The 57,259-nt window shown below is 40.9% G+C and overlaps 1 protein-coding gene across 8 annotated transcripts; it reads left to right on the top strand.

The window, feature by feature from the left end:
* The first annotated feature begins 9,154 nt into the window (after positions 1 to 9,154).
* On the top strand, positions 9,155 to 50,852 carry LOC104640079 (integrator complex subunit 6-like). Of its 8 annotated transcripts, none has more exons than XM_075763149.1 (19): positions 9,155 to 9,270; positions 9,390 to 9,475; positions 9,560 to 9,637; positions 28,472 to 28,621; positions 29,324 to 29,413; positions 29,642 to 29,825; positions 30,639 to 30,767; positions 32,783 to 32,946; positions 34,030 to 34,182; positions 35,773 to 35,905; positions 41,808 to 41,902; positions 42,649 to 42,759; positions 44,434 to 44,649; positions 45,122 to 45,245; positions 45,668 to 45,810; positions 46,170 to 46,401; positions 47,111 to 47,503; positions 49,329 to 49,422; positions 49,834 to 50,852. In XM_075763149.1, exons 2-19 carry the CDS (start codon positions 9,404 to 9,406, stop codon positions 49,931 to 49,933), a joined length of 2,661 nt encoding a protein of 886 aa, XP_075619264.1. In that variant the 5' UTR covers positions 9,155 to 9,270; positions 9,390 to 9,403; the 3' UTR covers positions 49,934 to 50,852. The 8 variants fall into 8 exon arrangements, 6 of the variants coding, with proteins under 6 accessions (XP_075619264.1, XP_075619265.1, XP_075619267.1 ...); XM_075763150.1 differs by having other exon boundaries at positions 9,170 to 9,266; XR_012837255.1 differs by having other exon boundaries at positions 9,226 to 9,475; positions 49,834 to 50,135; positions 50,581 to 50,852.
* The last annotated feature ends 6,407 nt before the right edge of the window (positions 50,853 to 57,259 follow it).

The following is a 57,259-nucleotide window of genomic DNA, read 5'->3' as shown; positions in this document are numbered from 1 at the left end:
GGAGATTGCAGCAGGAGATGGTAGGGCTGCTGGGGGGGTATGGGACAAGCTGCGTGTCCTTGGGTCGGGGATGCTGTAGAGTATGAGTTGTGTGAGGCTGGAGAAGTGTTGGGGTGACAAACGAGCATGTTGTGACATGGGAAATAGCTGGCACAAACTCCCAGTTCCGTTGGATTTTCCTTGCAAACACAATGGATTTAGCTGAATAGGGAATAATTGAAGTTCAAAAATGTTTCTGACTATTCTGAAGTTGTTTAGAATAGAATTGGCATTATTATAGCTTTTTTTTTTTTAAAGCTGGGCATAATCATAATTGGAAATTCTTGTCTTTTATAAATGTTGCATATAAAAATCTATTATTGCAGTTACTATTTTTTAAAATGAAACTGAGTGACTTCAGGGTGGAGCTTCTGTTTTTTCTTTTTGTTTGTTTGTTTTTCCTTGCTGTCTGAGGTAAATTGTTACTTTCACTTGGCTATGGAGAGCAGTGGTTTGGTTGCCTTGGGTTTTTTTTTTGGTTTTTTTTTGTTTTGGTTTTTGTTTGGTTTTTGTTGTTGTTGTTTTAGTTTGGGGTGGTTTGTTTTTTTTTTGTAGTTAGTACCAAATTATTACAGGGGACTGGGGAGCTCTTTGACCAAGAATAGAGGACAGCTGCATTTTCTACCCTTTGAATATGAGATACAGAGGCTACAATTAAATACCAAAACAAAGGATTAAAATTTTCCTTGTTTTAACCTGAGATTTGCACTTCACTAGAAAGAGCTAATGCACTATTCTCTCTCTGCACAATTGTAAATGTGGTCGCTGCAGGGATAATGGGGGGAGGGTTGGATTGCAAAGCTCTGCCAGGAGCATCTCCTGCCCTCGCAGGAAGGTGGAGAGGAGCCGAGCAGGGGAACGCAGAGAACCGTTTGCTGCTCCTTACCGACGTGCAACACGCGGCCTTGGAGCCCAGCGCTGAACAACAGGAACTGCCACGTCGTTTCCAGGAACAGCCCACGGCAGATGGTTAGCAATGAAGAAAAAGGCCACGCACCAAATCATTCTGACTTGGTGTCTCCTCCCAGCTTTGGGAAATCAGCTTGGTAAGGGTTTGAAAACCCCAAAGTTTCACCTAAGCTACTGTGTTTATTTGCTGTTGATCATACTGTCCCCTGTGAATTTGTTTAATGCCTTTTAAAATCCATTTTCAGTCTCTACAACCTCCTGAGGCACTGCCTGCCACAATGCAATTATGGACGGTATGAAAGAGTACTTCCTTTTGGGTGTGTTTGTTTGAAACCTGCTGCTTAATGACTTTGTTGGATGCCCCCTCAGCTTTTGTGCTGGAAGAGAAAGTGAACAATTATTCTGTATGTACGTACCTTCTGTATTCAGCATTTTATAGACTGCTCTCTTTTCCCTCTGCAGTCATCTTTTTTTTTTTTTCCCCCAACCTGGAGGGCTCTTGTCTATTTAATTTTTTCTTGTAGGGAAGGTGTTCTGTATATCAAAAAAGATAAATACGGGGGTTTTATTACCCCTCTCCTTCTTTTTCCTCTCAGACAAAAGCGTCAAGGAAACATTATCCAGGAATGCCATAGTTAAAAGAATCTTTGGTGCCTCTTTGTGCCAAAATAATTAGCTTTCAGCTCTTGGAAATTGCCAAAAGCTGCTGAAAGGAAGTGAAAACTTTGTTCTTGTAGCCCTCTCCAAAAATCCAGGTAAGAGCACAGCTTAAGTAAACAGGAGAAGCGTCTGGATTTGAAATTCCCCTTTGCTGCCAACAAACCTTCAAACTTAATACACAAAAAATGAGTGAGTGCAAGGAAGTGACAAAATCAGGCCCTGAGAGATCAGGAAGTTCAGTAATTCAGTCTGTACTGAGCGAGGTCAGCAGCGCTGAACAGGAACAGAGATAGCAACTCCAGAGAGAGTGGAATACTTTTTTTTCTACTTAGTCCAGAATAAGCACAATATCTTCTATCATGTGTAAATCTTCAGAGACAGAGGAGTAAAAGATGGGAATGTAGAAATTTAAAATAAAAATGTGCTATCTGGCATAAATACCCCATTTGAGAGAGGCAAATGCAAATGTCTTAAGGTCCAGGCTCAAGCACCTGCGGGGAACACCTTGGTGCCCTTTCAGCCTCACAAAGTCACACAGCTCTTCCACTTTGTGCCCTTTTTTCCTACCCCGTCACGTTCGAGCTGACTCTTCAGGATGCTGCACACCCATTTCTTGCTGCTGTGTCTCAGTTCTTTGGATTTCCCATCTGGCCTGTGCTGCTGGCAACGCTGCTGCACTGCGCTGTCTGCTCCTGCCATCTCCTTTTTTCATGCCGCTACACACAGAGCTGGTCTCGCAAGACGAAGTTGTGACCCTGCCTAAGCTCTTCCTGGAAACTTGTTTCTCCCAAACACCTACTAGATACCTCAGGGGATGAGCCTTTGCTTCCTCTTTCTCATTATTTATCTAAAAAAAAATAAATAAATTGTTGAACAATGAAAGGATCTTTGTTTTTTCTCCTGTGCACTTGCTTTTTGCTGAGTTTCCTTCTAACCTCCACAGTGCTGCTTGGGCCTTTCTCTCCTGTCCCGCCTTGCTGTCATGTTACCACCCACTCATTAGATCATGTCTGAAATTAGCTTGCGAGAACTACAGGGCAGGGTTGACTTCTCTCGCCTCTTTAATGAGGGCTTGGCACGGTTTTGACAAAAATACTAAACCCAACAAAATATGCCCTTGTGCACCTGGGGAAGCCAAGGTAGGAAGGCCAGGTACCTATGGAAGATGCTGGTGAAGGTCTGTAGCATGCCCAGCGAGAGGTCACATGGCACCAAAGCTTGTGCTCCAAGTAGATAATTCTGTCACTTCTCTAACCGTCTTCAGTGACTAATAGTCATTAGGATGAAATACTGGATTCCTTTGGGGGGTGGTGGAATATTTTGTGAAAAATACTTATGGTAAAATGCAACGCTTTTACTGCACAGTATTTTTGGTCATAGCTCTGGGTTGCTGTTTTTTTGCAACTAAATGATGATAAATTAAACATACTGATGCTATGAAAGTGAAAGTGTTCATACAAGTCAGGTGGTGATGATCTGTTAAAGTGATGTCAGAGATGTTAATATTAATCCCTAAATAATGCATCAGATTTCCAGTTCAGGACCAGTAACTTGATTTTACGTGCTCCCAGCACAGAGTTAACATCCCACAGAGTGGTGTCCCTCAATGTTTTGGAGACTGTTCCTAATTTTTTTTTTTTTGAGACACAAGGTGCCATGCTAGCAGGGGACAGTGGGTGTTCTGGTGGAGGGAAACGATGCTGCGGGCTGAGAAGTGACTTGCAGAGCCGAAATGAGAGGGCTGAGGCTCCCTGAGACTTGCAGCAGGGTCTGGTCCGCTTTGGATCAGGCACAAGCAGGATGTGGAATGCACAGTCAGTTTAGATAAACTTTCTCTGTGGGAGATACTTTGAACTCTGTAAGGGAGAATTTCTGTTGCAGGCAAGCCATGTATATAGTAAAGAATCATAAATGTGTCCAGAAATGAGAGAGCCAAGCGTGGCTTTCCCGTTATGATGAATCCTGTCAGTTCAGAGCAGGTCCCCAGCCTACATGAGTATTCTTTGTCATCAGATTGGTAATAAATGGAGTAATGGTAACTTCTCACTCGGTGGCACAAATCTGTGTACCCTAGCTTAGGAAAATGATTTTCTTAACCAGTCCCTGTTGGCTCCAGTCTATTTAAAAATGTGTGTTTTCAGGTGTCAGTTCTGGTAGTGATACACTATGTTTATGACTCTTCCTCACAGAAACCCAGGCAGAAGTATGTAGTTTTCCTTGGAAGAGGCAATTTTTTAGTCCGTCTCTATATTTTACCTTGTAGAATGTAATAAAACCCAAATCCTGCTACATTGTACATTTATTTGATTCATATTGTTGCTTTCCACATGGGTAATACTCTGGATTTTTTTTTTAATAATGCCTTTCATCCAAAGATCCCAAGCTGATTTGGCCCGATTCCCAGGTACAGCTTAGCAGCACTTAGCATAAGACCGGTAAAAGGAAATAACGTGGAATTTCACGCAGTTCTTGGCTGGCTGTCAATTCAAACACACCTATGGGTCGGAGCATCCCTGGCCCGTGAGCTGCTTCCTGGGACTGTGACTGCCCAGTGGAAGTCTCACACAGAAATCCCTCTCCCTTTCCTTTCTTCTCCCTCCAGAACAAGCTCTACTGTCTCCCAGCATTTATAAGAGAGAGATGATAAATCTTTATGTGGGAGAACTTGGTGGGACATAAGAGGTCTTGGAGCTAGGGGACCCATCCTGTTAATATGACGTTATTTGCTGTTTGATCACAAAGATGCACTAAGCCGAAGCACACACTTTCAGTTCTGTATCTCCCTGCATAGGTACGTGCACCATTTTAATTTCTTTTTCTCACCCTTACGTTTATAGTAACTCAATTCTCCACTTTGCTAAATTTACCAAGAGGGTTTCAGTTTCTTTTTCAGTAGCCAGTATGGTTTTCAGACTTTTATTCTGAATGTTGTTTCTTCTTTGGAGAGACTCTTGGACTTTGAAACCAGCTCTCATGTGGAAAGCCTTGCCTGTCTGGAAATTTGTTCCCGCTTGGTTTCCTGATCAAAGTGCTGCTTTGTGGATTCATTTTATGTCTCCTCAGAGACATTTTGTCAGAATTGTGCTTATCTACCATTATTGCAAAATGATCCACCATCTTAAGCAACTAATCACTTCCTCATCCCCTTTTCATTGGTCTTTAAAGCAAAATGGATATTAAACTGTGCCTGCAGTTACGCAGGCTGCGGTGATCTGGCTGTCACCTTTGGACCATGGGCAGTGTTAGCTGTGCTCGTGTAAAAACCTTGCAGAAAGAGGACAGGTTCCTCTGTACCATGCACTGCAAAGGGTTAACCCATGTGTTGGGGAGAAAATCACCCTGGCTGGACTCTGTCCCTTTGCTAATAGGCCTCTTTTTCTGAAGTGCATGGAAGACAGATGAAAAATCTGAGTTGCCTTGAATTATTTTCCTGAGCATACACCTTTCTCTTTTTGTGGTTAAATATGACAGTTATAGTGTAGTATTTATGCACAGTCAATAAATCAGCAGAAAACATGCTGCAGTCAGGGCATGTATCTGTAGTCTGTTCCTTATACTTTAGCTGAAAATGGAGTTCTTGAATTTGCTGAAGCCTGTGAAAAGAAATTCAGGTACACATCTCCATGGGACACTTACTTACACAAAGTCTGATGGCCCACGGTAATGTTGGATTTGCACCTCAGCTTCCATTACTGTCCTCCAGTCTGCAAACCCAGACTCCTGACTGGCAATGGGATCAGACTCCCAAGCTCTTGCTTGTCTTTAGTGGAATGATTGCAGAAAGGAGATGGAGCGAGCAAAAGGGGCAGAAATCTTTAAGGGGTGAGTTACAATTTTGTGGAAGTTGGTAGTGTAGTTACAAATTGGGGGGGGGGGGGGGAAGGTGCTGCTGAGCAATATCCTGGAAAATACTGGTTTGGTGGTTGGTTTTTTTTTTTTTTCAGAAGGGACTGTGTGACACACCAGCAGAAGCAGCCTGGCCTTTTCTAGTGTCTGGCTTAAGAGCAGCTAACTGCAGACGGGTGAGAATATTTAGCCCTGATACAGCACACAATATCAAAGAACTTGAATTTGCTCAGCTTCTTCCATCTTGAATATAACTCTGTATTCTCACTCTGCCGTATAGTTACTGGAGCTGTGAAGAAGAAATTATTTAGCACAAAGCTAAATAGCGAAATTATTTAGCACAAAGTTCAGCTTTATGTAAATAAGGAGATTTCACCTTTCTGAAAGGGATAGTACAGATCTGTGGCTGGCTGAGAGCTAAACGCTTCTGAATTCTCACTGTGGTACTGAAAATTGCATCTTGTGTGGTGCCAAGTGAGTCCCTTAGCTCTGGTGGCAGCCCCTTTTTTTGTATGATAGGGATAATACCTCCCAACTCACAGAATGGATTAATCAGTATTTTTATAGTGATTTAGCGGTCACCATTTATGCTCTGGCTTGAAGCTTTTTAAATTAAGCAGGAAAGTCATCAGGGCAGCTGTATTACAAGACCAAGCTACGGAGCCACAGAAGCAGAGGGAAGTTTGAAGGGTTTAGCTGTTGATCCAGATTTTAAGTAGATAATTTCTGACTAAGGTATCAAGCGTGCCCCAAATTCAGACGGCTAATCGGTGCCAAAGCTGACCTCCTTCAGTGCCTAAAGGAGCATGGCTAGTGTCTTGCTGGTATTACTTGTTCAAGGTCAGAGAGCAGCTAGGTGAGGAAAAAAATAACAGATGAAGCAATATAAAAGTGTTAAGAAGAAAGGAAGATTGTTAGAGCTAAAATCCTGTTAGAGGCAACAGCTTAGATGTTAAGCTATGATAGGACAAAGAACAGAAAAGTAGTAAGTTACCAGCACAACAGGGAAAAATACCACTGATGTGTTCGGTCATAAATTGACTGAAATGATTCTTCCAGAATTATGTTCCTTTTTACTGTGGGATACAACATCTAAACAGAAACTATTTCAAAATATTTAATTATAGGAGATCTTAATCTGCAGTAGCTGTTGTGATTAATTTCCCCATAGAGACAATGTCTTGAACTATTGCAGTTGAAGAAATGTACATGAGTATAATTTCAGTTAAAAATAAAGAAAAGTTTGAAGTTTATAGATGTCTGCCACTATAGCTGCCAGGCTGTCAGCACTGCAAACACAAACTGGATGGAGGAGCAGTAAAGAACCACTCACTTGAGCTTCATTCACATTAGCAACCACAGGGTCTGTTATTTTCAGGTATAAAAAAAGTCTCATTAAACTTAATAAATGTCCTGCAGTGGGCCCAGAAAATTGCTAGACTTTGGCTCTTGTGGTGTCCAGCAGGAGCAGGCTCCAAAAGCCAAAATCCTTAACAGAGAGGAGAGTATGTGAATATTGCTTGCTGCTGCCCTTGGAAAGGTCAACCTCTGAAATGGGAAACAAGAGAGTTACATCTTGACCTTTAAATACTATGCCTAGATGTGAGAGAAGTGGCTTTTACGTATCTGGCAGTCTGGAGTAAAAAAAAAAAAATACAGCGAGGGTATGAACTTGTAATTGTTTAGCATTTCATATAGTCAGACTTGAGGACACTGCAGGATGAGGGGCCTCTAGGTTGCCAGTTCGAATTGGCTGAGGTCAGCTGGAGTCAAAAGTTAGTCTCTGACATCATCTGGTTGATGCGAGAGAAATGCATAGGTGGCCTCATCAAGTTCTCAGTGCTGGGACCTAGCGGTATTATGTCTCCTACCAATACTTTAGTTTCCATTCAGTCCTTAGCAAATCCATTCCTATCCAGTGGCTGTCTTTCCAAACTAACATGCAGTGGTACCAAAATACAGTATCTGCATTTTTGTCTTATCTAGAGAGATTTAAATCCCATTTCTTTCCATCTGGCTCCATTCATATGCACTAATCACTTGCACAAAAATATTTATCTGTTTATCCCTCCTGGCATTTCTGCTATGATTGCTAAAATTCAGAAACCTTGATCACAGTTGCACTTGCACATATACAGCTTATGGAGAGGGCCTGGTTAATGCAGAGTCTCCAAGTCTGACAGTATTTATTTCCAAAATGAGCTGCTCTTCAACTATTAATTTACCAATGTATGATTCACTAAAATGAAATAATTTCATGTTATATGAAAAATACTTGCAGAAGCTAAGATTTTTTGAAAAAGCAAACCTCTTTCTAAAACCAGTATAGAGACTTCCCACTGCCCTGTATTTGGATGTTGGGGGTTTTTGGTGATAAAAGGGATGAGTACATCCCTGAATTAAACGGATTTACATCTCTGATTATTTTGATCAAGATGGGTAATGATATCTTTACAAGCATTCATATTTTGTAATGCTTTGTAATGGGGATCTTAGAATTTACCTGTGGTAGTGTGAAACAACAGTATTGTCCAAATGCTTCACAAAAATGGGAGTGAAAACTGAAACCGACTCTTTGCCTATTGTTCAAATGAATGGCAAATAAATCTGTGGAAAACCTCTTTGAATGTAAAAGCATTGGAAAATATTATCAGTTCCTTAATTATTATTTTAAACCAAGATTCATGTTGACAGTGCTGCTTTTGTGTTTTTTGGATTCGATCCTAGAAGCAAACAAGCATTCACAAGCAGACATAGCGCTAAGTATTTCCTCAGCCTTGTTCCACGTATCCAGTTAGTCAGTAGTAGCTGCTCAGGCCTGTGCGTGCAGGGGCCCATCCCAGCACAGCCTGCTCAAGGGCTGAGGCCTCCGGTTTTTCCCTCAGAGCAGGACAACTCCATCCCTCTTTTTCAGGTTCCCCCCCCCCGAGCCGTAGGAAATAAAACAGGGTTTTATGTATTTTCTGTTTTGGCACAGGTAATTTGTTGTCATCCTGCCTTCGTCCAGGTACTGTGGGGTGCCCTGTGAGCACGCAAGGACACGCAAGCCCAGCTGCTGCCTGCAGAAGATGGCTGTTACCTGGCTGGAAAGCAATTGCCCGCAGAGGGCTGAGGATTTAGTGCTCAAGTAAAGCCTCTGGAGACCAGAAACGGAGCGATTGTATCACCAGGTGATTAGCCGAGCTGCTTTGCTCGGTTCCCCAGGGCCAGCTGACAGCTCCTGCCCGCTCCCCTCAGCCCCGGCGGCGCTCCCCGGCCGTCGAGCGCCGTGTGGGTGCCGAGGCCGGCCCGCGGTGAGGGTAGGCCGCGGCGGGCAGGTGTGAGGCAGCGGCTCGGCCTGAGGGGCGGCTGCGCTCCCTGCGGCCGTGTGGTGACTCAGCCGCAGGAAAGGGCCGCAGCGCCGGGACGGTTACCGGGGGCGGGCCGTGAGGCGGCGGCGCTACCGGGCGCCCGCCCTCCCCGGGGAGCCCCCACGGCGGGGCGGGGCGGCCCCTGGGGCGAGGGGCGGGGAACCCCGCAGAGGGGCGGAGCGGGGTGACAGGTGCGGCGCGCGCGCGGAGGAGTCCGGCGGCAGCGCCTCCTGCGTCCCTCGTCACCCTGCCGCCTCCCCGCTCCCCCTCTCTAGCATGAATATGCAAATGTGGGTATAATTGGCAGCCAATGGCGTGCGCCCTGGTCACATGGTGCTGGTGGAAGCTCAGGGAAGAGAAGTTGAGTCTCGGCGAACACAGGCAGCTCAGTAACGAGCCGCAGCGGCCGCAGCCGGAGCTCAGCCGAGTCCGGGCGGGCGGACAGGCGGCCGGCCAGGGGGAGTGAGTGCGTGAGCGAGCGAACGAGCCGCTCCCCCCACCCCCCCCCACCCTCCCTCCTCCCCGCAGGGTGCCCGGCGGGCCGGGGCTCTGCCTGGACCATGCCGATCCTCCTCTTCCTCATAGACACGTCCGCCTCCATGAACCAGCGGGCGTATCTGGGCACCAGCTACCTGGACATCGCCAAGGGCGCCGTGGAGATCTTCATGAAGGTGAGCGTGGGGCCGAGGGGGCCGCCGCCGCCCTGGTGGCCCCCCTTCGCCCGCTCACGCTGTTTCTCTCTCCTCTCTCCACAGCTGCGGGCCCGGGACCCGGCCAGCCGCGGCGACAGGTACATGTTGGTTACCTTCGACGAGCCGCCCTACTGCATCAAGGTAATAACCCCCCCTGCGGCCGCCCCGGACTCCCTGCGGCCGCCCCGGCCCCGCCGAGGGGCCGCCCTTCGCGTGGCGGCGGTGCGGCGCAGCCCCGTCCGGCCCGGCGGCGGCAGCAGCAGCCTGTGAAGATGGCGGACATTTTGCTTTTGTATGGAGGAGAGAGGCTGAGGGCGCTGCTGAGATGGAGGAGGGGGGGGGGGGGGAGGAGACGGACGGGAGCGTGATTCACCGCCCCGGCGTGCCGAGGGAGGCGGGCGGGCGGCCGCGCTCCGCCTCCCGGGCCGTTGCTCGCCCGCCTCCCGTGAGGCGGTGGCTGCGCTTCGCCTCAGCCCTCCGACCGACTCCCGGCCCCTCTCCCAGCCGCTTGTACCCCCTGTCAGCGTAAGTGCTGTCCCGGCCGGGCTGCGGGGACTCGGCGTTAGGGCAGGAGGCAGCGCCCTCCTCACGCCTGCGGGACCCCCGCCCGTCAGCGGGGCAGGGGACGGTCGCGGAGGCCCTCCGCCACCCTCCCCGCCGCTGCCGCCTCCCGCACGGCTGTGTTTTTTGGGATGGAGGCACCCGTGGCTGTGTTCTGCCTCTGCGAGTCAAGAAGCGATGGTGCTGGGGTTCCCTCTTCCTTCCCTCCGCTGTGCGCTGTAGCTCGCACCAGTTTTCTGTAAGGCGCTCGTAATTGCGACTCGGGTAGGCATCTCCGTGCAGGGCTGTAGTGAGCTGGACCTGGAGTCTGCCTGGCTGGCTGGCTTCTCTTGTCCTCGTTTCCTCATTCCTCGAGATTGAGGCAAGTAGGGCCATGCTGTTCATCATGCCAGCTGCCCCGTGAGGTTATGGCAAGAGGAGGAAAAAAATCTGGGCTCCATGTCACTTAAACTATAGCCTTCAACTTGCCTATAGAAACATCTAACTTAATTTAAAATAAATAAAGCATGCCACAGAAAATGTCATCATTATGGAAGCTTTAGAATCATCCTGAATAGTCGTGGATTAGAACTGTACTTGCTGCGTCTGATACAGCAGTTATCATAAACGTTGGGCCATAGACCCATACGACAAAGGCCAAAGAGGTTTATATAAAAAATTGTTGCTGGTCGTCCTAGAGAAGAAAAGAGAATGCTCTCTAGATCTCCCAGCTAAAAAAGTCTTGAAGATAAGTTGTAAGAACAACTGCTCACTGATGCTGTCTATTCACATCTCAATAGCGAGGAAACTTAATTATCAAGAGCTATGAATCTTGGCTCCTTTCATCAGCAGTATATTTACACAGCTAAAAAGTACAGCCTGCTTTCTGAAGTGACAGAAGTGATTTAGTGAGTCAGTATTTATTGTTTGTTATTGCACCTTTCCTCAGAAGAAGGTGCGGAAGCCATCCTATTTCTGTAAGTTGAAACCGTCCTTCTTGAATTACAGAAACCTACTGTTGAAAAACCTAGGTCTGCGTTGGAGAGATTTTTATTTTTTAGGTGTAATGCAGATGTCCTTTTTCCCATCCAGGTTGTGGCTGGATGCTAAACTGAAACCTTTGTTGTGCCAATGTTAACTGTAGATTTCTGGTGTTAAGGGTTCTTTCTTCTAGTTGCGTGTCAAGTATTTGTAGACCTTAAGTTTGAGGAAGAAACCTTTCCACTGCAGCGATAGCAAGCATACCAGTGACTTAATTAAAAAAATGACTCTTCTGCTGGAGGTCTGTGTGGTAATGCTACAGGTTATTACCACATATATATTCAGATCTGCTGAATAGGGAAGGGAAGATCCTTATGTCTAATGAGCATCTGTGTACATTCTGATGTACTAATGAACATCTGACTGTGTTCCCAGTTTTAGTAAATAGTAATTGAAATAAATGGGACTATGTGATACCCATCGTAGTATTGAGTCATGTTTGACGTGCAGAAATAGCCAAGGGAAAAAAAAAAGTAATGTGGTTCTTGTACCTTGCTAATGTCTCTCTTCTTAGAAATGTATTTTTTACCTTTAGCATGCTGATTTTTAATTTGGACCTTAAACAATCTTAAAGTATTTTTTCAGAACTTAGTAACCTGTGTAGGAACGGGATGCAGATCCAATAAATACATGTTTATAATAATTATGATCACAATTCCAGTTCAACTATTACGTAAAGACTTCATGGCATAAATTAGTGTGATAGGCTGTCATCATGTCTCTTACTCCAGCAGAGAAAGCCTTACAGCAACAACATGATTCTTCCCCTGTTTGAAGTTGTGTTCTCAAGACCTTTTACTGGTATTTATGATGCCTCTCTGTGTTTTCTAACAACCATAATTACACCAGGAAAACTTTCTGGTGTAGGCCAGATTCTGTATGTCTTACAAAATGTGCTTGTAAAAGAAATAAAATTTAGTTTCTCTAGCTAATGCATTTATCTAATGTAGTTAGATACTTTATCTCCCTTGATTTAGAGAAGGAGAAAACAAACTTGACAAGTGAATGTATTTTGTAAGTCTCCTTTCCAAGTATGTGCAGTAGTGGCTGGTTTTGGTTAGTGGCTACTTTATCCTCTTGTTTTCTTTATGGTTTGCACTAATTAAATTACATTATCTCACAAATAGTTCTTCAGGTTACTAGTGAAGCAGTTCAGGGAAATAATCTTGTGGAGTTGAGACCACCCAGGAGGTAGAGGTATTATGGGAACTTCAGCTTGGAGCAGGGGTAACAGTGAGATGAGTGCATTGGTTTTGTTTGTTTCAGAATTTGTTTACCTTTAGCATTAATGTATTTTAAATCAACAGCACTGGTTCACTTTTGATGGACAAGAATGTCTCAAGAGAACATCATGCATATGGTGGTGTTATGCTAAGTGAAAGGATCCTGCTATTGCACAAATGATTTGCTAAAATCTGTGCAAGTAAGATGTTTCTGGAACTATCTTCAGTACAGAGAGTTTGAAATTATTTACGAGACCTGTGGCCCCTCTCCCAGTTGCTCCTGTTTTCAACTGATGGCTCATAGCTCTCAGTGCCACTTTTTAAAATGGGACTGTTTAGTCTCTGAGTTTGCAGTGTGGCTCTGCAAAGAACTGTGGTAAAGAGGAGGAGGCAGGTGCTGTCCTGGGAAGATGGGGACAGTGAGATGTGGGAGTGGAACCCAGATTCCCACTATCCCCAGCAAATGCCTCTGGAACCTTGTCAGCTGCTTTGCTCTGGTTCGTTATGTAATGTATAGATGGTGGTTTGTGACAATAATTATGATGCAGCCATTTACAACTTGTGCTTAGGTTCCAAAATGCTCTCCAATAAGAGACAAATACTCAATATTTTAAAAGCGTGTTATGAAATGTATAAAGCTGCAGTTGTCCAACAACGTGATCCTGTATAAGTCAGTGGAAAGGTACCTGTAAGCTCTGTTGAGCATAGAGTCAGAGTCTAATTTTGTGGACTAGGAGGGAAAAATAGTATGTTATTTCATGAAGTGACAGTGTTCAACCTAATGTTTATATTGTATACAAAATACTTTTCCTCCACTGTTTTTAGATGAAAATCATAATAGGAAGCTATCAAGTGAGTCTGTCTCAGGCTAGTGGCATGTTAGCAGTCTTGAAGTAAGCTAGCCCATTCTGATTCGGGGTATTTGGCATGCTTGGGAAGCTAGTGATACCTATAGTAAAACTCCTGTGTAACCAGTAGCTTGTGGAAGGTGTCTATTACAATTAAATGCTGGTGCTTAAATTTAGGCATAGAGGGTATCCAGTTACATACCCATGTGTATCCAGTTCTCTTGGGTGAGAAAAATGGGTTTAAGAACAGCCTTGCTGTCTAGCACAGAATTTTATGTTCTTGGCCTTCTAGCTAAGATAAATGCGTTATCAGATTCAATTAATATGGTACCTGATACGTCATCGTTTTGAAGCCTTTATATTCATGCATTGTTAGAACTCAGAGCTTGCTCCCTCCCATCTGTGCTTTGACCTGGTGGTGCAGTCCCTCCAAGACAGTGTGCCACCCTCACCCTTCTCGTCCCTTTCTGCAAAACGTGGCTGATAGCGAATGCCTGGGGAGGAGGGTGAAAGCAGGCCCAGCGTATTACTGATGGCTCTGCAGAGCACTTTCCCAAGTTTGTGGTTCAGAGACCCATGCTGAGGGTTGCTATGCCAGTAATGGTCTTTTGTGGCTTTTTCTATGTATCTGCCCAGTTGCTTTTTTTGAAATCACATAAACCCATAGCATCCTCAGCTGCTTTTTCTTCCCCTTCCATCAAATATGTGTGTTTCTCTACACCTAAGCACATGCCATGGTATAAATGGACAGAACCTCAAGCTGGTTATTTGTTTTTTCCTGAATTAGTGGTGCTAGTCTACCCCCTTCCCCCAAGCTTTTCCTGTTTTCCAGTGATGCAGAAAAGAGGGAGGGAGATCTCAGCAAAATTTACCTGGACTTCTCAGTAAATGGAGCTCATACCAAAATCTCAGCCTAAAAACAATTTTTGGAAAGGAAAGCAAGATTTAGCTCTTTGGTTTTTTTCCATTCTTGATTTTTGTTAAACCTCACATCCTGCAGTTTGTGGTCTGCTCATGGATTTGTGCTGCAAATGGCTTACTTCAGGCCGAGAATAAAAAAAAAAAAACAGTGGGAGGTTTATGTGAAGTTATTGATTAACTGGACTGCCCTGTTCCCTTGTGACTGGTAGCTGGCTGCTGGCAGTGATAGGGCCTTTCCTCACTGCTTGAGGAATATTATTTATGATATGGTCACAGAAATACAGCTTTTGTTTTAGGTTCTTGGGAGACTGTAGTATGACCTTCATAACGGATCTGGTCATAGGTCAGAGGACTGAGAGAACTTAGTTTACTGAATCTGAAACTATACATTTTCCTCTCTGTTGTGTGTTATGCTGAATCAAGTCAGTTGTGACTGCACTATAAATAGGCTGGGTACAGAAATATGTACGTAGCTGTCTGAGAAGTAGCTCAAAATCCTTAATACAATATATGTGAAACACTTTACGGTTTGAGAAGTGGAAAGTGGGACTGATAGGATGTCTTCTGCTTCTCTTGCTGTTCTCTGCTAGTCTGAAGATACATTCCAGTGCTAAAGCTCGCTCTCTTGTGGAAACAGCCCTTTGCAATGGACTGTAAACCTCTTCTGTTTCCCTGAAATTCTCATAAGGGGTTGAGCTTGATGACCTTAGATTTTGGTGTCGGATTGGGGTACCTTAGAAGCTGGAATAGGAGGCTCTTTTAAGCATCTATGAAAGAGTACTTAACATATGTAAATAACCTATTCATTTGTGGTACTAAAATAGTACTTCAAAACTGGGAGTTCATTAGGTCAGACTTGGGGACACTAACTTTGCAATCTCTTTTTTTTTTTTAATGCCACAAAAGTTTTTGCTTGCATTTTTAAATTCTGCTTTCACATAGAAGCTGTGCTGGTATAGAATGTAACCAGTTACCACTGACTCTGCACAGGGAGGTGGCAAATGAATAGGCTGTGGTGCAAAACAGAGATGTCAGATCTGTTATTTGTCTGTTTCTGGAAGAAATGAAATCAGAGCTCCGGACCCAGAGCTGCAGGGAGAAAGAGAAACCCAGCTGTGAAACCTGTTGGGTTTGAGGCAGAGATCTTCAGGAAAGCTGCCTGAGGTGATAGGAAATGCATTTGTGTGTGTTTTAACTGTTGTCAAGGAAGAAAACCAGAGGAATACCTAGTAAGCCAACCTGTAGTAAATTCACAGAATAATCTTAAATTGATTAGGCTTTTACAGGAACCTTGAGACACTGGAAAACATCAGGTTTACATGTAAAAGGTCTGGCCTCTGGCAAATGCAAGTACTTGGTGGTCTGACCTGTGCTGTGGAAAAGGATGCATGAACAGCTGGAAATACGGTTGAGGGTTACAAATTGGTAGTGAGGTATGCAGGCAAAATTGTTTGGTGCAAGGCAGATAGCAGCTGCAGGGGCAGGAGGGAAGCTGATAGCAGAGAGATGCAAAAGGGAAAGAAAACTGAGGGGAAATGGGAGAGGCCTATCTTTTTCTCCACATGTGCTGTAAATAATATATGAACTTAGTGACCCTACTAGCCAAGCATTGTTGGAAGGATAAAAAAAAAAAAAATCCAGAATATAGTACTGAAGAACTGGATGAAATGTAGGTAGGATACACAGTGTCTGTTCCTGATAACTAATTCAGGAGACCATGTTCTGTATTTGTTTAGCAGAGAGAGCCATTCATATTTTACCACCATACACATTTTGAGTCAGTCATAGCAATATTTTTATTTCTGAATGCTAACATCTTCCATTGCCTGTGAAGTACTAAGCACACCTCTCCTCCAGTCTTGTTATATATCCTTAGAAGGCTGACTTTCAGCATTAATGACTGGCAGGTTAAAGCCAACAATTGCTCTTCCTCTGTTAAACACAATGAATTTAAGAAAAGAAACAGAAGTCACTTAATTATTAAGGAGCACTCATGCAAATCCTGATTGTCTAGTTCTTTTTGAGGACAAAACAAAATCCACTTAACACTGAGAATCCCCCACCAAACAGTTTTTACCTGCTCCTTTCTGTTTAACTGCGTTATCACTCAAGTCTTTGAGTGAAGGATGTGCACTTGGTGTACATGTGTGCAAAAAGGTCCTTTTTTAATTAAGCATCTATTTTGGAATTGGACAAGTGAGGCCAAAGACAGTTAAAAGGTTCTTGGTGGTGCAAGTGGTAGGTTTGTATTTTATATACTGCAGTGCATGTGTCTCAATCTAAAATAAATAAATCTAATAATCTGTTTTACTACAAACTTACGAGTTATCAGTTGGTGTCCCTGTAGCAAGCACGCAGTGGAGTATTGTCACTCCTTTTAGCTTCTAAAGGTACTAAATGGGTTCCAATAGAGAGCATCCTTTAAAAAGCACATTCTCTTTCATGAGAGACAACATTGGGTAGTGTAAAGCATGTTAAAGTGCTTTTAAACGTGCATAAGCGTGCTGGTCTTACTTCTTTCTCCCTGTCCTGAGTGACTGCTTCATGCTGTCTGCTTTTTGTGACTTGTAGCGCGAACATCCTTTTGCAGGAGCTGGTGTGATGAGTAGAAAGCACTATACTAAGGAATTTTGTGCATAGTAATGAACATTTCGCTTTAAAAAACCAAACCAACCAGTAAAATCAGAGTGATTCATTCTTCTAAAAGAAATTGTTTGGTGCATTCTGAATTTGAGGTCTCTTGTAGAAATTCTAGTTTGTGCAAGATGATGATGATGATGTTTTTGAAAGGAACTGATTTTAAATGGAAGGGTAGTTCAGAAATTAACTTATTCTTGATAGATACGATAGGCTGAACTCCGGTTGTCACTTATTATCATTAGTTTTTGAAGTTAGTTAAATATTTGAACTTGTGCTTTCGCTTGCTACCTGCCTTCGCAGGAAGGGAGGGTCTGTGTTGCTAGGTTAATTCTTAATGAAAATATTTTAACCAGTTCTGTTTCTACAGGAATTTGTGAACTAAAAGCTTGCTTTTTCATCGGAACTGTGTTGCTGCTTTGTACAATTGATGAGATGCCAGAGACTTTGAAAGGAAACCAACATCTGTTGTTCATAGCCACTGTAGCAATTTATTTTTTCATCTTTTTATTTGGTTCTTTATTTGATCTTGGACACATTCAAAGATGTAAGCCCTTAAGACTACAGGATAAACTAGACAAAAGTAGATATGTTTGCACTAAGAGGCTTAACTCATCCTCAGTGCAAAGGTCGCTTTTATTTTAAAAATAGAAGCTTAAAAAGTGTAATCAAACAGTTGAGTTGGATCTCTAGTTGTATTTGTAGTGAGATGTTCTGTAAGAAGGAAGGTGCTTTGTGAAGTTGGTGGTTCCTGCCACATAAAATCTTTATTAGCTGTATCCTCCCCTTTTGTGCCATTTGAATTTCATAGGTGGGGGTTTTAAAGATTTCTGGTTTGTTGATACTTATGGAACAAGGCCTAGGCCTTGTAACCTGGCTTTGTGGTGTACATAAAAATATGCACAAAATACTTCTGTGATATCTTGAAAATGGGCATTTATTCTTTTTAGGCTTTGTGAAAAACTAATATGGTATTAAATGCTGGTTCTCCTGTTATAAAAATGGGTAAAGGTAATTAAAGTTGCAGACACTTCTACAATGTTCACCCTTGCATATTTTTCAAAACAGCTTGCCAGAAAGAACTGATTTGCAGCAATTGTGCAAGAATGATGTTCTTAGCTTTTTGTGAACAAGGAAAGACAAAACTTAGTGCTGTCTTCTACAATGTTTTCATACTTCAGACAGTTGGAATCAAATGGGAAAAAGCAGTTTCTGTACCGTGTGACTTGTATTCTGAAAGACCAGTGCTTTTGGAGGGGAGAGCAATGCGAATCCAAGGGCCCTGTGAGGAGATTCTGGATGTCTCTGGTCTTTAGCGATTCTCCTCCTCACTTTCTATATTTTCAATACCCATATCCCTGATTTTATTTCATAACATAGGCTACCAAAAAAAAAAAAAAGAATGAAAAGAGCAGTTGCTGTTCTGAAATTTAAAGGCACGTTGTTATTTAAATAATTCTTGCAAATTTAAAGTCTTGAAATATTTTCTTCCTTCTTAAACTTTATTCTTACAGGGTACTACTTGATATCTAACTTCTGTGCTTCTATACACCACCCCACCCCCCAAAAAAAAAGTATGGTAGGTAGTAATTTAAATAATTCTTTTGCTTTGCTTTTTTCTCACTGATTTTAGAATAGTCAAAAAGTAGCTATGTGGTAATCAATTTCTACTGTAAGGAGCATGTTCTAGGGTTAAGGTTTTGGTAAGATGCTAAGGAAAAAGTACATTCTTGTAATGAGACTGGATTATTGTGCAGATCAGAAATCTGTGGTTGCCCATAGAATTGTATTGATCTGTGTATTCACTCTGAGTATTTGAAAGACAAATTTTCTTGTGGTGTAAGATCTGGCATTTACAAGTATCTCTGAAACTTGAACTGCTTGGTGTCAGATAAGTAAACCAGAGCCCTGCTTTCTTTTAAATAGTTTCCCCCCCCCTTATTTTCTAACTAAAGGGCCAGTCTCAAATTTTACTCCATTCCTGTGGTTCCTTGCTTGGACTCCTATGCAAACTCGCCAGGAAAAGCAGCACTAGGTGTGTTAAATGTTTTTCTAGGCTACAAAATCAACACTTCAGAACTCCTTAATTTTGGTTTTTAAAGATGAAGATGATTGATTTGTCTGTGTTTTCAGAGATGCTTTTAAATTGTTAAAAGTGTAAAGTAGTATTTAAAAAAAAAATCTTCCTAAGATGGATGTTGTTGAACAACTAATTTGACTGAAAACAAAGATCTACAGTGTGGTTAAGCCGGTGTTGCTATGCTCTGCTTATAAGTGAGAATAATGCATTAGTAGTGGTCTTCATAGTGTGTTAGCAGTAGAGCTAGTAGGTTTTTATTGAGATTAAAAAAAAAAAGTTAAACTCTGCTTTGTGGGAAAATCTGCATCTGTTGAGCCGGAACAGTTGGTGTCTTTAGCTGCTGCCAGGTGTCCTGATGGTGTGGTTGCTCGCAGGCTGGGGACGTGGTGGATGCCCTGGGCTGAGAACAGGGTGTTGCAAGCCCTGGTGACTCACGTGGACCCGCTCAGGCCAGCCAGGTCCTCGGTGTGACAGTACGGGAAGAAGCGTGCAGGGTGCCGCAAGGTAAAGCAAGGCAGTGAGTGCCTCCAGCTAATCAAAGGAGCTGAAGCTGATATAGTTATTTTGAAGCGGCTGACTAGAGGAAAGCTGTGAGTCTCCTCTACAATAAAAACAATACTAACAAGTCCACCAATGTATTTTTTTGCTCTATCAGACTTGAAGGTGAAGTTGATGTTATTTGCTAGGCTAGTTAGTTGAGGTTTCTCAGTTTGTGTTCTTTTAGTGAGTACCTGAACTTAATTGTGATCTAAAGTCTAGTTATGTTTTTTTCCCCAGCAGTGCCTTGGATAGCATTTCAGATGTGAATTGAGGAAATTTGTTGATTAGATGACCCTCTCTAGATTTGTAACCTTCTTGAGATTCAAAGTAAACTTGGAATACATGTAGGGCTTTGTTGTGCTGCACTAGTTCAGTGATGTGCTTTTGGAAGGGGTGGGGAGGAATGTGACCGTTCGCAAAATGAGTGTGGGTCATGCTGTGTTGTCTCAGCTCTGGGCTGTAAAGCTAGAGGATAATCAGTAATTCTCTTCCACCTGATTCCCAAAAATGTGCCACGCAGAATCCCTTGTACTGATAGCACACACTCACTAACCTCTATTGCCTTTATTCCTTGTGACTTTTCCAACCATGCTGGGAGTAGGAAGGGGCCAGGAAGACAGAGCTGGGGGCTGACGGGCATTGAAAGCGTGTTTGATAGTCTGGAAGAGCAATGGGCACTGTGGGTAAATGCAGATTTTTGATGGAAACCTCCATGTTTCAACTGTTGCCTTCTCTACAGCGTTTGTTTTAGATGCACCTGTAATGGTATTTCTAAAATAACTGCTATGCTGCTGAACAAAAGCACGTAGCCTCTTGTTTTGCTTACTGTACTAGAACTGCAAATTGTATGATTACATCTGTGTTCCCTCTCCATTAAGCTATTGTGTGAAGTGTAGCTTGTTCTGGTTCAATTTTGTACTGAAATATCCTAGCTTGTCGAGTGTTTCTCAGAAATACTGCTTTTTTTAACTGGATAATGTTCTTTTATTTAAATAAGAATGCTTTTTGAAACAGGGTGATGCCATGATCTCTTTGGTATTTATACTTTCCTTTCTTCAGGTGTAGTCCTTTCATCCTTGTGCAGCAAAAAGCGTGGTGAGTGTAGCTGTCAAAACACATGAAATATTTGTTGACCAAAAAGCTAAATCCAGAGACGGATTAAAGCAGGAGCAGCAGGTAATAAATGAAAAGGTAGCGTAGGCTTTTTTTTTTGCTTGGCATTGATTATTATTATCACTTGATTCCAAGCATAGTTTCAGCTTTGAGCATCTCTGACATTTCTAACAGGTGGAGGTACTGTTTCTCTATAAATGCCCCAGTACTTGTTTTGTAACTGGAGCTTAAGAGCCTCTCTACTAGTGTTTTCCTTGGATACTGTGCTTAAAGATTAATACGAGTTGTTCTTACATAAACATCTTGAATTCTTGGTGGAAAAGCATTTCTATATCTTATTTAATGTTGAAGTAATCTTAAAAGAACAGTGAACCACATGGTGTAGTTTGAGCTTCTTTCCTAAGGTATGTGATTTTTTTTTAATTTTTTTTGTGATACCATGGAGAAATACTTTTTTTTCTATGTAATTGACTACCTTTCAAGAACAATTATATATCACACTAAATGCAGTTCAGATCCTTTTGCATTTGCTAATATATCCTTTAGAAAACAAGCTGGTCCAGTCTGTTTTATAAATTACATAGTCTTTGATTGGAGTATCTACAGGAGAGTTCAGCTTAAAAATGTGCAATTAAGGGGATCTCCTGTGCACCTCATTTCACGTTGCAGAACTGCCTTGGTGCGTAAGAACTGGATTGGTTTTGGATGAAATAAAACTGGAAGGTGCACCTCAGCCACTGAGTGATGACTCTACTACAGGGCAGCTCTTCAGAAGTAAAACCCCTGAAATGCAGTGGTGTGGCTGTCACCTCCTTATAAACAGCGTTTGTGCTGCACTGATTGCTGGCCTAAAGGTAGCCAGCGTGTGATGCATTCTTCCTTGCACCAAAGCTGTCTCCAGTTGTGTAGGAAAAAATAATTTGGGTGAGGGGAGGAGAGACTCTGTTATCAAAGTACATAGTCCATCCCAGAGCTGGAGAAAAGGGAGGAATTGTGGTGCCTGGAAATAAATGGAGGTGGAGGACAAGCAAAGTGACAGTTTTCTGGTAAAAATCTGGTGTCAAAATCTCGGCTGTGTGGGATTAAAGGAACCATCTACTCCAATGTGGTTTTTTTCTAAAGATGTGTTAAAGCAGTTTATGCTTCTCTGTTCTCTTGGAAGTGTTTTACCTGTATTACAGTTCTGTGAATATTTTTGACTGGGAGCTGAGCAAATGTTTTCTACTCTGGATTTAAAGAAGCACTTGGTCACTACGTTTCAGTTGGAGCATCCTACAAAACCAGCAGAAATAACTTGACAGAAAGAAACAATTCGCTTACTATTCACGATGCTCTAGCCTTAAAACACTAACCTGTTCCTCACTAGCTCTAAGGAGGACCAGGTGATGGATGCTCTTGTAGACTCTTCACTGTATTTGAATGCTCTGTGGGCTTATTGAGGAATAAGCCTGTGAATTTGCTATCCATTAAAATACTCTTCAAATAAGAACTGAAAAGGTGGGGTTTTGTTAGGTTGGTCTCATAGTAAACAGCAGTGTATACCTGTTAGGGTGACCAGGGCTTGTTTCTCTTATGCCTGTAGTAGGGTCATATCTAAGTTTTACTCTGAAACTCTGTTCCCTGTTCTGCTCTGCAAAACCAGATTTCCATGTGAAAAGCTGAAGATAGGCTCCCCTGGCTTGCTAACCAAGACATATTTGTCTTTTCATCCATTCTTGCTCTAGAATCTTACTTGGTTACAGCATAGGATAGGGGTAGCAGCTGTCTGTTTCAAACCCTTACCTAAGGCAAGGGGAGACTGGAAAAGTGAGGCTGGAAGAGTGAGGCATAAAACTAGTAATATACATGATTTAGTGTGCTGGCGAGCCTAGCACAGGGATAACAATTGCACACAGCTGGCTTGGTCTCATCGAACCTTTCTCTTCTTCCCACAAGGTTTGCATCAGAGCAGTAAGGTCTGATGTACCTCCACCAGCACTCACTAGTCCAAATCCAGGACAGTACAGCTTGAATCCAAGCTGGGTCAGTGTGTTCAGCCCTACCCCAATGATAAGCTGATTTCAGGCCTGTGTGCCAGTATTGTTCTGTGCTGGAGGTATGCTAATCGTCTAAGAGGTGGGTGTTGTGATGCTGTCCTGTGCCAAGAACAAAAAAGAATTGATCCTGTGAGTTTCTTTACTGAGGGCTTTTTGATACTGTGCGGTGACAGGGCTGATATGTTGCATAAAAGTAACTAGAGAGCACAAGTACTGAAATGAGAGAAGAGTTCTTCTGCAGCCAAGGTATAGATAGAACCTGAGAGCTCTGTTGCCTCCAAAAATGGCATTCATAAGCATTTGGAGGGGACTCAATGTCTGTGTGTTAGAGCTGTTCCTTCTGCCCCATTTGCATAGTGCAGACAGATGTTTGTGAGGATGAAATGATGTAGGTAGCGTAATATTGACTGACTAGGACTTCTAAATGTTAAATAAAACTCTGCACAGTGTTTACAGGATCTGAACATCAAATAAAAACCAGGCAGATAGCATGGGCATTGACTGTTTGGTACCAACAAACAGCATAACCCTGTTCTTCGTGGGGAAGGGAGACACGTGGTGCCAGGACCTCTCCTCCTCTCCCCCTTTTCTAAGTTGTGTTGTAGCAAAACTGGGATGACTAAGATAGTCTTTGTTTGCTAGAATTCCTATTCCAAAGTTGCTGGGACAGGGAAGCCCTAGGTTATATAGGAGGGTATTCCCTGCTGTAGAACCCACCAAGCAACACTGGGGCTGTGTTCAGGAGAGATTACAAAGATGAAGATATTTTTGGCATTTGAGAAGCAGCCTCTGGCACTATAGGGGGTCCAAAAGAATACTTCAGTTCCCTGGAAAAGAAACATCTGCTTGATTTCCACACATCTGTGTGAAGAGGTTTGAGTGGCGATCAGGTATACAGTTACCAGTGAACAGAAAGGTAACTTCAGAATTAACCACTCTGATGATTTGGAAGGCAGAATGCTCTGTTGGTTTCACTGTCTTCACACAGTACTTGGACATTCCATACCAGGAGTGGTTTCAGATTTCAACACATGGATTTTTTTCTTACCTTTTTCCAAGTGGATGTCACTGACGACCTAGCATGCCACGGGCACATTATCCTGAACTGGTCTTGGTTTTCCTAAGATGGGTGCATTTAGTAATGTCTTAAATTATTGAGAAACATAAATAGTTTAAACAAGTTGTAATATCTAAAATCCAATTCTTTTTTTCCTAAGGAAACGTTAGCAGAATTCTAAAAATCTATATGTTTAAATAAATATTGAGTACTTACTGTAACACATACTGTTGTGATTGGCATGCTAGATTGCAAATTGTCTTCTTGAAATACTATTTTTAGTAATGTTGTAATTTTTGAATTGCATTTGAAAGCAATCCAGTGAACAATAAACTCTACACTTTTGTCTTCTGGCATTGCCTGTAGAAACACTAAAGATGAAGACTTGCAGCCTCAAAAGCACCAGCTCCCTAAATTTCATGGAGCTGGTGAAATCGGGAGAGATTGCTTTGGGCCTGGAACTCTGGTGCTCTAATGCCCAACCTCTGGGTCTGCCCCACTAGGCTGACCAAGCTGTGCTAAGAAATAGATAGAAGCAACCATACTGGTTGGACCTGATGATCTTAAAGGTCTCTTCCAACCTAAACAATTCTATGATTCTATGCTGCCCAAAAATGTTGTATTTTTAAAAAAAAACCCCAAACCCCACACAACCAAACTGCAATAAAACCAGTAAATGTGACAGTTAAGCTAATGTAGCTGAGATTGCGTAACACGTACGTGTTATGCATACTTAAAACTTGGTAATGTTTTATTTGCACTTTGATATTGCTGTCTTTTGTGTGATAAAGGTAGCGGCTCCCTGCCCCCCCCAGCATTTTATAAGATGTTCTTTCCTGCCTCTTGCAACTGAAATCTACTGCTGTTTCTCTGATGTCTTGAAGGTCTTTTTCAACTGCTGATTCTGAATGAGACATTCTTTTGCTGCTCAACTCTATTCCTTCTGTTCAGTTAGTTCTGGTTGAGGTAAATAAAACCTTGTCTTCTAGGTTTTTCACCTTTACATTTGTCTGAATTGTAGATAATCTGGGCCTATCTACTGCTGAAAAAAGCAGTTTTGACCTTACCTGCTTCCTGAAGCAGCTGAAACGCTTCTATAGCTGTATGGTGAAATAGAGCAGGGCATGGATTTGTCAGAAAACTAAGTCACCAGAAAAAAATGTTTTCAGTATGATCTGCTTGCAAAGGCTGAAGCCGGGAGCTGGAAGGTGGTATGCTGTTTCCAAATCTCAGGGTTTCATAGGATGGTATCCAAACCTTGTGGCTGTCAATGCAGAAGGCTAAATGACACTGCATTTTGGTCTGTTCTTGACATAAGCAAACAGGATGAGATTTTTGCTTATAGTACTTGGTGAGTTTTTCCCCCCAGCTTTCTTTGTAAGTCTTTTGGTATGTGTATACAGGCTAAAATTACTTGTTCGTATACATTATCAAAGGAGAAGCTAGTAACGTAGTGGCAAGACAAAGGCTGCTCAGATTGCTAAATTAATAAGTTCTGGGCAAAAAAGTGACTAAGTAGGAATGTAATATTGAAGATGATGAGAAATTATGCACACTGTTAGAATTGGTTCATAAACAAGATAACTAATGTTTAGTTCTGACTTAATAATTACTGACCTGTAGAGGATACATAGGTTTTTGTAGAATACATTTGTGTTTGGTCCTCTAAGGTTGTTGGGTTTTGATTGGGGTTTTTTTGTTGCTGCTGGGTTTTTTGATCATTAGTGTTTCTGCTGGCAAATGGAAGTAGTACTACATAAAAGCAGTGCTTTTTTCTAAGCAGCATTAGTGGCAGTATTTTGAATTTAGGAAGGATTATTATTTAATCACTTTAAAGTGCTTTGTTGAACTCATTATGCATATGTTCTGTATTACATACTGGACTCTCTTAATTTTGCCCTAAGAATTATCCTACCGTACATGTGGAAAGGAGAACATAGGGAGTTCTTCAGGGCTTTAGTTTCTGTCCCTGAAATGCATGTTTAATTACGTATATTGGCTAGAGTCTTTCTGGGGGAAAAAAAAATTAAAATTACAGAGGTAGGCCTTTTTGTCATTAATTTTGGTTGTTTTGGTGCAAAAAACTTATTTGAGGATAAGCTAGAGAATGTTAGTGTGCTAATCTGACCTTTATTTAAAACTTGGTATGGAATTAGGAAATCTTGCATTTGCTGCCCTCGTTTGCTTAATGAGAAGTTCTTTGTTGTTATGCTGTTTATTTAAAAGGTACAGTTCTCAGCTCTTTATTTTTAAAGATCCTGTGAGAGGCTGTAAGATGATGAAAAATAATTTTCCTTGAAGGCAAACCAGTGGTGATCAGCTGCTCCTTGTATCTTCAGCTTCCTTGGTTGTGCTTGGCGAAAACGGCAGCGTATTTTGCAGGCAGCTGACCACACTGCAGCTGGATCAAACACAGTAGGAGCTGGAAGCCAAGCACATGTTTTCAGAAAAGGAAAATAGCAGAATCTCCAAATGGCAGTGAAGATTGTTACTGTTTATTTTATAAAGAAATACTCTTACATTCATTAGAGTTCAAATCAAGAGTTTAGGCTAGGAATAGTGTTTCCTTTGTAAATGTTTTATACATCATGTTCCTCCTCCACACCCCCTCAATGCACTTTTGCAACAAAGTCACTCAAACAGCAGTCTTTACTGGAAAACACTTACTTAACTACAGCCTGGTTGTTGCCCAGAAGCTGAACTAATATGATAAGTGTTTTTACCAAACAAAATGGAGCAGTTTCACCTGCATCTGAGGGTTCATAGAATTCATACAAGAAGATTTTTGTAATTGTTCACTTTAAATTGTTTTAAGGCAAGCTTTTTTAGGATAACACAAATCACCTGGCTGGGATTTGGGGTTCTTTTACTCTGAAAAGGTTAACTAAATCACTTGTACTCCAAAGCAATGACCCTGTGTTTATGCTTTATTCTTGCCTTGGGCTGAGAGCATGTGTTGGGAGTTGCTGAGGCTCAGCTGATGAGATGTGGTATTTCCTTAAGCTGTGGTGGTGAGAAGGTGTTGATGGTGTTTTATTGAGAATTACCTGGCTGATGGAACTGTACTGTTCCTTTGAGCTTCAAGTGCAGTTTGATAAAACTGGGCCAGTCCTGCTGAAAGTTTGTTCTGTCTTTGCCTCATTGCAGAGTTTTCTGTTTCCCTTGCGCTAATCTGAATCTTGAAGAACTGGTACAGGAAGCTAAACTTGACCAAAAACTGGTTTTGTTGAATCTCCTTATGATAATTCCTCATTCTGAAAAGCAGCCCTTTTAGCTTAGGCCTGAGAACTCAGTGGAGACATCGATTGCCTCATGTCCTTCCTTTCTACTCCGTTCTTGTATTTGTTTATGGCTCTCAACCTGTCAATCCTATGACCATCTATGCAGCCTATAGTGTGTACTAAAGAGATATAGCTGTTTAAAAAAACTACAGGAAAATGCCGTCCTTTTGAGTTCTTGCACAGCATGGCATAGCCAGCAGGTGATGGCTGCTGAGCCCAGTGCACCAGGGAAGAGAGAACCTACTTGGAGGTTGTCCCAGCAAAAGTCAGACTGAAATGATTCTCTCTGTGTCTGCGTAGCTAGGATTCCTTGTGGAGCATGGGAATGTCTCTGGTGCCAGATGATAGCGAGCCTGGGTGAATAACTGCTTGCTTACCGCAAGAACGGTTTGGAGAGCAAGATGTGATAGCAAGGCTTCCATCTGGGGTTTTCAGGCTTTGCTTGATTTAGTCGAGGTGGCTTAAATCCTGCACTGATTCCCTGTGAACTAGTGTTTTCTAAAATAGCTTCTGAACTCTGCAGCATACCACTTTTTGAGAGAAGGGTATATGAATCACAACTGATGCTGATGTATGTTAGCCATGTTTACCATAGGATCCAGAGTGCTTGGTAGGACTGATCCTTCTTCATCCCTTCTTGCTGTTCCTTTGAATGTTCTGCAGGCTTTGTCAGCAATAATAACTTTTTTTCAAGCTGTGATACTAAGACTCTCTAAACAGTGATTTGGTTCTGTGTTACATGGAGCGTTTGCAACTGCTCCGTAGAAAGTAAAGGCAGAAGAGTGTAGTTAGAGGGCTGGCAGTTGAAATACCAAGGTAGGAGAAAGGCAAGTGGTTTGCAATGCAGAAGTGACAGAGGGTGCTTGATAATACATTACAAGGCATGAACTGAGCCTGGTGGGCTGGGGTGGGAGGAAGTACAAGAAAAATAGAAAAGTTGAGCAAGAGTCATGTAATACTAAAAATAGCTGATTATGATTTTTTTTTAAATATTCCTGCTACTAAATTGATATGCTTGCTTGCTTCCTACTTGAGGAAATTGTGGGAAGGGGAGGATACAACTAGGGGCCAAAGATGGCAGTCACTGTTACTATTACTTGTTTATCTTTCTTCTTTTTAACTGTCACTTAAATTATTTTTTTTTTAACTCTGGCATTAGTACATGTTGCAAATGCATCCTTTCTTTCCTTCCAGCCTTGATTTATGGAGGAAAGGGGGAGGGGTATGTCAGAAGAAGCAGCAATATTATGCTGCTTGTATCTTTGTTTTATCATTGCTGTACTTTGGCAGCTGCAGTTCTGATTTCCAAATTTGACAGTTTCTTCTAATAAAATGTTCACATGCTTAATCCAATTACTTGTATTAATTGCATCACCTCTACAGCAGGTTTCATGGTAAGAGCTGGGTATTTGCAAATTCTTTCAAACACTTGACAATGCGTGTGTGTTGTGAATCTCCCATTGAAGGCTTAACTGTATGTTTCACTTCAAGTTGTGCATACATGGATTAGGTGTGTGTAGCATGTAAATGATGCAGCATATCCTTTAATTAGGAATATAATCTAATTTTTGGTGGGAAGGGGGATAAACAACAACTTGCAGTTGATTGCAGTTTGTTGCTAAAATAACCAATAAGTTTTTTTTTGTCTTATGTAATAGGCTGGGTGGAAGGAAAACCATGCAACATTCATGAATGAATTGAAAAATCTTCAGGCTTCGGGACTAACAACCCTTGGTCAAGCACTCAGGTCATCGTTTGACTTGTTAAATCTCAATAGATTAGTGTCTGGAATAGACAACTATGGACAGGTAACAAATCTGTTTATAGTCTTTTTTTTAATTATTTTTCTGTGTGCTTTGAAGTTGTAGTTGGGGGAGGATTTTGGTGGTTCAAGTTTGGGTTTGCATTTTACGCTTTTTTTTTTTGATGTTGGGTAGCTGTGTGTTAAAACTTGAACTGTGAACTGTTTTTTCCTTCTTTTTTTCTTATATCTACTGAACATACCAGCACTTTTTTCCTTATTGAACTACAAAGAAAGAGTAGTATAAATGACCCTGACCGTAGATACACAATTGCTGTATGGAAGTTTGTACACTGGATAGCAGTGAATCTGATTTGCAGTTTTATGTTATTTAGTTAATGACCTGACTTCCGCTCTCCCACATTTGAAGAGTCCAGTTAAAAGTGTTTCTTGCCCCGCTGTGGCCACGAAATTCCAAGTTCTCTGTATTATTACCAACTTACACGCTGCTTTGTGGGTTAGAGGAGTTCTGTACTATTACTGGAGGAAGAAGACTAGTCTAATTCTAAAAATCTTCAGTGTGTGTGTGAGAGTGCACAGAGCAGCACATCTTGCGTAGTTCTGTATTGCTCCACACCTATTGAAAGAAAGTTACAGGATTATTTTGAAAGATTGCTCATTTTACTATTTATTTTAAAATGACAAAAAAATATAAGTCTATAACTGAGTGTTAGGCTTACTTAGCACATTCCTGTGCTTTTGTCTCTAGGGAAGGAATCCATTCTTTTTGGAGCCATCTATTTTGATTACCATCACAGACGGAAACAAACTGACAAATACGGCTGGAGTTCAGGAGGAGGTAATCTTGCAAGTGCTATGCTGAGACTAATATGAATTGTTTTTTCCTTCTAATAGTACTTCTGCTTCATCAACCTGTTTTATAATAGAGAACAGAAACTAGCTATCCTGTCATTGCCCAGCCGCTAAATGCGTTGTTCACATGAGTTTCTAGACTATAACTTCAGATAAATTGATGAGCATTGGTTTGTCAAGTTCTTGAAAATATTCTTAAATCTTTCTTTACCAGCTTAATCTTCCTTTGAATTCTCCTTTGCCTGGAAGTGAACTAACCAAAGAACCGTTTCGTTGGGATCAAAGGCTGTTTGCTCTAGTGCTGCGTTTGCCAGGAGCTGCATCTGCTGAACCAGAGCAGCTTGGGAGTGTGCCTACTGATGAATCTGCCATCACACAGATGTGTGAAGTTACAGGAGGTAACTGAATGTTACTTTGCTTTGGTTCACATTTGAAGTATTTGCCTTGAAGTATTTCTTGGATTCAACTTCACCTCTTGCTGTTTTCTCCATCTGAATTACTTAGTGTCCGTGTTTTTTGAGCTTGGTTTGCGGTAGCGCAGAACTTTAAAATAAAACCATATTCCTATTTCAGATCTTCTGGATGTGAGGGAATTTTCTTAATGCACTTGTAGGAGGGATTGGAAAATTTCTTAGATTGTCCTTCCAGTGGTTGGCTTTGCTCAGTCATGAGATTTGTTATTTAAATGTTGAATTGAGTGGGACAGGTATTATTGAGATGTTAATTCTGCCACAGGGCTAATAAGCTAAATTTAATCTTGAAAGAATTAATTCTGGAGCCTGTTCCTTGAGATGTTCATCAGTTTGTTTTTTTTTTAATTGGTGCTTGAAAAAAATGTTGTGTGGGATGGGGAGATTTGGGAGTGTATAGGAGTTGGTGAGGTAGACAAAAGCAGATAGATTACCTAGACTTGTGATATCAGATGTTCTAAAGGGTGTTGGACCAGCCTGATTTAGCCTTAGTGGCCACTTTTACTAATGAGGAAAAGTTCAGCAAATTGTTTTGGTTGGGTGTTTTTTTTTTTCCTACTTGGTCATATTGCATCTGAAAAGTATTTTGCCTTCCACATAAACTTATACAAAATAATAGCAACAAACTTTGGATAACACTGAAAGCCTTGTCAGTGTGACTTATGTAATAAAACATATTTCTTAATTAATATTACTCTAAACTTGCTTTCGTATTTTCCCTGTGTAACTTCTCTTGTATAGGTCGTTCTTACTGCGTTCGGACACAAAGAATGTTGAATCAATGTTTAGAATCTCTAGTTCAAAAAGTCCAAAGTGGAGTTGTTATTAACTTTGAAAAGTCAGGACCAGATCCGGCTCCTGTTGGAGAAGGTATAGTAACTGTTTCCTTTCCCCTGATCTTCAAGAAGAAATGTTTTGTATGCAAGCAAATGTCCTTAAGTGTCTTCGATGTCCTTCCTACCAGCTTTTCACTGTAGTGTACAGGATGCATTGAATGCCTAATACATTCTAAAAAAGTGATTGAGCTATAAAGCTTATATGCTTCAGTGACAGAGCTCTGCTATCTCTCTAAATACCCCAAATCGTAATGGATGTGCTGTTCATAGCTTTTTTATGTTTGTTTATGCTTAGTCTTGTCCTTGTTATATTTTTTACAAGTGTTAGTTTGATCCTTGGTAAGTTAAATGGTGACGTATATTTGCACACATTTGCATGGACAGTCTACCTGCTTGCTAGGTCCGCTGTCATTCTTTTCTCGCCTCTTTTTTGGGGGCTGAGGGAAACAAATGCTTGCAGGAAGTAATAAAGTTTGAATTACAGTGTTGTCAAAACTTGGTTTTAAAAGAATTAAATCCAGGACTAGTGTATTTAAATACTTAAACATCTCTAAAGTTATCTCAGTGCTTAACCTTTTGTATATTTTCATTCTGCTAATTGATCACAACACAGTAAGTTTTGTTAGAATGTTCTTAGCTGCAAGTGAAAAACTGTGCAAAGAACAAGGAATTATTTTGCTAGCTGCAAGTAAAGTGCATAACAGGGAAGAGGAAAATGCACTCTTAATGTGGAGCAGTTTTTCAGATTTGCAGAAATTCATGGCTGAAAGGAAGGATAGAGAGCCAACCAGTTCATGTTTAGGAAATGAGGATGTTCCTGGAATGTCAGAAACATAATGGCTTTTAGGATCCCCTGAGCATCCTAGCATAGCCAGCTTTATTCCTGCTTTCATTCTTGAATTGCCTTTTTCTTGCTCTCTCTGTGTGTGTGTGTATATATATATTTTCTTCTTTTGCTTATTTAAATGCCATTTTATTGGAAGACTTTCCTATAGTGCTGTGCAGGACAGTTCCTCAGCAAATTCCTGTCTCTCTTGGCCCAAATATTCTCCTATGTAGCAAAAAAGGCTGGTAAAATTTGGGGCTTTTTATATTTATTTTTGTCAAACTTAAATAGTGATGTACAGTGGATATGAATGTACAAAAATATCGAGACTTTCCCTCTTTACACGAATCGAGAAAGTCCTAAACTACGGAGAAATTTGATGGGATTTAACAATGCCAGAAAAATCACTGCACATGTAATGGAGAGAAACCAAACTGATGTGCAAAATGCCTTTCGGGTACATAGTATTATTGGCCAGCTATCTAAAGCAGGGAATATTAGTAGCGTAAAGTACCTTTACAATGAAAAGATTCTTTAAATGGGTGATCTCTGCTGTGCTTCTGCTTTGAAGAACAGTCTTCAAAACTTACGCTACAAACTTGTTTGTCCTTGGTGTGAGGGGGAGTCTGTGCTGGTACACGGCAGTGGGCTGGTGGAAAACGCTGGGGCGTTCCAGTAGGGAGTGGGATTTGTGTGATCTGTGAATTCTTACTAATTAAAAATGTGACAAAAGCTGTTCCTGCAAGATGCATCTGACTTCCTGTTTTCCACTTCCAGTTTCCGCTAGTGGCAGCATCAGTCAGAGAGCTTTGCATCCCACGTAGAAAGACTGTAAATGCAACTTATCAGTCTTTACAGGTGCAGCAGAACTAAAAATGATAGGCTTGCTGTTGCCCAGCATATCTCTATCAAAGTGCTAAGCTTAAGCAAATAGCATTTTCCATAATATGTGAGTATGCCTTGCTGCACTAATTATCGAATGGCTATGCCACAGGAGCAGAAGGGTAGATGTGGGCAAATGTTATCATTGTTTCTCAGATGATGCTGTTCTGCATTTTGACGTATAGTTTTATCAACCGCTGATGTGTAAACATCTTTACGTCTTTAAAACAATTGTAATGAAACACCTCATTGGTTTCTAGTACAGAAATTTTGCTGGGAGACAAATGCATGCATGTAGCTTTTTCTTTTCTTGTTGTTATTTTGCTTTGTTTAAATTTTAGATGGACTTGTTGATTCATCCAGGCCCATCAATTCATTTGCTTCTCAACCGTGGCATAGTTGTCATAAACTCATTTATGTACGGCCTAACCCTAAAACTGGTGTTCCTGTTGGGCACTGGCCAATCCCAGAATCTTTTTGGCCTGATCAGAATTCACCAACACTGGTAAGTAAAATAAGAACTGATAAAAGGATTCTACACCTAATGAAACAGATTGAAAATGAATAATACAGTAGTGTTTTGGTTTTTTTACTTTCTCTGTTTACTAATATGATCTGAATTTGCTTTAAAAGGATAGTTAAAACTATTTTTAGTACAGAGTGATATAATCTAATGTGGATACTGTATGCTGTGATATTTTTTTGCATCTGGAAGGTGTACTTCCGTGTATATGGTTAGTTAATTTGGTAAATGGTTTTTAAAGGACTATAAAATTAAACTATAAATCACTTCACATGGTATAAATCATAGTTAACCTATTAAATTTTAATCAAAGCTTTATAAAATGCATTTATATGGAAAAAGGAGTATTTGTTTTTGATAGAAGATTAGCCATGTTTTCTCTGCTTAGTATTACTTCATGTATGGACTCTTCTTTCATTAGCAGGAAGAATTAAAACTGAAACAGAAGAGTTACCCCATTCAGGAAAAAGAGGGAAAACCAGCATTCATTTCTCCTTTCCTTAATGAAATGATCATACATTTGGCATGTCTTACTAGCATTTCTAAACATCTCTCTTTTGTTAGGCATGTTCTGTTTCTGTACTTTGCAAGTGCTCAAGGTACTGTTTTCCCTCCGTGATTCAAGAGGAAAAAAAATCAGACTTGGCAGGGAGTATCTTAAGATGTCCTTTGCGAAGTGAGCATAGTTTCATGTCTGTAATTCTGTGAACATCAAGAACAATCTGGGAAACGGAATTGAAGGTTTTTTCTTTAGACCTGTCTGTGATACTATAGGTTGATTGGCGTGGAGGCTTTTAAATATCAGGATAAATAGTCGTGTATTAACCATGTTTTTTTCTTGGTGGGAAGAATGTTTATATATGTGTGTGGCTTTTTTTTAAGTTAGAGAATTAGTCTATATTCTACTGTGGGAGCTTGTATCTTTTTTTCTTTTTAAAGGAAATTGTAGAAACTGAGTTTAAGCCTTTAGGATGGTAGAACACGTGTGTATGTATCTTTAAGACAGCTGATCTGTTTACCATAAATACCAGACAATTGATATGTTGTTTTTTCCCTTCCTTTTAGCCTCCACGAACAGCTCACCCTGTTGTGAGGTTCTCCTGTGTTGATTGTGAGCCAATGGTAATAGACAAGCTTCCTTTTGACAAGTATGAGCTTGAGCCTTCACCCTTAACACAGTACATCTTGGAACGAAAGTCTCCTCATACCTGCTGGCAGGTATTTACCCTTTATTTGATTTTAGAAATGTAATGGGCATCCTAAGGTACTTCAGTCTTTGTAAGCCTGGAGAATTTGGGTCTGGTTGCAGACTCTGCAGTTGATGAGAAGAAATGTGTCAAGGTTTCAGTTACCTCCTTTCTAATAGAATTATCAGGAGTCAGAATGAGTGTTTCCTCTACAGGCTTTGTAATCTCATTTAATTCTGTTTCTAGGTCCATCTCATTTTGCTAAGAAATGTGTCCCGCAGGTTCCATTCTTGGCTAAATTGAAATTCTCTGTAGGCTTCCATTTGCTTACAGGGAAAACCTGGCACTAGTTTCCATCATGTTACCTAATCAACAGCTGCAAATAATTTCCACTAGATGGTTGAAACTGCTAATGGGAATTGAATGGAAGCTGTTGATCTTGTTGACTAGATTGGCCTTGAAGAGTCAAAGTTCTTTTGCTGAAATCCTTTGTCACATGCTCCTTTTGTAATTTGTTTTTTGATGAGTGACTTGTTTCTGCATACTCTATAAAATAAGACTTGTAATTCCCTTCTCAATGGTGTTCTTGTGAAGAACAGTTAATATGTACAGCAGGAGTTTGCTTAGTGTGATACTTTTTAGCTGGAAAGGTGGTTTTGATGGTCTCTTTCATGTTTTTGTTTCCCTAATAAATATTGCAACTTAACTGAAAATACAACATGCATTTCCAGAAGAGAAATTGAGGTTATTATTAATAAACTAATTTCAAAAATGTCCTTGAAGTATTCATAGGTACATTATTTGCCTGGGTTATTAAAACTACTCTGCTGTTTTCCCAAAAACTGCTTTTCTTCTCCCAGCTACATATGAGACCCTTACAGACTAGAGAAATAGGGTTTGTTACATGGTTTCTATAACAATGAGCCTATTCCTTATTCTCTGAAAAAACAAAATACAGGAAAAACACTTCCTTTTTATTGTAAGGTTTACTTTTTTCTAGGAAGACTATTTTTTGTTAGATGTGGGTTATTTTGACTGTCCCAATAAGATTATGTACCATCTTTATCCTGTTGAAATAGTTGTTTGTAAGTATTGCTTTTCAAGGGTAATATCCCCATATATATACACTTTAAAAAAAAAAAAAAGGCTCAATGTTAAGAATGTTGGTGCTTGACATAATTAAAAGATGTTTCTTGAATGTTTTGTTTAATTTCTATGCTTAAAAAGTTCTAGGTTTCTTCTATCAGTATTGTAAATTTTAGTCATGCTATTTTGAGTCAGAAGACTAATTTCAAATAGATTGTTTTTAAGATATCTTCAAAAGATGTCCCCTAACCTATATTAAATAATTTAAAAGAACTTTTCAGAGCATCACTTCAAGGTAGTTTCACTAAAGATTATACTGTGAAGAGCATTTCCACGCTGACTGGGGGTACACTGAATGTTGTGACTGGGGAATGTAAGTGCATACTCATCCTGATGTGTGCGACCTCAAACTTGGCTGTTTATGATAATTAGCTGTCTTAATGCAGTTGGATTCAGATAGATTAAGTTATTTTTAATTTAAAAAAAATATTCTTCATGTTCTTCTAATACAGTGATATCTCTTATTCTTTATCAGGTATTTGTGAGTAGCAGTGGAAAATACAGCGAACTTGGCCATCCGTTTGGGTATTTAAAAGCAAGCACTACTTTAACCTGTGTAAACCTCTTTGTGATGCCTTACAACTATCCTGTTTTACTTCCGTTGTTAGGTAGGTAATAAATTTACATTGGCCTGCCAATGCAGCTACTTCAGAGTAAAAGAAAAACAATAATGGTTGGTGTTCTGCCTTAGTTTGAGACATTATAAAATAATGGAGATCAGAGAGTAGAGAATGTTGCAAACTCTTTAACATAATTTGGGAGGAGAGGATTTTCATACCCCCTCTCCCTTTTTTTCTCTCCAGCAGAGGAGGAGAGCTACCTGCTTCCAGTGCATGTTTGATGCTGTTCACCTCCTAGACACGTAGCCTCTTCCTTAACCTGGAGTAAGCTTCAACCTCCATTCTTTTCCCTCATTTAGGGTGTGGTGTATCCAGGTTTTGCAGTTGCTCTTGTAGCAGCTAATTTTTTACTGGAGGATCAGATGCAGTGTTTGTCATGGGTGTTGGGAAGAGGGCATTCCCTGATGCAGTTTAGAGCAGTAAGAAGGAATTGAGCTGTGAAACAATCTGCATTTCTTCCCTACCCAAAGGACCAGTGTGTTTTTTACTCCCACAATGAAATTACTTTCTACAGGAAAGGCGGTATGAAAAGGTGCTGTGTGAATAACTGCCATAATAATGGTGGCTATTGGGGTTCTGGCATAAAGGTAATGGCAGAGAGAAGAGTTTCCTGGGTGTTACTAACCCTTTTAGTTTCAGGTGCTGTAAGGCTTTTTCCTTCTGGTTTTTGTGGGTGTGTTTAGTGATACAGAAGAACAGTGGAGGTCAAGAGAATTAACGTTGACTCTTACTGTCTTACACAGTATTCTTCCATTCATTTCTAGAAAAAAACCCACAACGCAGTTTAGGAATGCTTTTTCATAATCCTGGTCATAACCAAAAAAAGAAACTTGTGCTTGCTGACAACTTGAATCTGTCTTACGTAGTCATCCATGTAGCCTAATAACTGTCCCAAAGTGTGCAAGTAGGATACTTCTAGGCTAAATTAGAATTTCTGCAAGTTTGTGGCTACTGAATTACTGCAGCAGATCCACTAGCTGAAAAGCTATTGCTGATACTAAATGAATTTCCCTATTCGTTTTGATGTTGACACTTGCAGTTCAGCTCTGTCTTCCCTGGCAGCTCTTGTCTTCCCCCTGCCTTTTTTTGCAGGGCTATAAAGCTCTTCCTACGCTTTGGAGAAAGGCATTTTTCAGTATGTGTAGTGCTGTTCTACAGTTTACTCACCTGGTATCCCACATCTTAAATTTCTGAAGGCTGGTTCAAGAGAAACGCAGAGCTTCCATGTCGCCCGAGTTACAAAGCAGATGTTTTCTCTAGAACACAAATACTGTGCATTCTGTATTGTTAACACAAACACATACACAAAGTGTTATGTTCAAATCTTGTTCCAGGGCTTTTTTTATCCTTAGTCTCTAAGGCATGGTGGAATTAAGTTCTGTGGCGCATACATAAAACAAGAAAGCAGATCTGGCCCCTTTTCTACTTAGCAGTACAGAAGATGACTGAGATGATAAGCAGCATACCTGTTAAGTTTTTTAAAAATACTGACTGTGGTTGTCTGTAGGTAGGGGTTGTTTCTGGTTTTAAACCCTCCCCCTGTGTCTGTCTTAATGCTTACCAATAGTGGACACTGGCTCAGTAGAGGACTGATTTGCGTGTGTAAAACCAATTTTTCATTACTCTCTTGCACAGATTAAAAAGGATGTGAGAATTTACGAGCCCAGGATAAGTGCTCTGTTCAATTACTGCCACCCATGTTGGTGCAGCAGCGAGGTTCTAGTGGCTATTGCCCTACTGGTAGAACATTGTGTTGGAGGACTGGGACTTACCTTGGGATAGTACTGTGGATAATCTCTCTCCCTCCTTCTAGTGACTCTTTCAGACAAAGCCAAAACTGCTTTACAACTACATCATTTGTAATGTCATATCAAGTGACTTACATATGTTCAGCCTTGTAAACAGATAGCAAGATGCTTATGAAATTTTTTTGCATTTTTGTATTCCTCCTGTGTTTTTGTTAGTTGTGTTTTTGGAAAATAATGTAAGAGCCCTAAAAGACAGGTAAGATAGGCATGCGTGCATGAGGAGGCTTGCAAGTGATACTTGAGCAAATGGAAACAAGTTGTAGTGGCCCATGACTGAAGGAGGTAAATTGTAGCACATCCTATGAACTTGGTGATTTATGTATCTGTTTCTGCAAGTGTGGATTTGGGAATCCTGTATCCTCCCCTAGCCTGTAACTTAACGGGTCTGCTTTTAGACTGAAGCTTTGTAAGGAAAGGAGCCAATTCATGAGACTTTGTAAAACGGCGAGGCCACACGGCCCATGCATTAACCTGACCCATGCACTGTGGTAAATTGGTTGTCTGATAAAAATTCTTGTTGTGACTAGCTTGGGGGGTGGTGGTTTGCTCTGACAACTGAGGAGGTGGGGTGCAGTTCCTGTCTTTTTTTCAGTGTAAGGCAGACTTCTGAAGGCAGAACTTTTCAGATAGATGCTGACATACTTTGATGCTGAATATGTTTGGCCCATGGATTATAGAAATTTCCTCTTGAAGGATTATTGCCTTTATCTGGTACTAGCAAGGCTATTGTACTTGAGATATTTTTCTGTTTAAAGACAATTGTACAGCTGAGTTCATAAAGTAGAAGTCAAACAAGGGCTTAGAGAGAGCTTAGCAAAGATGAGTTATACTTCTGAATGCTCTGGCCTTGCCCACGATGTTTCTTTGGCTGATCTTGCTTGCGTTAGTGGGAGGGCAGGCGCTGCTGGGCAATAGAGGTGATTATTCATGGGAGTGCCAGCAGAAGCAGTGCTGAAACAGCCGTGGTGACAATACCATGAGAAGGTGGTTAATACCCTTTGTGGGTTTAAATATGCAGAAGGATGAGCATTTAGAAAATGTCTGCCCATGAAGGACTGCAACATGGACAGTTTCCTTTGGTGCTTTTACAGGCACCTTGAGAGAACCTGCAAGTAATGATTTTATATTTTGGAAATCAAGGGCTGTCTTTCTCACAAATGTGAACGTAGCAAGCTGTGGCGCTGGGAAGGAGAGCTAAACGTTTTGTATCAATGGGAAAAGTGTCACAATACCTTTTTTAATGGTGAATACTATTTTACGTTGTAGTGCCTTATTTTTGCCTAGAGTGTTTGCAGGGAGGGATGCTGCTTTCTGTGAATGTAAAATCGTGAGTCTCTACTGCTTAAAACAAAGGAGTATATCTATTAGTACAGAGGCATTAGAAAGCTCAGAGAATTATAGGATTCGATGGAATGGTGGTGTACTTGCTCAGGTGGACTTTAATGTGAGTGGTGGTATTTTGTTTGTGGTAGTTTTGTTTTTAAGTGTAAGTTTTTACTTCGAGTTACGTGGTGCAAACTGTCACTCACAACTAAACTGTTGTCACGTGAACAGTTCTTGTAATTAGGCTCTAGCTGAACTACTAAAATTACCTGCTGACCATTCTCTCATGCTTTTTTTTTTTTTTTTTAAACTGTTCGCTGAGCTTGAAAGTGCATCAAGTCCCCTTATGTGGTACTGGGTATTAAAGATGTGTATTTATATCCTGTTTATTACAATTTGGTTGTTTTTTACATTAATCTGAAATGGATAAAGACTTTGCAACAGTTTTAAATTAACTGATCTGTCTGTAGTTTTACCTGTTCTCTTGAATTGTTGCATCTTGCGGCCCTTTCCTAGTGGTTTTTAATACCATGTTCCCAATTATCCAATGCCTTTAGCTCCCTCTGAGTTTAGAACTAAAAAGAATTCTGCATTAGGTGGACTATACAGCATAGTATCTGAAAATGAGTAGGTTGGATTAAAACTGGTTTATGAAAGGATTTTTTTCAATACTTTTGGGTTTTATCCACAAAAAATTGGGATTTAATCTGTCAAAGACATACTTAACTGGGTTACTGTTTGTTTGCTTATTTATATAAATGATTATGTGCAGCTCAGGGCACAGTGCAAAAAGTACATCTCAAGTGCCTGTGTTGCAATCTGCTGACAGTGTATGTCTCAAACTCTTGCGACAGAGGCAGGTAAGATGTTGATGTGATGTTCTCTTTGAAACTTGTGGCTGTAGTTACGACCATGACTGTCTTCCTTTTAGAGGACAGGAATTCCTGCAGTGAGTTCATGCTGTGGAGAGGCTCTCATTTTAAATAGCAAATCTTTGCTGAATCTCTACTTAGACGTGAGAATTTCTTGGATAGGAAAGATCAGGGAGATGCTCTTGCATTGGAATTCTTGGACTACAGCTACGCTGGGGATTAAGAATCATAGCTAGCTGAGCATTATGAACATGTGTGCTATTTAAGAGTGGCTGTGCAGTCAAACTGTAGGGGTTATATACTGATACAACCTTCACGGTGCAGGAAGTGAGACAGCAATAAAGGGCTGATAAGCAGTTTAAGGTTCAAGCTGTACTCGTATACTCATAACCAACTCCTAGACTTTAAAATACTAGGATGTGCTATGATACCAAACATTTTAATTTTTCTTTTTTTCATTTCGAATGGGGGGGGGGGATATAGTTTAACTTGCATTTTGCTGCAAAAAGCTAATAGGCTTATAAAATAAGAATGGATGTTGTTTTATATTTGCCATATGTCATGATATCACAGGTTCTTTTGGATAATAGTGCTAAGCATGTGGTATACCGAGATTTTAAATGGAGTTCTAACTTGTCCTCTCCCATTCCACCCCACTTCCTTCAGGCCAGGAAAGAGAACAATTAGCATCTGTAGTATGGTTTTTATATGTGATACAGAATTCATTTAGATTGGAAAATACCTGTGATTAAGTGTGGTTTGTCTGTGAGAACTTGGAAAATTGTATCCTTAACATCTGTTCAATTTGTGTAGAATCCCATGCAAGTCAAATTTTCTTCCCCAAATATATCTTCATGAAAGCTCAATCCGGAAAAAACAATTTCCTTGCTGCATCTGTCTTTTGCACACCCTCTTCTGTGCATCTCTGTCTCCTGCAGCTCTCCCCAGTTAGTATTTGGACATCCCTTTCTCCATTCCTGGATATCCTTCCATTAGCCTCACTTAGCCAGCATGTTACAGCCCTACTAAGGAGAAACTTGATCTCAATTGATAATCCATAATTTCAAGTGATAAATTGCAGCATACTGTGTTTGTTTTCATTGTTTAGAGATCACTGTTACAGTTTATAGCATGCAGCAAATAGGTACATGCTTCCTAAATGGCAATATGTACACCTCTAGTGCAAGCAAGGTATTTCTAAAACAGTATCCAAAGGAAATAATTTGTCTGGTTGCCCCTCTCTTAAAGGACAGCAGTTTTTGTAGCTAATTACTGTCTTTGTCTATATCTGTGGGAGAGTTTGCTGCTCTGGCACAAGGCAGGCAGTGTGGCTGGAGGTGCACCCCTTCTCTGCTGCAGTTGCCAGCAGAGTCTAGCAAAGCTGACCAGAAATATTTTTTTTTCTTTCTTTCTTTCCCTTTGATGCCCAAGAATGTTTTTATTGGAGACCAGAATTCATCATACAGGTTGACCAAAAGAAAGCTGGGCTGAAAATGGAAATTGAACCAAATGGATGTTATTTGGTTTAATCAGATACAGGCAGTCCTTGATGATTCAAGAGAGAGGCAAGGAAGGTGAAACTCTTTAACAGGTGGATCTGTTGCACCTTCCGTGCTGCTAGTAGTTGCATGCAGTATTTAAGTCTGGTGTACCTTGTAAGTTTTCCTATAATGAAGACTTGTTCTGGATTGTCTACTGCAGCTAGGACTGGGGATTCACAATCCTTCAAACCTAAGGCTGAGAACAGTTTTTGTGGGGAAGCCCCATTGGGAGATGGGTGGAGGGAGAAGAAAAGGGGGGGGAAACTTGGCACATTGAAGTTTGGATAATGCTCATGGTCTGGGACTATGTAAATGAAACCTTCTCTTGTTGTTTTCCTTGTTGCAGATGACTTGTTTAAGGTTCACAAACTTAAGCCAAATCTGAAGTGGCGGCAGGCTTTTGACAACTACTTAAAAACAATGCCTCCTTACTACTTACTGGTATGTTCCTTTTCTCATTTCATCTCCCTGGGTATAATGGCTGATGTGACCAGAGTCCTGTGCATCATACCTCTTCCTAGTAAATTCTGTTTACATAATTATGATGACATTTTAGGTAGTAAACATTTTGCTTTGCAGAGGTATGTAGATGAGGTCAAACATTTTTAAGAAATAAATTTGCTAGTAATACTGAGTACTAGTAACTATACTAAGATATTAAATGTATTTTCTGTTCATTAAATATTAAATAAGCTTTGATCTAATGTACTTTAGAGAACTGAGAATCCAAATTTGGCATTATTTTTGTAACTTGATAAGGCAAATGCAGATTTTTTTGTTTATTAATGTGGGTTAAGTGCTAGAACTTGGGAAGCTGATACTAAGAGAACTGCCTGGGCCAAATAAAGGGTGGGGGGAGGCACCGTGTCACCTCTTACATGTAGCTTGGACAATGCACCTCAATATGGACTTGCATCATCCCGGCTATTCTGGTACTGAGCCTTTGAGTGGAAATTGCCAGTGGCACCACACCGTGTGGTGTCTTGGTAATGTGGCGTAACGTCCATTGCGAGCTAGTTAGACTACCAAACTCATGTCACACGTTATCTGAATAGACTTGAATTTTAGTGGCCAAAAGTGGAAAAGCTAGAGCACTAATCCATGTGCCTTAGCTTCCTGTAATTGATCTTATAAATTTTTTTTAAATACTTATTCTCTTACTATTGTGTATTTTGTTTTCCTTATAGCCATTAAAGAAAGCCCTAAGGATGATGGGAGCTCCAAATCTGATATCAGATAATTTAGATTGTGGACTTAGTTACAGTGTTATCTCTTACCTTAAAAAACTCAGCCAACAGGTAGTATTGATAAAACCTTTGCAATTAGAAGTGCGTTGATTATTTAGTTTGTGGTAATCTCATTATAAAGCAGTTAATCCCTGTGGGAGTTCATGTGGGTGTACAGCATGTATTATAGCTGAAGACTGGTGAGCATTTCCACCACAAATATGGAAGAATCCAGAGTGATTCTGTAGCCAGTGATTGTGCCTTCTGTAAGTGGTGGAGGGGAGTGTGAAGGAGACCTCTTCAGCTTCATTTTAAGTATCTGCTAGATCTTTAAACTCCAAAGATTATCGCTAATTGGATTTATGACTGCTCTTGCCATTGTTCTTCACAGCTGAAGTCAGAGGCTTGCTCTTAATCTCATGTTTATTTCCACGTGTGCCTTGGCAATGTGTAGAAATGTGTTCCAAAAAAGTGTATGTTCTTGTCTGTGGGGATTAAAGTCCTAGTTCAAGCTTTATATCTGAGCTTCCTGTTTCCTTCAGGTCCAATCCGTTCTATATGTTGTGTGACCTGGTGGGAAATAGTCATATGTATCTTTTTGTCAACAATGCCATTTCAGGTGTAACTGTCTGAAAGCTGTGCCTCCTTAGCACGAATGGTTCTTATGACAGTAGTTAAGTACCTAGAGGTCAGCAGGGAAGTGGTGCAGCCTTTAAAATTACAAAGAGAAAATCCTCCACCTTAAAGAATGCACAAAATACATTCCAAAAGTCTCTGAATTGACTGAGCATCTATTAGACATAAAACTTCCTGTGGTATTTTGGTAACTGGATGATATGCAAATTCATATTATATATCTGCAAGATGGAGTTGGAATGGCTTGAGATGGCTGTTGTCACTTTCACAGACATTCTCAGCACATGAAATTGTTTAAATGTGTTGGATGCATTATAACCTCCTGTATAGGGACAAGCAATTCCAGAGTTCTGCTGTGCTCCAGCTGTCCTTAAAGTCACAGTTTCCCACAGATAATGAAGCAAACCCTGCAGAGAATGAGATCCGGGGGAAATGGGTTGCAATCACTGTGGGTTTTGGGATTTTGGTTGGTTGGGGTTTTTTGGAGGTATTGCAAGTGGGTCTTACTTTCAATACAGCTAAAGCTTAATACAGTAAAATTATCTGTAGCTATAATAAGAAATCTGTGCTAATTGGAGAAGTAATATGTTTTTAGAAACTTACTGATAAAGCAAACTTCTATGATTTCTTTCCCTTGTTGCAAACGTATGGTGCAAACCTTAGTTTGTGGGTTGTTTCAAAAATGAAATCTGGAATTATGTTACTGTATCTGAATAATAATGTTTTAAATGCAACTTTACAGTAACCTAAGGCATCCCACCTTCCATTATTTTTTTCTTTCACTTTAAAGATGATTCTTCCGGGACACAAAAGAAAGTCACAAGACTTGCAGCAAAATCAGGGATATTCACAGACCTCCTACTGGCATATAAATTTAGATACACTGGCTAAATTTTATTGTTGTTGTTGTTCTGTATGCTAGCACATTAGGATTTCTTTCTGCTTGAGATCTAATCTATGTAATCCAGTATATCCCTGGGTAGGTAGTTCTCCCATTTGAGTAGTTGGGAACTAAATGTATAGTTTTATTCTGTTAATGTACTATGTGTTTTATACTGGAAATCTGCAATGCCTGCTGATTCTTTAACTCATGGTGTGATTCCATTTTAGACAAAAATGGAGTCGGAACGGATAATAGGTTCAGTGGGTAAGAAAGTTCCACAAGAAATTGGAATAAAAGTGAAAAACCACTCCAGTGGCCTCTCCTTGGTACACAGTAGGGATTTTAAACAACTGCTGCAAGGGATCACTGGGGAATCTCCACTGAGACTGGCGGAAATGAATGTTAAAGAATTTGCTGGCTTCCACATAGGACTTTTAAACAAGGTAAACGGCATAGTGATCTTGCGTGGTTAAGCAGTTGATCTCATCTGTTTTAAAAAGGGTAACTTTTATGGACTTAGTGTGGAAGAAGGAAGTAAGCACTTTCACTGAATCATGAAGAGTGCTGCATAGGCATAAATAGTGAGAAGAGAAAATGCAATTCTTTGCACTTGATCTTGGGACACTGGAAATCCCATGGTAGTAGACAAAGATTCTTGTGTTTTAAGTGACAATCTGCAAGAGACAGCCAGTGTTCATCCAGGAATTAACGTGCTTAGTCTTAATGGAGCTGATGATGAATAAGGTCTTGTTGAAAAGACAGTTGTTGAGTCTGCTGTATCCAGTTATGAAGCTCTAAAGTTACTTCAGAATAATTTTTTTTAATAGCTAACATTATTACAGTTCATAGAGAAATTTTTCTGTGCGTGAGAACTGATGGGTTAACCGAAAGTTACTTGTTTTGTTATAAAACTAGGACTTAAAGCCACAGGCATTCAGAAATGCATATGATATTCCTCGTCGCAGTCTTTTAGATCAGCTGACTAGAATGAGAACCAATCTTCTGAAAACACACAGACTTATCTTGGGGCAGGATGAAGGTAAGTATTCACTGTTCTTCATTAACAATTTGGAGATGGTACAGCTAGCTTTTTTTTTTTATTCTCTGAAGTAGTATTTTCTGTCCTGGGTGTGGGAGCAGAAGTGGACATCACATCATTTGTTGAGTCAGTCAGTGTCCTTTTCTTGACTCTAAAGGGGAAATAAAGAAATTTTTGCCTTATGTCATGCAAGATGTCATACTTGCTTTGAATTTTAAAAATGAGTTTCATGGGAGAGCTTTTCAGTAGACGTGGTTTTTATAGTGATGGTGGCTTAAAGCAGAGAGGGATTTATTTTGTTTTACCCTTGTTAGGTGCTGGTTTCTAGTTCTTAAATGCTAACACTTGCAATTGAAGTGTGTGAAGTTTGCATTGCCTTAGTTTTAAGGTAGAGTCCATTAAGATCTCTTGTTCTGTTCCAGACTGCCTTCATAGTGTTCCTGTTGCTCAAATGGGAAATTACCAGGAATATCTGAAAATGATGCCTTCACCCCTTCGGGAGATTGACCCAGATCAACCAAAAAGACTTCATACATTTGGCAATCCATTTAAACAGGATAAGAAGGTAGGAGAAGCCACGCTATCTGCTGTATCTTTATATTTAACATGGCTTGAAATAATTTTTGAGTAGAATTTCTCTCCTACAACTTGCACTATGCTGCTAGCTCTTCTGTCACATGCAGAAAGGAGCGCTGTCTTTCACATGGTACAAGAGAAACATGTAATGAATTGTGCTGATTTACAGAGTGGCACTGGTCTGTCTCTGGTTACGGTGTACATTAGGTATCTTTGTTTTGAGAGCTGTAAAGTGTTTTAAAAGCCACCTAATTTTAACACAGAGGGACATACTCCATCACTGAATTGATGAAATAATTTTTATTTTGTACTGTTTTTTAAAAAATAATTCTGTGTGTTTCTTTTCAGGGTATGATGATCGATGAAGCAGATGAATTTGTCACTGGGCCTCAGAATAAGATTAAGCGTCCTGGAGAGCCCAATACTCCAGCATCGCTAAAGAGAAGGCGTAGCATGTCACCACTGCTGAGGCGGCCGCAGTCGCCACCCGTCGTAACGAATCATGTTGGTGGGAAAGGACCACCGGCTGCTTCTGGATCCCCATCATATCTGAATCTCAAAGGCATCCCCACAAATAAAGGTATATTGAGTTGTAATACAGCAGCCTACGTGGTCACAAGTGGAAATATCTGTGTGGGGAAAAAACCCCAAAAAGCTCTGTGTGTTTTCTGAGTTGATTCAAAAGGGTGTCTCAGCATGTGTGTCTGTTTTAGTGTTAATTAGGGCTGAGTTTCTTTTGTTGGCCTAGATAAACAGGCTGCTGCTATAACTAAAGAAGTCTGGAATAAAAAAACTAAGTTTAATGAACTGTTTAAAAAAAAAAAAATACTGAAACCTTTTACCAAGGTGGTTTGGAGGTAGCAAGGATTTCAGATCAGGTTTTAGTTCTCATTTTTGTATTCTGTGGTAGGGAAGGAAAGTTAAAGTATGGTTACGTTTTCATTTCCCACAAATACTAATCTTCTTACCCACTTATTGGCAGCAAATGGAGTCAGAAGAAAACTCTGTTAGCTCAAATTGGGCGAAGGAAGGAAAACATTAGTTTACTTAGAAGTCATAACACTGAAATAGGAATACAGAAAATGGTGACTTCATGATAGTGATACGAGATGGTAACAGTCCAAAGGGAAGTATTCCCTTGGTCACAACAAAGATTGAATAAAAGTACTGGGGAGTTGTTCAGCATGTCAGATCACTACACAGTACTTCAAGAACGGATACAGAACTATTTCCTTTTGTTCTTTTGATACTGTAGTTATGCACTAATAAGACACATTTTTAATTTGTAGATACCAACAACAGTGTTGTCCAAGAAGGCAATGGAGAGAAGAAAGCAGAAAATTGTCAGTCACTGGAAAAGCAAATTGATGGCTTACCTGTGCAAATGGCTCCTTCAGTTCCAGCTGCTGTGGGAGAGGATGAAATATTACCCAATGACTTAGACTCTCTACCTGTTGAATTCAATTGTTTGAGTGAAGATGGGTTGGATCATAAACCTGGTACCAATGCACTTGGTCGAGGGCCTGTAAATTACAGTGTGACTGGAGATGACCAGAAACGGGCAATGGAGTCTACTTCCGAACCTGTGCCAAATTCATTTAAAATAACACCTATGATGTTGGAGGGAAACAATGCCGATATCAAAATTAAAGTGATGAAAGAGGTTCGCAAACCTGGAAGAAGTAAGTTGTTTGGGTTTTTATTAATATACGTGGTGCCAGAGGGAAGACTTTTTCTTGAAATAAGGAGCTATTTTCAATATACATACAACTTTAGATTTTGAATAATTTCTGATTGCTCGTATATGAGCAATGGAGGGACAAAAAAGGAAGAAAGTTCTTACATGCTAGACAGGTGAGTTGACGTTTTGACAGTAGTGTGTGGGAAGTTGAGTGCCAAGTGACCTTGTTTGCTCTTGAAGATGAGCTTACCCTGTGAAAGCACCTTTCAGAGGTTTTTGGTTTGTTACTGATGATCTAATGATGAGACTAGATAGACTTTGCCTTATGCTGCACTGCTCCTTGCATATGCATAGTGTCCGTCAAAACTTGCTTTGGAGGCCAGAGGCATATGTGGCTACAAGGGTGCATCTTGGAATATGCTTGAAAGGGAATCTTAACAGTTAATCACGGAGTGATTTTTTTTGTTTTATGAGATAGTGTAATTAGTGATGGAACACTGTTGCAAACTGTTAGGAACTGAAGACTGAAAGTTACTTTCTTCTTTTTTCCTGTAAGGTTTGAGTAACCCCCCAAAATTTAAAATGTTGTGAGAAAAAGTAACTTGCCTCCTTAGCTTTTGTTACATGTTTTGCCTGTACTTGTATACAGGATCAAACCCAAAACATGAGCCTGAAACTCCAACTAAATGCTGTAGGATTTGCCATAGGCATAATTTTTCCTTTTTTTCTTAAATGGCAGATGTCCCTAATGTAGTCTGTATCTGAGTAAGTTATTTCTACAAATTATACTGAATATTTTTCTAATACATTGTCAAATGGCAGTAATGGACTATTATTAACTCTTCTGTTTTTCTGATCTTGTGTTGCTTTCCCAAAACTTAATATTTCATTGGGGCAGGTTGAGGCTGTTGAGAGATGAAGCCATTTTTATGCTGCATCTGTATTTAATTTTTAAGATCTTCTAAAACTTCCTACTTTATATCTTTGTTTCCTGTTTTGCAAAGTGGACTCATCTAATTTTATACCAAAGTCATGTCTAGTAAATGGTGATGTAGAGCAAAATAGTACTATGTTCAGCATGAGTCACCTGTCTTGCTGCAGAGTTCAGGCAGGCATCAAAGAAAGAAGCTAAATAGTAGTGGGTTAAGTATGTACGTGTATTCACAGTTCTGACCGTATATCCTCTTTGTGCCTGCTGCATTAAGCTGAGCAGGCTCTTAGTCGCAGCACCATAAATATCTTCATACTGGATTCAACTATGGAAAATACTGAAACAATGCTATTTTAAAAATTTGTTTCTAGTTTAATGTATCCAGTTAATTCTTTTGCAGTGGATCTATTTACTTTGTACCCATAAGATAGGGGTATTAATTATGTGGACATTAAGCATTGATAATTAGCCCTCCCAGGAGAACTAATCTTTAACCTCTGCTTTCAGAAATGACAGCTCTAGGTTAAAACAGGGCTCGTTGGCCCTATATGCATATTAACTGCTAATGATGCCATTGTGGTCATGGCGATTAGGAGGCTTCCCTACCTAGCCTGCATTTTCTGAGGGCAGATGTTTCTAGCTGCTGGGTTTTAAGGAGAACCTAATTCTTTCGTGCCACATTTGAATACTGGATCATCAGTATCGCTTCAAATTACTGGTGTCACCTGCTTGCTATGCATAAAGCTAGTGCAGGATTTTTTCTTGCCTTACACTTTTGTGTATGGTAATACATGTAAAACTGGGTTTTGTCTCTTTTTTTGGCTGTTAAGCTTTATTGAAAATGCATTTGCAAGACTTATTTTTAATATGTGGTTGGATTTTTATCTTTTTTTAGATTACGAAAAAATTTTTTCTCTTCTTGAGGAGGTACAAGGACCTATGGAAATTCAGAAATATTTCATTGAATTTGCTATCAAGGAAGCGGCAAGGTTTGTACAGATATGAATGACTTGGAGTCATAAATTAAATGTTAATTTAGATCATGACAGTAAATCATAAACTTTTCCAGTGCTAGTATTTCTGTTTTCCTTTTGGACCTATTAAAATCATTATGGTTGTTTTAGTGGTCAAACTACAATTATATTTTTGTGGAGTAAATGGTCTTTTTTTAAATATGAATTAGGTCATTATTGAAGACCCGAAATTTTGGGCGGGTTGGGGAAGGGCAGCTGTATTAAATTTAATTTTCTATTTAATTCTAATGCCAGAAATAAAGCTAGCTCTTCTGTACTGGAAACAGAGAGCCTCTGGTAAGATGATTTGTTGTGACTGAATAGTCTTGAGCTGTTCAACTGTATTTTTGGAAGAAGAAATTGAATTGCTCTCCCTTTCTTCCTTAGGTTTAAAAAACGGGTCTTAATACAACACTTAGAGAGAATACTAGAGGAAGTAGAATTCAACAGCCTACCCAACAGAGTTAATCATGTCAACAGTAGATAATAATGTACCGGCCAGGCGACTATGGACCAGGAATGAGTTTGCTGTGCCACAGAAGAGTGGAAGAGGATGTAGCTGCTGCCCTCACCATCTTGGCAGTCAAGTGATTTTACTGTCACAGTCTGAGAAGAAGCAGTGGAGCTTTAACTTTAAGAACCTCTATCGGCAGAAGCTGGGCTATAACCTTAAGGATTTGCTATGAAAGGTGTGGCTTTTTTCCTGTGGAGGGTGCTATTTGCTCAACAGGCTGAAGAAAATAACCATTGCTGCCCCTCCTGCAGGTGATGAGAATTTACTCATTTGAACGCTGTCATTAGACATTTACGTGCTATAGGCAGCAGGTTGCACTAAAATGGGGCACTGTCAAATGCACACACTGTCTGCATCGTGGAGAGAGCCCGTGTGTTCCCAAAAAAAAAAAAAAAACCCTCCCAGAAACACCTGCACTGGTAAAATTGCATGTGGCCACCACAGAGACAAGGGTCTGTTCCCAAGAACTGCTAGCCATGCCTTTAAACTTGAGATTCAGTGTAGATTGAGCGTAAAGAAACTGCTATTGTGTTAATGAAAGCTAAAGACAGCCCTGTGACTGTTACCACCTGATGGTCACTAAACAATCTACCTCAGACTCTCTTCTGTTTTGTCTGCAGACATTATGAAAGTGCACCTGAGGCTTCCCAGGTCCCCGACTTCAGTTCTCTTTCATCCTGTGAGGAGGACGGAGATTCTTCAGGTGGCCTTGGCACACGCTGTGCTTTGGAAGCACTAAAAGGAAACGCTTTTAAAAACGTGTATTTTAATGTTCATACAAAAGAGATTATTTTGAACAGTATTGTTACCAGATCACTAATTTGATATTTTAACTGTATAATTTTTTTGGAACATATGTATATATAAAATAAACCATTTTATTAATTTTTAATACGTGCTAATCTGAGGAGTCTGTAGCGGGCAGCACTGAGTTCCTCCAATTGTCTGTTACTGACAGACTGCTAATATTTTTGTAAAACCAGCGAGTAGCATAGCTATACTGCAGCTGAACCTGATCTGCATGCCCTCAAATACAGCTTGTGGCGCTGTAGTTGCAGACTGTGTGTGTACCCTGGAGCACCTGCCCCATCACTCAGCTCGGCCTACACGGGGTGCACGTTTTTACTCAATGTTAAAGGTGCTAAGTTTCAATTTACCAAACCCTTGGTTACCTGAGCTAGTATCCTCTCCTCCATTCATCTTACTATTTTGTCTAAAGGTAATTTTATATATCACAAAACATACAAAGAAGACTGAAGCACTTGCATGTAATTATTTTTTTTCCTTTAGAGCAGTACCATGTGCCAGTAGTAATCGGCTCTTCTGATAACTGTGTATTTTCAGTTCTTCACACGTAACATCCTCTGATCCTCTAACAGCTTTCTTTTAAAGACAGGTTGAAGTTGTGCTCATATTAACTAGTGCTCTACCTCGTACTCCCAATACTCTAGGGATTCCGGTTGACTAGCCAGTGCACAAGAGGCAGGGAAACAGATTTTAGCTGGTGAGCCTGTACTTCTGTGTTCCTGCTGGTATTTTTTGTATGAGCCAGCCTGTGAGGCATCTTTTCCATCTGCTCTGAAGCAGGGGCCTTGTCTCTTTCGAAGATGCAGTTTGACCATTGGAATTACACCAGTGAAATTCAAGAAGGAAATAAAATCCAGCAACAGCAAATCTCTGTCACAGTGTTACAGGAATGAAGTGACACGGGGAAAGGCATTACTATAAATGTGTCCTAATTCTTCTCTCAGAACTAACTTTTATTCATGTGTACAGTTCAACATTTTAAAAAATACACAGAAATACCTTGGAATGATATAGAGGGGGGGAATTCGCACCTTCAAAATTGTTACATGGAAGCAGTATGTCACTGTGATAGACTTCCCATGCCTAATGTTGGACTCTTAAAGGGAATTTATTTGCAGAAGGTCAGATATATGGTGTGTACCTTGTTTTAAAATGGCCTGGTTCCATACATCAAGTTGCATATAATATGCTATTTTTGAAGTAGTAGGTGGTAAGAGGAGACAGCTTTCTTCTATATAGTTAACGGTTATTTAATTTTCTTTCCTGGTTCTGGAGACACTCACTTGATCATAATGTGTCTGAGCAGGGGCTGAGTTTTTAACTAGTGACCTTGTTAGTAGGTAAACCTGCTCTTCTGATGTGATGCAGTTGGCTGCTAAATTAGGTACCAGAAGCTGGTGATTTTTGTTCGCTTGTTTGGAATCTTATACCTCAGACAATGCACAGAAATGACGAAATAGTCCATTCAAGTCCAAGCAGTGAGACTTTTTGCTTACCTCACCATTATTTTATCTGAATAAATTGAATTTGGATCAGAATATTAGAGGGGAAGAAACCTTGTAGTGAACTGGATGTGAGTCTTCATAAGAATGAAGATGTACTGTCCTTGCAGGTTGTGTCAGTGAAGAGATGAAGAAAAAGGAGTGACAGTAATCCATCTAAGAGTGTGTGCAGGCACAGCCCTGCATCCCAAATGGAGCACAAAATGAGCATTACTTGCTTAGGAAATGCTAAATGCTCCATGACCGTATTAAGGAGAATCTTAATGGAGGTAATGCATTGTGAGACAAGCAGCCATGATGCTGCATGTGGGTGGAATGTGCATTGAACAGATACAGCCGGGAGCTTTGGGTGGCAACCGGGATACACCTTTGCTTCAGTGTGCAGCCAGGACAGGCAGGAGAGGTTACACTGAGTCGAGCCTTGCCTTGTCTAGGTAGAGACCATGGCCCCAGAAGCAACAGCTGCATTACTGAGAGCATGTCTAGGCTGTGCAACAGATGAACCTCTGCACAACAGAAGTGTTCCTCAACAAGGGCTCAGGAGACAGCATAGGTCCACAAATACATCTGGATGTGTGGAAGGAATGTGGAAAGCTATACGTGCTTTGCTCAAACTTAGATTTTTGAGCCCTTATCTAAGGTTGAAATAACACAGCACAGTTAAACTGGAATGTTAGGAAGTGGGGAAAAATAGTAGGGCTCGCTGTGTTTCCTGTAAGGAGCGTTGTTTAACAATCTGAATTAACAAATTAAGTGCTTATCTTCCTGATGTGCATGGAAGGGTTGTGTGGTACTCTGGAGTCCAAATGCCTGTATGTGTTCCGGTTCTTCCATTCCCTGACCTCCTAACTAGGCATCCTCAGTACTTACTATCTTTATCTTACAAGCACCAACGAGCTTTCCTCTTTCCTAAAACGAGCCCATAGCCATGCAGCTCCCAGTCCATTCACTGATGGCAGATGTCTGTTAGGTGCTGCTGTTCCCATTTGTGTGTGCAGTCCATTTATAACAGGCAAGTGTATTCTTGCCTGTGCTTAACCACCATCAGAAAACAATTGTCATCTTCCAAAATAAAGGCTACACAGGCTGTTACTGTGCTATGCTTGACACTGCAGTGGTCAAGCAATTGTATAATTCCCTTTACAGGAAACTGTACCAAAAAAAACCCCAAACCATGTCATCTTTTTTTTTTTTTTTTTCTGGTTTTTGTCTGGTAATTTTCTCCAGGTTCTGCCTCTGAACTGGCTGGCTGAAATGGCAGCTATGTAGGGTATTGAGTTTGTTTCCTTTTCTTCTGCTCTTCAGTATCTACTAAGAAACTTGTGATGGAAAAATACGAATGGAAATGCATTGGCTAACAGAAACAAATTATTAAAAAAGAGCTTATAAAGCTAAACTATAATGTTTCATACCAGTAATGTAGCGATATCACACCTTTAGCAAATGGACTCTAGAGTGCTTGCCTTGAAGATACAACCTAGTTAAGCTGAAAACAAGGCCAAAGACACTTCAAATCTGGCAGACACGAGGTTTGGCAGAGACTTGAAGGAAGGATGTTAGTCACTGGATTTAAAAGGAGCTGGTGCTTTCAGGTCTGCAAAAACAAGCTGAAGTCTGTCTTAAGTGGAAAAGGAAGAAGCTGGAGAAGAATGATGCCTTGGGATTTAGCAAAGATCTTGTGGCCTGCAGGAATTGTTAAGCTGTACTTCTGAATCTTGTGATTAGTTTTTGACTGCCTTATTTAGGCACTCATTTCAGGGAGGAAAGACTAAGCCAAAAAGGCTGGACCTGACTGATTTTCTCCATTCCAGTTCAGCTGCAACCTGGCGTGTTGTTTCATCCGTAGAAGTAGACTGTTGGCTTTGCTTTAGCGTTGGTGTTTTCCTTTTGTCATTCTGCATTGACTGTGTTTTTGACTGTCTCTCGGTAGTGGCTAAAACAGTGTGGCAGTTTTGTGGGAACCCTGTTGTTGTCCATCAAGCAGGGAGCACAAGTAGAGGCTATGGGTAGAGTTAATGGAAAAAGTGGCCACTGCTTGCGTGCTGTGAAAGCTGGTTCAACTTAAATCTGTTCAACTTCAGAGCCTTTGTTTTAAAAGTTTGAGATGCTTCTCAGGGCTGGGAGTGCGAATCTGGTAACTTCAGCAGCAGATTATTCAGAGTTCAGAAGAAGAATGTGCCAAGGAAGGAGTTAAATTGTTGGTACGGCCTTGTGCTAAACTCACCAGAGGGTGTTTTCATGTGCAGTGGGAAGAACATAGTTGTGCATGCCTTTTCTGAGTTGGTGGCCACCTGGGTTGGCCATGGTGACTGCTGATACCACGTAAAGAAAAGAAAATCACCTTTTACCATGAGTTGGGAAGCTATCAAGCTGCATTTCATAAGATTTTGAGCTTAGGCTGAAGCTCTTAAAAATTTAGGGTGGTGGATTCCAAAAGAATAGTTTGGCCTAGGAACGGCAGTGGAATGGAAACCCCCCGATCATATTTTTGCTGGAGATTTATTTGAGGTTTTTTGAGAGCTTGGGGAAGTTTCATCTCCATATCTGCAGCAGGAATTTCACAGCTATTTTCTATTCCTGGAGCAGCTCCAACAGCAGTGGAAGTAGCTGGATCCTTGGCATGTATATATGCTTGCTGTCAACTCAATCACTGTCACTGCTCTAATGCAAGCAGTCTTGCATAATGTCCCTTAAAATATTGGGCACCTCTGGCAATTTGCTGTGTCCCAGTGCTCCACTCACCACGGCTGAGCAGGTGGTAGGAGGGACAGAAAGCTATTTGCAAAGCATCCTCATGGTGTGACCCCATTTGTAAAATACTTACAGTGTCACAGGGCAGTGAAATGGGAGGAGAAGTTTAAAAAGCATTTTGGTAGTTAGAAGAGCAAAGCTTTATTTGTGTGGTCAGCCTGTTTCTTGTCATTTTTAATGAAGTATGTGCATATTTTAATGTTACATCTTATTTGTAAATATTAATAAGAATATATCGGAGAGGTTCAGCCTTTTGTAAAGGATGGAGTTGGAAGATTTCCCCTCTTGCTTCATCTTGCAGCTGTGACCCATCTGCTTGTGCAGAGGTGGCCCTTGCAGAGAAGGATGCTGGGCTGCGCTCAGGTTTCCCTGGGGAGGGACTCGGCTCTGGAGCCATCCCAGGTCTTAGATACATGACAATAGGCAACTGGAGCTGGATTCTTGCTGATTTGTGGAAATGCACATATTGTTTCTTGCAGGGGGTGGTGGTAGCATGAGCAGTTACTGTCTGGATGCAACTTTTAAAGCTTGGGAAGCTGTCAATATATAGAATTGGGGTTTGATCATAGACAGTTGAAGGTGTTTTGATCAGTCTACACTGCTGTGGTAGTTGCCTGAGCTCTTGGTAGTGGGTGCCTCGGGATTCAAGGGTACTTTTCTAAGTAGGACAGAAATAAAAATGATACTTCCCCAAGACTAAAAAGTGATTTAAAAAAAAAAAAACCCAAAACATTTTGCTGATTGCAGATGATTATAATGCAGCTGCTCAACAGTGACATCCCAGCCATGGAAAAACAACATTGGTTCTTCGAGCTATTTTCCAGTCCGTGCAGCGTATTAAAATCCTTCATGCACAGCTGGCACATTTAACTTTGATTATGTTGTTGAAGTGACTGATCTGAGAGCAGCCTGGATCCTGGTTGCTTGCAGAATTTGAAAATAAGGTTGTTCCAATTCATCTGCAGTTGGTTATTTTGGAAGAGAGACAAACTATCTCGAGTACTTTTAGGGCTGCTAATTAAAGTCTTGTGGCACTCCTCTGAGAGAATCTTTAAAGATGGATGGAGGGACTTACCGAAGGTTGTATAGTGTGTCACTAGCAAAGATGATTATAAAATTCATGCCCTAATTTGGTCTTGTACACTGAATTATTTCCCTGGTGTTGAAAATCCCACCACAAAACACCACACTGGCTGCTGGGCTGTTGTGTATGTCGGTGGGCTCCTCCCTGCGCTTTCTGACCTGCCAGCCCGAGTCTGGCACGAGGGGAGTGTGGGATGGGGATGGAGGTGGTTGAAGTGATGGGTGCCTTTTGCTGGAAGTGCTGTTCTGAGGTTGGGAAAAAGCAGGAGCTTGGACAGGGGAAGGTGGGAAGGCAGTGGAGAAGCTGCCCAGGCCTGTAGGCACTTGTGGTCAGTACTGCTTCTTCTTTAAAGTCAAGTTCTGGTTTTTGACCAGAGCTGCTCTGGTGCCTTTTCTTTCTTGGCCACGTAAAAGTGTATTTTTAAATTCCTCTGGCATCCCTGGATTCAGGGCTCCTCCTCCTGCCAGCAAGAAGCAGGCCGAGCATTGAAGCTGTTAGCCAAAAAGATCATTAGTGGAAAAGGAGGCAGTGGGGGACTGATGAACTCTGGAAGAGGCTGTTTTAAGCACATTGTGTTCAGCAAATCCTTCTGCAGGAGTGGTGTTAGAAAACGGGAACGCGACTCCGTAGCGCTGCAGCGTTTGGCTTGCTGGGAGCTGGATGCAGGCAGGGCATGCAGGGGCTCGGCGTGCTGGCGAGAGATGCTGGGAAGGATGCTCACCGAGCTGCCGCTGCCGCTGTCCCTGCGGCTTGCGGCAGGTGAAACCAGGTGAGACTGACTCCAGGGAACTGGCCATCAGTTCCCCTGAGGAAGGGCGGTTGCTGGTGAGTCACAGCCTGGGCTGTGATGGGAAACTGTGGCTGGATAATAGGTGGAGCGATGGCTAGTTGGGTGGTGGCTCTTTCCAGAATTTCACACCACAGGACCCCAAGGGGGATCTGACCTCGCAGGGCAGCTGAAAGCTGTTTTTTTGTCTGGGTTCCAGGTGGCCAAATCCTGCATTTCTGCAGATGTAAGCAGAGCCCGCTCTCCTTCCCAGGGACTGCATTGCACCCTGGGCTCAGCGTTCCTGCTCTGTTGAGGTGAGAAGGGGCTGTGAAAGCAAAGAAATGGAAGGGACTGCTCTTGTCATGATAGGAAACCAGTAAGAGGTT

This window comes from Balearica regulorum, chromosome 11 (assembly GCF_011004875.1).
Source record: "Balearica regulorum gibbericeps isolate bBalReg1 chromosome 11, bBalReg1.pri, whole genome shotgun sequence".
NCBI classification, from domain to species: Eukaryota; Metazoa; Chordata; class Aves; order Gruiformes; family Gruidae; genus Balearica; species Balearica regulorum.
This window is presented reverse-complemented; position numbering and strand designations above follow the sequence as displayed.

Excerpts from the sequence above, each read along its gene's own strand:
- LOC104640079 (XM_075763152.1), top strand. The coding sequence starts at position 9,365 with ATGCCGATCCTCCTCTTCCTCATAGACACGTCCGCCTCCATGAACCAG. Across the intron at positions 45,811-46,169 it reads CATTTAAACAGGATAAGAAG|GGTATGATGATCGATGAAGC; the intron begins GTAGGAGAAGCC and ends GTTTCTTTTCAG. Across the intron at positions 49,423-49,833 it reads GCTATCAAGGAAGCGGCAAG|GTTTAAAAAACGGGTCTTAA; the intron begins GTTTGTACAGAT and ends TTTCTTCCTTAG.